The sequence below is a fragment of the Larimichthys crocea genome, chromosome VIII (genome assembly GCF_000972845.2).
Source record: "Larimichthys crocea isolate SSNF chromosome VIII, L_crocea_2.0, whole genome shotgun sequence".
NCBI classification, from domain to species: Eukaryota; Metazoa; Chordata; class Actinopteri; family Sciaenidae; genus Larimichthys; species Larimichthys crocea.
Window position 1 is genome coordinate 22,649,490 of NC_040018.1, and position 69,377 is coordinate 22,718,866.

At 39.8% G+C, this 69,377-nt stretch overlaps 2 protein-coding genes across 8 annotated transcripts; both read right to left on the reverse strand.

The window, feature by feature from the left end:
- Nucleotides 1–29,166: 29,166 nt before the first annotated feature.
- On the reverse strand, nucleotides 29,167–51,004 carry cyld (cylindromatosis (turban tumor syndrome)). 3 transcript variants are annotated; one of them, XM_010729163.3, is made up of 17 exons: nucleotides 50,657–51,004; nucleotides 48,592–49,134; nucleotides 46,350–46,661; nucleotides 43,993–44,098; nucleotides 43,063–43,164; nucleotides 42,422–42,538; nucleotides 38,780–39,168; nucleotides 37,409–37,574; nucleotides 37,168–37,309; nucleotides 36,559–36,681; nucleotides 36,105–36,196; nucleotides 35,751–35,817; nucleotides 34,529–34,661; nucleotides 33,199–33,307; nucleotides 32,839–32,957; nucleotides 32,234–32,450; nucleotides 29,167–31,445 (listed from the first exon to the last, which is right to left on the reverse strand). In XM_010729163.3, exons 2-17 carry the CDS (start codon nucleotides 49,081–49,083, stop codon nucleotides 31,261–31,263), a joined length of 2,871 nt encoding a protein of 956 aa, XP_010727465.1. In that variant the 5' UTR covers nucleotides 49,084–49,134; nucleotides 50,657–51,004; the 3' UTR covers nucleotides 29,167–31,260. The 3 variants fall into 3 exon arrangements, with proteins under 3 accessions (XP_010727465.1, XP_010727480.1, XP_010727487.1); XM_010729178.3 differs by lacking the exon at nucleotides 42,422–42,538 and having other exon boundaries at nucleotides 50,657–51,003; XM_010729185.3 differs by lacking the exons at nucleotides 42,422–42,538; nucleotides 43,063–43,164.
- Nucleotides 51,005–51,609: 605 nt separating this feature from the next.
- On the reverse strand, nucleotides 51,610–57,000 carry nod2 (nucleotide-binding oligomerization domain containing 2). Of its 5 annotated transcripts, XM_010729125.3 has the most exons (11): nucleotides 56,828–56,998; nucleotides 56,066–56,677; nucleotides 55,371–55,497; nucleotides 53,405–55,184; nucleotides 53,193–53,276; nucleotides 53,015–53,098; nucleotides 52,818–52,901; nucleotides 52,645–52,728; nucleotides 52,428–52,511; nucleotides 52,250–52,333; nucleotides 51,610–51,969 (listed from the first exon to the last, which is right to left on the reverse strand). In XM_010729125.3, exons 2-11 carry the CDS (start codon nucleotides 56,549–56,551, stop codon nucleotides 51,897–51,899), a joined length of 2,970 nt encoding a protein of 989 aa, XP_010727427.3. In that variant the 5' UTR covers nucleotides 56,552–56,677; nucleotides 56,828–56,998; the 3' UTR covers nucleotides 51,610–51,896. The 5 variants fall into 5 exon arrangements, with proteins under 5 accessions (XP_010727427.3, XP_010727445.3, XP_010727419.3 ...); XM_010729143.3 differs by having other exon boundaries at nucleotides 51,610–52,333; nucleotides 56,405–56,677; nucleotides 56,828–57,000; XM_010729117.3 differs by having other exon boundaries at nucleotides 51,610–52,333; nucleotides 56,066–56,621; nucleotides 56,828–56,999.
- Between the last annotated feature and the right edge of the window lie 12,377 nt (nucleotides 57,001–69,377).

The window sequence follows — 69,377 nt, forward strand, 5'->3', positions numbered from 1 at the left end:
AGCGTCTGTAGATATGGAAGGCTCAATCTAAGGTAACAAAAATATAGTACTTCTTATTTTCAGGGTGATTTTGATTACACAGTAATAAAAATATAGTTATGCGTATTATATTCAATTTCTGTCATATTCTGTCAAATCTTCCACCCTGAACCTTAAATTGAATTTTAGCATTTGTGTTGGTAAGCATATTACATTTCCAATCCATTTTTTTTTATGCTATCATAAGCTAATCACCTCTTGACTCTAACTCTGTAGCCTACTTAACATAGAGATATGAAAGCATTGTCAATATTGATATCTAACTCTATAGTCTAAAATGTTGTACAACAAACAAGGTTGGCTGTAGGCCTGCAGTGGAGCTCTTTGGAGAGAAAACTAGAAGATTATGTTTCTACACTGCAGCTACAAGCTGTGAATACACACATGTATTAATATGAAGCGAGTGTGACTGGAACACAGCCTATATGCTCAGTATTTCACTGGATTAAAAATGGTTAAAAACATACACAGAGAAAATGCAAGGCTGGCTTTGCAGTGTCAACACATTTTTACAGAGCTCCACCATCTATCAGTTTCAATCAACAGTGATTCCCCTTGCTACATTGAATCAGAGGTATCTGCAAATGAAATCTTAAATCTTTAAAAACTAATTTACTTAATGTCTTAGCATTGCCGATTAAAAGCTCTGTCTGCAATTATATTAGGACAGTGATTACCAAGTTCCATGATTTACTCTGCAACTGTGAAGTGAGTGTGTGCAACTGCTCAGAGCTTATGTGTTTTTCATAATGTGCCTATTCATGCAAGTTATGCGTTAAAGTGGCTAATCATTGCGCGAGAATTTAGTTGCAAGTGTGTGTGTCTGTGTGTGTGTGTGTGTGTTCAGTGGGGTGTTAGAGAAAAACAAGATGGTGAGAGATGATTTTATTGGCCTGTGTTCAGAATGCCTTCCTTGCATCTCTGTCATTTGTTGGAAGACAATCTTGCCATCGATTCGTAAAAATGCTTGAAAATGAAATGAGAGTCTCTCATCCCACTTAATCAAGAGAGCATATTGATCAGGTTTCTAATGAAGGATCATTTAGATAGGGTGGAGAAGAATAAGCCGGCGTATCATATCATGTCAAGCAGTAATAGGATGTCTTTATCAGAAGATTCCCGGATATCAGTAAAAGCAAGCTTTCTATATCTTCATAATGGAAAACCTGCTCTGCTGTCTCATTGTCTAATGTTCTCTGCTTAAAGGGATATTCCAAATATAATACACTGTGAAAATAACAGAAGAACCCCAGTTTTTCCTGTGCTGAGGTTTTCTTTGATCTCAAATTTGATCTCATTTACCCTTCTATTTTATTTTTTTTTTCCAATATATGTTGCCCTTTCTATTTTTCCACTTTATTATTACTATTATTTCCAAATGCTAAACAACATTACTGCAATCCACCAGGTATGCCAGACTTGACATACTGATTTAATAACAAAAAAGTCAAGGAAAAAATGTCACAATAAGCCACTTTTAGGCTCATGCTCCAATGAGCAGGCTTGGACTGACGACCCACCACCAGTTCTTTCAATGGCTATAACGCGAGTCTTCATGCAAAAGCCCAGACACTTGTTACTGGCTTATTTAGCACTATTATACTAGAGTTGTCTGGGACTTACTGACAAAGTTACATTGGGGATGTTCTTACAGATTTTTTTTTTCTGTTGTGAGATTGCTGCTACATTTGGAACAAAAGTAGAAAATTAGCCAGTCCAGTGTGACAATTATTGGGGATGAAAGTCAGCAACTTGGCTACTTTTCAAAAACCCTGAGCACAGACGGTCAGCATCAGTTTCAGAAAATGTGAGCATTTATAAGACTGTCCCCACAAGAAAACTGGAAAGGATAGCATCTGTCATTTGAGAGAGTGCCCCAAAACGACATAGGTTTTTCGCTCAAGTAACAAAACCAGTATGACAGGATCAAAGGGAGGAAATCAGTTGATGCTGTTATATAGTGACAAAGTCCACATCAGGAGGAGGTCAGGGTGGAGGAATGGATCAGTTAAACTTTAGACTTTAATACAGGAGACCGCTGTTTGTTTCCCATTTAAAACTGACAGACTACGTTGGTTTGTTTAAAACGTGTTTCCTAACCTTAACCACCATAATTAATTAATACTGATCTTTCCCTAAACCTAAACAAGTCACTTTTCTAATCAAATTTTTATGATTTGAGTGTTGTCAGATCATGAAACAGATTTATTTTTCAGCAGTGATTTGTAATGGTTTTGGATGGTGCAGGAATTATGTCATCATGGGAAAAAATGCTCCTGTTTTGTTTGATCTGGAGGATGAATGCTTCTGTGTATTATTTATTTTCATGTGAGATTTATTTTTTATTTACTCTATTTCTAATTGCAGACATTTATTTCAACAAATGTCCTGCTCTAAATATGGATGCAAGTCAAAATATTATTTAACTTAATAGATAAACTAAAGATCAAGATTAAGACTTGATAAAGTTGATACAAATTAATTTTATTTACCAAAGCATGTTCCAGTAAAATCTAAATATTAAATATTACAGTCTTACAATACCAACATTAGCAACTGCCAGCAGATATTCAAATAAAACTTATAATTCTTAAATATAAAAAGACTTCCAGCATCAGGATCCATGGATTGAGGGCAAGATTGGATACAATACAGTGAGTGTGTGGACGGGAGGAAGTAGACCCAGTGCATGTTCTACTCATTGCGCTACACTGTTCCACTACTCACAAACCATAACAGCCTAATGCTGTACTGTGAGCATGACATGGAGTATAAAGTTCTTGGCAGTAGAGTGACCATTACACTGAGTAAACTGAGTGACCCTCCTCTAACAAAAGCGGGTTATGGACTCACCTTTTTTTTTCTGTTTGTTTCTAAGGGCCTCTCACATGTCCTTGTATCCCCACTGTTAGCACTGTCACGCAAAGTTTAAATCCGTAATGCACTTCCCATAAAGGCCCAAAAGAGTCATTCACACCTAATGGTGGTGTGTTAAAACACAGTGAGCACAGCCTCCAGGGGTCCATATACTAACCAGAGTGCATTGACCACTGAGTCCAGAAGGGCACCGTGTTGTGATCAAAAGATGGTAGTGGGGCTTGTGGGGATGGGATACCAGAATCAGCTCTCATTATGGCTGTGAGACATCCATTTGAGCATTTTTAATATGTGTATCCTATTAGGCAGTTTAAGTGCTTTTTGATAATTGTGCTTTGTACTTTTACAGCACTTCAGTCTATTCCCAGTTCAATTTCCTCTTTTATCGGACGTTTGAAATATTGATCTCTGACAGATAAAAGCAAACACCATAATCTCACTCGGGTGAGCTGGTGAGTGAGTGAGCGCGCAGTGCGAGGGGAATACACCGGAGACCGGTCGCCCCTCCAACCCCTCTCTGTTTTATTACCTTTATTCGTCAACAGAATTTGCTTACTGCTCTGGGATGTTTATGTAGATCACCTGCACACTGATGGGTGGTTGATATGACCATCTCTCCCAGTGCCCCCCCACCCCCACCATTGCTCTGCCAAGCCCACCCGTCTCCTCCCCTTCCATCAACCCCCCATGACATTTTGCAAAATGCAGCGCAGGGGCTCCCGAGGTGCTTCTGATGATTGCCGCTGCTTAAACTGCTGTCACCGCTGTCAGGATAACAGTGATTTATCTCCATAGCACTTTATGGAAGTTAGTGTTTTCTGTTAACCTGAGCACTGAATACTGCTTGGTGCTGGCTTGCAGTCACATTAACCTGAATCAATCATGTCTCGATTTTTCCATAAAAGAAAAACCCTCTGTAAATAACACTCGAGCAATTGGCGCATTGAATACACTAAGTCCAATAGCAGCCGTACTGAGCTTTGGCTGATATCATTGTTACGTGTTTCCAGCATCCTCATGTCAACGCAGGGATTTGATGCTTTGACTTGTGTGTATAATTTCTTCAAATAAGGCAACACTTAATACCAGTACTGTCAAGAGACTCACACTGAATCCATGGTGTAAAGCCATGAACCATGAAAAAAGTTTGAATCTTAATCATGCAGAAGTGAAACAATAATGCACATTGATGGTATAAGAAGAAGTGTATATACTTTGGTTTGAGCTGAATCTGTTCAGTTTTAGATGGTGGGTTCCTCTTGAGATAATAGAAAGGCCTGTTTTGATGTTTAAAGCATTGCTAATCTCCCAAAGCCTTAGCTACTCATCCCACCGCATATTTGCAGGCCTGTCAGTTTGAATGGGGATGCAAGAGGATGGTCCTCTGAGCAAATGAATTTTTTTTTTTTTTTTTTTGGGCCTGTTTTTCCTTTTTAGCTTTGCAGACACTATTTGAGATTTACTGCAAACATTTGACCACCGGCCTGGTGTATTGACTGCGTTTGACAAGCGTAATCCTTTTCTTCTTTCCAGTCACTTCCATTCTGCGATCAATCAGAGCATCAATGCCCTGTAGGCTGCTATGAAGTGCAGACGCAGTGTTCGATCATGAGCCAGGCACCTTGTGGACTTTCACTATAATATAGTGATTGATTCATCTTCAAAGATATCTTAAGTGGTTGGCTGGGCACGGTATATAATGCCTTTTGTTGACTGCAGTCTTTTCCTTTACCTAGCTTGCAATCCTTTAAAATAGCAACACAAGCACACACATCAAAACTTAACCTAAGACAAATACACTGCTTTTTCATGTGATTCATTCCCGCTCACCTCTTGAATTTCTCTTGTGGGACAGAACTTTGATTTGAAAAATGATAAAGTGTCAAGTATTGTATAAACAAAAGCTGTACTTTGAATCCCTTTGGATTTTACCATTACTTTCCTGTCTGAAAATTGCAAATTTGAACCTGAATCGCAATTGAAAACTGTTTCGTATTAATCTGGCAGTAACCCTGTACTTTAAGGGAATCTGTCAGTAGACCTATATTTTGAACAAACACAAAATAAGACCAAATAATAGGCTTTAAAGATTCAGTGGAGACCAGGTCTGCAATAGCTTTCATGTCCATTTGAGTTAGTGTGTGATCAGGTTTAGTTTACCCATTTCAACTGCGATACTCTTGATCAACACTGTGACCTGAAGTTTAATGCCACAGTCATGTTACCATAAACCAAAGAGCAGTTATTATTATGTATCTTATTGCCCTATTGACAGTCCGCGGAGTGAGAAATGAGGGTAGGGAATATGTTTCCAAGCATGATCCAGAGGTTTTGGTGACAGGGTCACAAACCTGCTCTTTGTCATCTAACATCAACACGATCAGCACATTAAAACGCTCAATCGTGAGAAAATGAAGACAGCATTGGGCTCGCACAATACAGCTGGAACAGCGAACACTTGTTCTCTTTCTGATATGTTCATGTTCGTCTGGAAGAGGTGTGTGTTGGGGGGTGGGAGAACAGTTGCATTGAAGAAGTATTAAAGGAAGTGTAGTAATTACAGCAGAGGCAGTGTCAGTGACCTCTAGATTGCACTATCTTGTCTCCTTTGTGCCTGCCTTTGCAGGCCGCCTCATTGAGTGAAATTGTATCTTTTCACTTTGGCTCTCTTAAAAATGTGCATGGTATTGGGAGCCAGTGAGGCGTGATGGTTTTTTTTTTTTTTCATGCCTTTTCTCCACCTCCTCCTCCTCTCCACCCCTCCCTCCAGCCTCCCCCAGCTGCCCCTCTCCTCCATCCCCACTGTCTTACTGGGAGGTATTTCATGAACAGCTGGGTCCCGGGAGAGGAGAGGTTAGTGAAAGAGGCGCACTGTGTATAATTCAATGATTATCAGGTGTGTGGATGTGTGTGTGTGTGTGTGTGTGTGTTTATATATGTGTGAGTGTGTGTGTGTGTGGCCCTCCCCCTCTATTGGCAGGTGTCAGGTGACGGGCAGGCCATGTCACTGACTGTCAGCTGGCTTTCTATTGGAGCAGTCACACCGTTCACAACATTACCATAAGCTGATGAGGAACACTCGAGCCCGTATCAGCACACACTCTGATCTGCAGCTCTGATGTCACATGACAGACTCTGACCATGTCAGCTCCAAAGCACATGAATCCGAAAAACCATCTTCTGTTTTTTTACTCTATTTTGAGCTTTCGAACATTTTCCAACACAGGGAATACAATTCACCCAGAGCTGATGGATTTTGAACTTTGGCATGTTGTCATATGACAAATTTGAGTTTTGTAAACCTTCTTATGGAGTACTTTGTGCAGTAATCTACTTCCTATTGAGTACTGACACTGTGATAACTTGTTTTGTGTATAGTTAATAACGCAATATAGGTGTTGTTATTGCAATAGCTGTGAGTCAGACAACTGCATAAGACAAAATACGATGATTCATACATCCAGTTAGTTTTGTTTATCAGTAAGCATTAATTATCTTGATCAAATATCGATTTTATACTTCTATGGTTGATTGAGGACGCACACACAGAAGCCTTAGTGTATAAAAATATCAATATGTATTGTACTTGTGGCACTAACAAAACACAAAAGAAGAATTCACAGAGAGAATTGAAGGCAACAGAACCTGCTGAGAAACCTGCTGTGACTAACACGTAGTCAGTTATTTGATTGACAGAAAATTAGTCAGCAGCTGTCGGTGATCAATAAATCATTGTAATAAGCAAAAGCCACCAACCATTTTTTGATTTCATCTTCTATGTGAGTAGATGATAATTTCGACAGTTTTATGTCATCTCAAACTGATTATCTTTGGATTTTGGACAGATAGACATTTAAACTTGAGTGAGGGAAATTATGCAAGGCATATGTGCATTCACATGACCGCTCACATGCATGCACATTTCACATTAACAACTAACTGTGTGTATCAAACTAGTCTGGAAATAATATTACATCATTATAAACAATATGATCCATAAAATCGAGGATATTTAAATCAGCAGCTGTCAGTCCTTTCTGCAAGAGCACAAAACAATACTGTATGTGTAGTTTTTGTTTTTATCTCCTCACCTACAAGTTGACACTTACTAGGACACTGAGATTCTGACACACCACCAACCTTTACTGACACTTATATATTTGAAGAGGTCACATTGGACTCCTGATTCAGTAAAATAACCAACAGAATAAACTAGAATGAAAATAGGGAGCTGAGATCAGGAACCCACAGCATCAGCAAGTTAAACTATTAAACTAAACAAGAAGATGAACTGTTTTTACATATAATATTTCAGTGTGGACACTAAAGCTTTAATAAACAATCCGCTTTTAACACAATTTTAAACTCAGAAAATGTTCCACTGTATGTCCTGTATGTCATGAATGGAAAGTTAAAGATCAAACTGTTTGCAATTCTGTATTTTATTCACTGCATATTGTCTATTGTTGTATTTAATACGGTCTACATTTAGTAAGTAAATGTCCTTAATGTGGCCACATGTGATGGCCCATTTGACATCCCTGCTAACTGACTTGTTCACCCTGAGTTTAACACAAGTTAGCCTCCAATCTCTGTTCACTAAACTCCACATGCTCAATTATCCTGTATAAACACTGAGCCAATCTACCCATTACCAAAGCTAGTAGTGGGCAGATTGGTTCAGAGGGGGTTCAAAGATGGTCTCGCATTAGTGCTACCTTTAGCATGCTAATTGCTATTCTTCTCCTCAGTGGGGATCCTGTTTGAGATGGAGGGGACATCTGAACTGCGCTCAATCCCGTGCTGCTGTTCACGGCTATGCTGTCAACATGCTCGGCCACAGGAAGGAGAGGAGAGCTGACACCAGCACTAGCCAAGGATCTTTAAACCTAACTGCTTTCCTTTCATTTCTCCTTTTTTCTTAGAGAGAGGGCAGCCACTACACTGGTTTCTCATTGGTGTGTGCTGAAATAACCAAAAACAACAAGGTACTATCACAAACATGCAAAAAATCTACTATTTATTGATTTTATCTTTTACAGTAAGCTTGAACTTTTACAGCAAAAGTCAAAATCTGTATATCGTGATCAATATTTTGAACAACAAATAAGTGAATGGCATATCTTTGCTAAGAAAATCTTATAATTTAAATCTTCACACAGTTTCTAAATACACAAAGCAGATGTACCCCATCAAAGCACTCTTTAAACTTCCTTCATGGTCTTCCTTTGTAAGAGGAGTGCAATCTCTCTCCAAGGATGATTAATGCGTCTAAAAGGACATCAGACACTTTTGAGGCTAAATGGATGCACAAAAAAGAATTTGTGTAAGTTTTAAAGGGGGCATGGCTAGTGGCAGCACTGATCGATAGCATTAGCTGTGACAAAATATATAAAAAAAGGAATCAATGCTAATAAAGTGAGCTCAGCCTCGCAAGAAAGCCTCCGCCTCCTCCATTCACCTCCAAATCCGTTGTCCTCCTTGTCCAGCCATATGTGAGACATGGTTGACTATCAGTGACACAAGGTCCAGGTCAGGGATCACATCTATTAACAATTATTAATGGCCAGGCTCAAGAAAAACAGCAGCAATTGAAAAGAAGAAAGAGGCAAATATAAATATGATACCACTGCACTAAAAAAAACAATGAGAGGCTTTTCAATTTAGGAAAGTGTGTTGTGCAATAAACAATTCTCCACCAACCTGATTGTTCTATACAACTCTTTACTTAAAAAGAAAAAAAGTAACAATATAATGGCACAGTGGTTAAAGAAAAGCATACTGTTAAATATCATGCAAAGTGATGAGTATGTTACATCTGCTTGTCATGATGTTTTTCCAGGGCTAACAAAAAGGGCTCCACTCTGCATACCTGTGCTAACCTCCACTCTGTGAGCATGTCTCCCTCTCTTAAGTCTCAATCACGTGTTAAACTGGGAGAACACTTGACTGCATCACTGAGCTGTTAAAAAAAATCGAGAAATATCTGGTTCACCTGGGAATACACACTGTATTTGTGTGCATGAAAATAGATTTATGGTTAGTATGAAACTGAAAAGCCAGAAATTGTAATGTTGCTAATGAGAACCAAGAAATGAAAGCTTGCTGTCAAACTCATTTAAAGTCAGTGTGGTTACACTTAAAATAACTGTCAAGCTATGAAGGTTATATAAAAATATAAAATGGAACATACAGTATTTCACAATTTCCAAGGAAATTCAATTCCAGCTAATATAGTTTTTATATTTGTTTGTCATTTTGGTATTCCCTGAAATATTACGCCTTATCTAACCTCATGTTGTTTTGTATGTGCATAGTACAGTCCTACTATGATTGCACATAGAGTACAACTTGCGCAACGTCTGCTTGATTTAATCTACATTCATGGAATAAATGTTCATGGAAATTGAATGAACTCTAACTCTTTTTCGTCATACTCAAACTTGTGACTTTGTTTAAGCAGAAATCAAATTCATGTTATAGGGTACAAACATGTATAGCCATGTGGACCTTAAAGCTCAGTTACTTACACTTACACATACGGTAGTACAGTAATTTTTTTTATTGTTGTTTTTTTACTTAATATTTATATGCCAATATTTAATCATATCCGAAAAATATTGTAAAGTGTAAAGTTAAACTGAATTACTGAAAAACTCTTTGATCTACAGTATACCAAAAAATTCTGGCCTTATTCGTCCTACTCATAACAACCTGTTATGTTTGACGTGTGGTCTGATATATTATTAAGGCAAAAAAAGAGAGAGAGAGAGAAAGAACACCAATAGTATGTGGAGTATACTTTCTGATAACAATAGGAAGTACCACATCCAAAGAAAATAAGAAACTTGAACTTGACCCTAGTTATATGAGCATGTATGTATGAGTGTGTGTGTCATTGCCAAACAAAAACATGTACATACAAGTTGTGTTTGTGTATTCATGTGAGCTCTGTCTGATTACAGTTTGTGATCTGGAGCACAGCGCCCCACAGTGGCCCAGCCCGGGACAGTGATCCTCTCTCCCAGCACCTCCATTCTCCTCACTGCCTCTGTTCCAAAGTGGACAGCACATTTACATAAAAGTGCAACCCCTTTGCGCCTGTGATCATCAACACTGTTTAGCGTTTGATCAGCTATGATTGATGCTCTGTTAATACAAATTTAACTTAGCGTATTTTCCCTGCCAAGGGACCCATGAAGAGGTTCAATTACAGAGCAATCTCATTAATTCGAGAGCTTGTTACGGAGAGAGGACAGCAGGCTTTTTTTAAATTCTGGAATGCAGATGTGTAAGGGACATAATTAGTAGATAAGAGTCCTAATTGGATCCTGCTGTGTGGCTGCAGAGGGTGTAGCCCTCGCTATGTTTTACAAGTTCCACGGTGTGGAAGTACACTTTTTTATAACCTGCTCACACACACGCACCATCCGTCACACACCAAGTGGGAGGGGAGTTGTGGTATTGTTAGTGAACCAACGGTCACTGCAGATGTATGATACTTGGCAAACTTTGCCTTTGGTTGTGTGGCAGTTTAAGTGTATGTATATGAATATTATTCTCATTTAATAAAAGCATAATTTGCTTATAACAGACCACTAATTTTACAGGTTGGGAAACTTAGATGAGCAAAGTGACCCAGCATAGTGTCAAGAGACATGTTTTTTTGGTTGACAAAGAATGCAGGGTGAAAACATCAAACAGTCTTGTGCGTCTGCTTCACAGCACTGTTGTAACATTTTTATGACACAGGTCCTTTTTCCCGGGCCTTCTCTCCTAGGCCATGTAAAATGTCAGAGAGGTGGAGGGCTGAGCGAGCCCACAGGGCTGCTCCACAGAGGCATATCAAAAGGCCGACCACCCCCTGGTCCTGCACAAATAGCTGGCTTCATTGCCCTCGTTAGATGGCCGTGTTATTTAAGCATGTCTGTCTTTTGGCCACTGTGGGGGGACCTGCTACGTGGAAATGAGTAAGGCAATGCAACCGCCCTTTGCTGAGGGCAGATATGAGTCTGACGGTACTCATCACGGTGGTCCACCCACGTCTAGAAATCACACGCCCACCTCCCCTTCTGTTAGGAGCGAGTGCTGTGCAGCAGACTGAAGGCTCGGGCCCAGCAGTGGCACAGCAAGACTGGAAAGCAGGAGCAGGGGGGGAGGAGGCGGCAGCTGGGTGTGGAGAGGGGGGTGTAACCCCAGCTCTGGGTGGCGGATCTCCCCCAGCTGTGCCCATCTGAGGGGAAAAGCGGCCCAGAGGAAGCTCCATTAGTTCCAGGGGCGGCCCGGGCTCTGAGTAGCCGATGGCAGCAGTAGAGCAGAAACACACTCTCCCTCTCTTCCAGCATCAGCGACCCTCCACACTCAATTACTTCTCTGGGAAAGAGGACTGTGGACAATGAACACAGTCCTCTGGAGCACTGATTTATACTTTACACAAGTTTCTTCATGTTCTCAGTGAAATAAGCCTTTGGAAACGCGTGCATTGGAATTGTACCTGAGTCTTGCTTCTAGTGTGGTCAAGGCCCTGAGAGCTATTTACAGCATGTTTCTCTTTGATGCAAGCCATTGACTGTGAACAGTGTCAAAGCTTGTACTTTGTGCACTGTTGTATCAATGAAAAAGCAATCAGTCAAGGAAGTCTTGTCTACAAAACACAGACAAGTCACAGAGTGGAAGCTGAGCTACAAGTATCTAGTGATGACTTTGCCCTGTCTTCTACAGTGCAACATCTGTATAATGAATCTGATCCAGTATCAGTAAAGATGTATTACCTGTGCAGTAGCTCTATAATACTTTTTTGTCTGAGCATTTGGAACTGCTGGAGAACACAAGTTGTGTGTGGCGCTTTTATAGAGATGGATCGTGTTAACATCAAAGTCAGACATGGTCTCAGGAGCTCCTCCCCATCACGACTGCTTCACCAGAGATGGATTGATTCCCATCAGGGTGTTTCTTTAGCCAAACTAAAACAGAAAATGTCCATCTTTTGGAAGATGAGACTCACTTCTCAGGGAGGATAAAGAAAAACACTAGAGCCAAAGGATGCCTCAGCTGCCTACTGACCCATATCTCTGTTAATTACAAATGTGGTTTATCTCTCACACCCCCGGTTCTTACTGTGCGGCCACTTCCCCCATAAAAATGGACAAGGACACAGATTTGTGTCATCTCTGTGTGCCTCTCTGTGACACAAACAGCTCCTATCTCACGTCTATCTTTTTGCCCTGGAGATGTTGTTGCAGTGTTTTTCATGTGACACTGATATTTGAGAACATGTTTTCTCCATGCTAAATATCATATTTTAACCTGATGTTTATGCCTGTTTTTCTTTAAAGGAGAAACACTTTAGAAGTCTGTGTGTGTGCAGCGGAAATTGATTAATTGTTTCAGTACTTTACATGCAACTAACATTATGTCCTTATGATAAACATCTTGGTTTTCAAGGGTCAGGTTTTTTAACCTCCCTCTTTGTGTTGTTCCTTTGAAGGCAGAACACTTTAGCCATCTCCCCCATCTTCATGGTTTTATTTGTCTGTTGCTCTCTTTTTTTGTAGTTAATACCACCTACTTCGGCTTTGTGTCTCCATGTTAACTTGGTTTGTGTGTGTTTGTTTATGTGCCTCGTAAGTCTTGGCCAAGCAATCTTGGCCTGGTTGCCTGCTGTGCTGTCTGTCATTCTTGCTTCCATTGACATTCAGACCGAGCAGCTGTGCCTCTTCATGTTTTTCAATTAGACATCACTTCAAATCACCCTGTTTGGAATTTAAAGGGCTCACTCCTTGTTTACACACCCTGGGAACACAGGGAATAAAAATCTGTCCATAGGATCTTTTTTCCTGGAAAAAATGTAGATAAATATGCAGACGTATTTCTTGTGACCTTGTACTTTGTTCAGTACCTGTGATGTTTGCCTGTCTGTGTGATGCTGTGATCACTCAAAAGAAAGAGATGACTGAAGGTGTTCGTCGCACAGAACATGGGGTTTTATTTTGAAGGGAATAAAACGCTTTCTTGGGAATATGTTGGTGAACAAAGTAGCAGCTGATAATCAGAACAGATCCGACTCATCTCAACAGGTGTTCCCCCTTGGCGCTGGGAAAACAGCCAAGCACCCAGAAGTGGGACTAAATAACCCAAAAGGCTTGCATTTTTCCAATCACAACAGAGGTGTCATTTACGTCCCCGTCACCAGGCGTGACCTGGACCCAGACTGAGCCCTGAGGAGACACGCTATTGATCTGCACAGCCAAGAAAGCCAGCTGCCATTAAAGCCATGACAGTGGAACTGTACGGTATCGATTGGCAGCGCCGTGGCCCCACCATATTATTTATAGAAGAGAGCTCCATCCACTACTCTCTTATGTCTGATAATTGATGGCAAGTGGGGCCTTGCTTCCTACTCTGACCCCGACAAACTGAAAGTCAGATGGATTACATCTAACACAATTATGATTGATATTATCAGATTACGCCATGCACGACAAGGCATACTGGGCGAGCCAAGCTGAGGTATTCACTCTTTCGGGTTGTCTCACTTAATTCCTCCAGTGGGAAAAATGGTGTGTCTGTGGTAAACGTACATGTGGTTGTGTACAATATGTGTGTGTGTGTGTGCGTGTGTGTGTGTGCGTGCATGTGTGTGGATAAGTAATGATTTGGCACATGTGTAGAAAGAAGGTTGCAATTAGCAAAATAAAGCTCCAAAATCTAAAACTTTATCAGCTTTTAAACTTAAGGATCCATGAAGCTAATACAAAATATCATGGTACCGCTGTTTTACACGTAGTTTCCACCTGCACTGAAAGCTGAATGGCAACATTCCCAACTGCAGAAGGTGTGAAAATATCCTAACTTTCCTAACATTGACTTTGCTCGACTCGAGTAAATTAATAGCTTTGCTGAAATTGAAGTTGGTGCATTCCCTCATTGATTTATTTCCACCACATTTATAGCTTCCCAAGTGTAATGATTGGATTGGGCACTTCACATTTTCTTCCGCCTCAATACATTAACATTGTTTTATGGTTTTGTGGTTTAGAAACACTTCCTCTGTCTTTCTTTGTCACGAGAGATGTATTTAAACAATGAGGTCTTTCACCTGTTATATCATTTTGTAACACTACTTCCTCGACTTCACGAGAATAAATATATTAAGGATTTTGCTATGATAATATTAGTTTAAACTGGAGTCAGAGCCTGTGAAGGAACAGAGTCTTTCACAACCTGAAGCTGACACTTAATTTTGTATGTTTTTACTTACAGTTAAAGTGCAGCTTATGTTTGCATGCATGTGTGAGCGAGTTTGTCCATGCTCATTCGCCTGACTGTGAAACCTCTATTGTAGACAAGGCAGGCTCAAAGTAGCACATTCAGAGAGTTACAGCAGCAGCCAGCACAGACCCTTGCTGTCCCGTCAATGACCAGCATACTGTTCTCAATCCATTTCTTTATATGTTATTATTATGTGGTTCACTTGCATTTTTTCTCTAATCCAATTACACTGGATGACTATAATGCAATTTAGACATTGTTTATTATTCAATTACAGGACATATCTCTCTTCCTCTCAAACATGCAATGCTTGTCCTTAAAGATCCTCTTTATGGTTTAGAAGTTTCTACGTTCCAAGGAGATCATCATGATCGGGAATTGAATTAACGTGACAGAAGAGTAGCTCCTTATGAGACTTAAATTGTAACGACAAGCCTGTTAAAATTCATTTTCCACTCTGATTAGATTTAATGTTATCATCACGGCTTCACAGATATGTCTGTCTCTCATTCATATTTGAGAGAAAAGTAAAAAAGAAAAACATAAATCTCACAAATTGGTTCCTGTCTCCTCTTGTTAAAATGATGGAGATTTATGGCTCAGGCATAGTACAAGATCTCAACTGCTTGTCTGTCCTGAACACCAGCTTCATGAATATAATAACAAAATGTTTCATCCTCCAATAGTCGTAGCAAATGTACCAAATTAAATTAAATGTGCATCTGTCTCCAATTAGATTTTTATGTCCAATTAATTAGAAAAACTAACATTCTTTTTCGATGCGGAAAGTGTGTGTGTGTATTGCACGATGGAGCACTTCACTAAATGTCTCCTGAGTGTTTAAGAAGGAAAGAAGGTTTAATATTGTAATAAGCAATTTCAATACGTGTTAGCCTCTCACTTACTATATGGACTTACAGTTACACATGTAGTAGAGATGGTTATATGGTTTTAGGACTTAATACACTAAATTATTGTCCTCATCTGATGATAGGCATATATGTAAATATGGAAAATAAAATGTCTGTTGATTTGTGTAAGAATGTATATGTTTGATTGTGTGTCTCTGAGTCAACAGATCTGGCCTCAAACAGTGTTAAGAAGAGGAGGTGAAGAGGAGCAGTCTGGTTGGCTGACTCTCCTGCTGGTCTGGCTGGCTAGCTGAGCCAAGTGCGTTTTAACACCTGGAGTTCTGGCTAGGCCTTTTCCAAGCACCACACTATAATGACTTGTTAAGGAGCTCAATAGAGGCAATTCACCTGATGAAAAAGAGAGGTGGGGGTGAAACCAACTTGAGATATTGAGTGTCAGCCAAACACAAAAATGTCCCATTCAAAGAATGGTGTGTGTTACGCTACGGTTAGTCTCTATCATCTTAATTTAATGGCCTCTTCTTGTTTGTGATATTTGATTTCATTTTTCACTTCAGCACAGAGAGCAGGTCCTATATGTATGGTCAACATATGGCACATATTAGATTACTCATATATTGTGTTTTGTTTTGGCAGTATCATCTTTCTCATCCAATTGGCTTCATGCAACATATGTTCTCTGCCATTCCTCATATCACACAAGCTATTGAAGTCTTATCAGGTATCTGATATCAACTATTATAGTACTTTATATCTGCATAAGTAACACTAAGCTCTGAGTAACTAACTCATTTTTGTATTCCTACTACAAGTGAAAAGTTGACTGTGAAGTTGTTATGAATATGAGGACTAGCTGCAAATGAAACCAAACCTACAACTTTTGGAGCCACGAGCACATTAACTGGAACCACCAAGGCTCAGTGCTTTGCTTAATGGCACTTCAGTCGGGATTGTTGAGGGAGAAAATCCTCCTAACTGCTATTCATACCATTTACAAAAGTCTACACCCAGGCTAGGAGGTTTGCGGGGCTTAAGGTTTGGCTAATCAACTTGGGGCACTTGTACAAGCAAGTAAGAGAGAAAAGAGAAGTTTAGGATATACTGTACAAAAAATATACATGGGGAATTCAGTTGCATGACGCCAAATGTTCATGTATCATGTTGCCCATCTTTTAGTGTGTTAGCACGCTAGCATTCACTAATTAACACAAAGTACAGCTGAGGCTGATGGGAGTGTTATTAGTTAGCCTGGAGTTTAGACTAGATTTAGATTTGGATTTTTTGCCCAAGTGGGAGATTTGTTTTCACAGCCAGTACACATCACATATTTGGTCATGAACCAAAGTATTTAGCAAATTTGGTAGTTATACCTAACTATAATTAGTTATAGTAAGTTATAACAATTCATCATGAGAGGGAATGACAGTCTAACCACCCACTATACACAATACCGATATATACACACAATAAAACAAAATAACAGTAGCCTTAATACATTTTGTCTGTGAGACATGACTTTAATGTGATTTAACTGATATGGTCTAAATGCCACTTCGGGTAAATGAGCCAGCAGGATTTTTTATTTATTTTAGTGTTACAGAGAAATAGATGTCCATTACATAGATAGATCGTATTGTATTATTACTATTGCTCTTAATACTATTTGTTGTGTTTGTTGTAGTCATAGCAGTAGGCCACTTATTAAACCTGTTAATTTTTGATTCACGTGAGTTTGAGTTATGACTAACTTTGTCTGATTCTTAACTAACCCACATGACATTCAATAACATTTTTTGGCTGCAGCCTGCAACCCTTTTTCTCACAAAGTGCAATCAGGGAACATCAGTGAGAACAGAGCACTAGAAACACTGGCATAATGCTTTGCTGAAGAGAGAAAAGTGACATCATCCTGAACACTACTGGACAAGCTTCCTGTTTTTCCCCCCTCACAAAACATAATGACAGTCTGTCTCTCTAGTGGTGTCCAGGCTTTGTATCTCTCCTCAGGAACAGGAAATCCATGCTGAAGGCGAAATGTGGTACTCCAGAAAAAGTGATGACTGCAGAGAAACCCTCTTTTAACATAAATACTGTCATACATAGCTGGTCAGGTTGAACTGCTGTAATGATTTTGCATCAGTACACTGCTAAGAAATAAATTAAATCACTTTCATTACTGTATGATTTGTAAATATTGTGTGAAATCCCATTCATACTTGTTTTTATAGACATCTTTACTAAGAAATAACATAATGCTGCTGAAATTAGATTTATTTTCCTTGTTCGCTGTGGCATCGTAAATGAATCATCAATTGTCTTATGTCTCTGTCTTTATCTAAATTGTATTATAAAGTCAAAACGCAGTACAATACATCTTCAGCACAGCTATCCTGGCAAGTAATTGAACATATCAGTTCACAGAAGCTAATAAGGCCTAGTTTTGTAATGTAGGAATTGTACATTGACAAACGGATTGCATTTACTTCTTCCTGCCCTGCTTATTATCAGTAACTTGTAATATAAGTATGCAAATCTGCTGCTTGAACTTTACAATCCTCCGTTGAGGCCATTCATCTCCTTTAAAGTGTTCATTTACATGTGGAGAGCCCCCATGCATCAAACCGTGTCATTTTGAAAGCAAATATTAATCAATTTTGCATTGTGGATTGCCCTGGAGGAGTGTGTAATACATGGGGTGTCTTTGCCAGGATGGATGTACGCAGACGCTTCTCCACTCAAACTTCTGATGATAACTGTGGAGAGGCGACATCGTTAAGAAGACTCTGTATCACTAACTAAGGTTTATCATATTAGGTGCACATATGTCCGGCCACGTCCCACTCCCCCAGCCTTTTTTTATATATCTTATTTTAATGAGAAAACAGTTTTTTGTCCAGCAATTCAGCCTGGTATCCTTTTGGTGACAGTCTGGCTTCTCCTTGCTAACATTAGTGAACTTGTTTTACTTGTTTGTTTTGGAAATTCATTAGGAAATACCCACTCGTTTCAAAGTTGTAGATATGATCTTTCTAATGGATGATTACAAAGAATCTGCAGAGCCAGCTGGCACATTGGCTTACTGGCAGTGGCACATGTGTTAACTGACACTGAATCATCCCCATCGTCCAACTAACACACTGCCTACAGTATTTAGTTCATAATGCCCACTGAGCGACTCATGATAATCTTTCATAAACAGGCTGTAGTTTGCCTGAGTCATGAAAACTGGTGTGTTTCAGCTGACATGGTCCGTTAACGTTAATACCAGTCAGAACTCATTAACTTCAACCCACTGGGCTGCATCACGACTATTCAGTTTCACAGGAAGCTACATCAGTTTCACTTGAGTGTAATGCATTGGAAAAAAAATACTGTGATTTCTTGCTCAGGCTCATAGCCCATGTCATTTGCTTCTCTGCATCATAATGTTGCACTAATGAGCTCCCAATGTTGTGGCATGTTTTCATATGGTGGGCACAGCTAATATCATCTGCTGGTGATGGGGAGAGACTATCTTTGGCCTTGTTACAGAGCTTCAGAAGCTGTGATGGATTCAAGGCTGTTTGTCCATCTGCTAGTACCGTATGCACTAAGCCTCTCTCTTGCAGAGAAATGTCACAGTCAGTCTTTCTGTTGAGACTGCAAATACTTACAAATATGGTAGGTTAATAATATTCTTTTCTGTAAAAAAGAAACAGATATAGAATATTAATGCAGTATCTGTAGGCAAGCAACCAAGATTTTGCCACTGGGAGAAGAAGTATAGACCAGTTATGTTTGAGCTGGCTTTGGTTGCAAATGGATTGAAAAGCATTCTCGGAAATGCAATCTTGGAATCCATCAGCCATCATCCGGCATTTTTAAAAAAGGTTATCTGCATTCATAGGCAGATATCAGTTTATAGAGATGAGTAAACATGTGTCTTTCTTATCATTCTTGTGTGTCAAGCTGCTAATCAGACTGCAGAGTAGCCTGTTATCTGTTTTCCAGATATCTGTTGGCTACACCAAAAGCCTAGAAGAATTGGCTGTTGCCCCCAGAGGCTAAATCATCTTCAGATACATCAGATGGGGTTCAGTCTAAAATATTTCAAACTGTACAAAATGGATTGGCACCAGATTTTGTACAGACATTCACGGTTCCTAGACAATTTTTCCTTTTCCTATAGTGCACTTTTAAAAACATCTACTTTCCAAATGTTGTCCTTCACAGAAGTTGCTTAATTACACAGAATGTACACAGTCATGCACGTCAAGTAAATAGACACCTTCCTTCAAATTCAAATTAAAGGTGTCTATTTACTTCTTGCATGTCTGTGTAAACTAAAGGAAAAAAGGAAAGCTTGAAAAGTAAATTAGTTAATTTGACAGTATGTGTGCAACATAGCAAACCAATATACATCATACACACAGTTGCACTGCATCGTTGACAAATAAGAGCTGTATAATCATATGTTCTGATTGTGTATAAATATAGCCAGGTTTTACGGAGCAGCTTTCTTATAGCGCCACTGAGGCCTTGACGAGCTGTCATACTGAGTAAAACCACATGAGGCCAGCCTGCTGGATTTTAGGAGCTGTGTAACAAACCTTACCAAGCGATTTGACAGGCTGGAACAACAATCTTGATAAAGCCAAGCTAGCAACTAAGTAAAAACGGAGCATACAGCAAATACAGCAGGCAGCCCCCATTTCCCTAAGGGCTCCCTCCTACTCAATAGCATCAGACACAGCAGACAAACGATGATAAAGTGATCCTCTCATGACTTTGACAGGCACGGCAGACAGCAGCAAGGCTGGCCCACGCAATAACGCCAGTCAACCAGGCTCTCGCTCAAAGCACAGCACTGAGACATGCGTTTCATCTGCAACAATGCAGTCAAAGTAAACGCCTACACTCACAGTCATGCTCCTAATTTTTGCCAAAGGAGTGTTAATAAATAAAAGCATATTGCTGCTGTCAGATCAGTAGCACTTGCCTCAATACAGCAGGTTTTTTTTAGGTTTTCAGATGAATAAATATACACTTCTAAAAAGTATGATGAAACACACAATTGAAAATCTCAATTCATTATTATTGTTGCTGTTGTTGTTGTTGTTGTTGTTGTTGTTGTTGTTGTTGTTGTTGTTATGTCTTTCTTATGCTTTTGAGGAATAACATAAGGTCTTAAATGTACATATAATTAATCTTGGACATTCAAACTAAGGAAAGTGAAAAGCTGCAGTGTTGCTGCTAAAATCAGGAACACCAATTCAGTCTGTTTAAGTTTATGAAACATATAACAAACCGTGTATAAAGTATTTTATTATTCATACAAGAATATACGGGTTCCTCCATTTGTGCTGCCAGAAAGTCATCAATCACATCGCAACCAAAGACTTTCTGGCTGTAGAAATATTTTTAGGTATGGCTCAAAGTGAATACAAAGTAAAAAAAAAACATGTGTTTTAGTCTGTTCCTATATGGGTCCAATCACTGCCTTGCTTGGTCTGACCTGAAACCACCTTATTTCATTTGAAGAAGGTAAGGAAATGCAACAAGGCCACATGGAGAGTGGTAGAGCCAAAAGGTCAAGCACGTAATATAGTGCACTTGTCTGTAGTGCACAATAGCCTCCAGGAGCAAACAGCCTCTAGCCATTTCAACATAAGCCATCCATTTCTCTGTTAATTATAGTCATATTGCTGTATTGAAGTCCAGCGTTCCTTAACATATTCTTTGTTTTGAGCCCTTTTTGTCTCAGGTAATGGAATGTCAGTTCAGTTGTGATTCCTGTGTGTTGCAGAGTGTTGATCAAAGTGACCTCTGTACCCTTCTGCTCTTGCAAATCAATACACACAGTCAACAGGAGCTGACAGAGGCAGGCACAACATATAATAGATGACAATTCACCATCACAATGGCAAGAGCATATCTGACAACTACTGCTCATGGCAGTAATTTTCATGTGATGCCAAGCTGTTATGCTGAAAGTGGGATTCATTTGCCAGGACTGTCTCACACAGATGCTGATATTACAAGGCTGACTTGTAAGCACCTCATCCCCCAGTCATACGTTCCTACTGAAGCTGTCCCAGCCAAGTGCTGACAGAGGCAACGGCATTACAGTTGAATCTTTTTATTGTTGTTGTCTTTCAAAGGGAGCTTATATTGAAAGCAATTTTCCTCTTAAGGGAGCAAATTGCTCAGAGAAAATTGTAACTGCCATCGCTTGGAGATGATTGGCTGCATCTTTTGGTGTTGGCAGCCAAGAATGGAAGGATTTCATATGCGGGAGGGGAGGAAGAAAAAAAAGGGAGCAGCGCATATTAAAAGATGTGTTGTGAAAAATGAGTGTGAAATTTCACACGCTCCAAATGATGACAATGGCTGCTGTTTTGTCAGGTGGAGGGGAAATAGAAATCTGATGTGTATTTATTGATGTGTAAAGAGGTAGAGGCAGTGTGTTGTGGGGTTGGGTGATGCAGGTTTTATTATAAACTACACTGTGGGCCCATCAGGCAGGGAAAAAAACTGAGACTGGCCATTTCCCTTCATGTTTTGCAGCTTTGTAAGGATCAAGAGGATTTGTTTCTACTGGCAGCTTGCCCGTCACCTGAAACAGAAAAGCCAATTAAAGGAAAGGGACTTCTGGGTTGTGTTGTGGCCAAGTTCACCACAACCGATGCCAAATGTCAAATGTCTGCTCCTTGAATTGGGTCAAAAACAATTATATAAATGTCACATGCCTGGCATTGACACTTGTTTCATAGATTTAGCTTATTTTTCTGTAATCTTGTTCTTTCATCCAACTGTTAGTGAATGTTTCTGCCTATCATAAAATTATGTAGATTCCCTGATAGCTTATGTAGACGCCATTTGTGCATACATACATCATTCTGTTGACATCTGCATCGGGCTTCTTTATGAATACTTGCCTTGTATTATGATACACAGAGAATGGACCGTCCTCTGTGTTAAAGTTCAGTCCAGTCTCACTGTAGTTGTTTCTGCTCCATCACTGTCTATTCTCCAGTAAGCCCCCCGCCACCACCACCAATCAACAGGTCCCTGCAGCTGCTGCTAATTGCCCAGATCCTGACATTTCTCTTACTATAGACATAATGAATTATGAAAGTGTCAGACTAAGCCCTCTGCACACACAAATAAACACACAGGCGTGTGCACACCACACCTCCCAATAAACCTATTTGCTTTGGGCTGGCTTGCCCCATCCATTAGTTGTTATTGTTTTCTCTAAACATGACATTGATTCAATTTACCAGCAATCAATTTCAAATGGTTCTGACATTCAGATATGACCTTAAAGCCAGGCAGACCAAGAACTATGATTAGGATTAAACTTTTGTTAATGAGGTGATTTCTCTTCACACGGGGGCGTGTGACATGATCCAACAGGAGTGGTCAGTAAAAATTAGATCAATTATTGTGAACGAAACCGCTTTAACTTGATTACCCTATGCACCCGCTAGTTTGTGTAATTAATAACCCCCTCTCAGCTGCAGAGAGCAGTTTATTAATAACAGTCTATATCTGTGCTCCTTAATGAAATGGCAGGGGCCAGGCCATCCGTTTTACAGGTAATGTCATAATCAATGGTGCCCAACACACATGTTAATTACCATAGTTATTAATTGTTACAGTTAGACTTGAATGCTACATGCTGTCATCTCCTTTGTCCCACTATGTATAGCAATCAGTGGATTGAAAATGGCAAATCTAATTAGCCATTCAGCAAGCAGGCTGGGAATCCAAATGAGACGGTATCAGCCCTGACAGCTGGCAGCCGAGGCGCCATTCACACTGGGTTGTGAACAAAACCAGCATTATCCACTGCCCCGGGAACAACAGGAAAAGGCATGTATCGCAAACTAATAAATACATTCACAGCAGCGGCCTGCCATATCACACAATGGTCTAATGAAATGCCTGCTTGATGCCTTTGTTTGGGTACAAGGAGTGTTTATGCATTTATCTGTACAGGGAGCACCTCACCCATCCAGCAGGCAGTAGAGAGTCATTTTGGGGTAAAAGAGAGATTCTGTGCCAAGTGTTCTGGTAAAAAATATTATTATAGTATATTATAGTAGTAGTAAATAGGTATTTTTGCAATTTAGTGCCCGTCGTTTGGAGTGTCATAAATATGGACAGTTGTATAATCAATGCATTATGATTATATTACTTTAACCAATATTTCTTACTAGTTCAATCACAGAAGCCCAGCTCGGCATCTGTCTTTCAGCGTTATATTTCACGAATCTCTCGCCAACGGATAAAAGTCAAGCCCAGATTTACTCTTGTCCAGTGCCTTACTGCATGACCACTTTCTCCTTCCTCCGTCAATATTCTCTTGGGTCTCTTCCCCCTCTGCCATGATGTCCATCGAAGCTACTGACCCAGGTTACATTGCCCACTTGCCCAGCTCCAGTTCTGGCACATTGGCTCCACTCCCTATCAGCATTCGCCCACACTCTGGGCCTGAAAATCTCCTCTTCCCAGCGGTACAAATACTACCCCACTGCTCTGAACTGACAGTCCAGGCAAGTGTTGTATCAAAATGATTTAAAACCTATTATTTTATGTTAGAAAAGCTTCAGGATACCTCTTAAAGTAACAGAGTAGCAGAAAAAAAAGAAAAGCCTTGTATTTTGATAACATTCCCCACTAATCATTTAATTGGCCTTTGATCAACATTTGATTATTTGTTTGAGATAACTCCATGTCCTTTTGACCATATCTGTCCAATCTGGCCATTGTTGCTTAGTTTGTGAGAGGAAATTGTGAGGGAGATTATAAAATGTCAATGATGAGGAGAGCAGGGCATACTTCGTTTAGCCTAATCTATCCCTCACAGTCATTTTGTACATTACAGTGGAGGATAGTATGTAGTCTTTTTAAGGCCAGCCTCTATATGTGTTTCCCTCATAATTGCACACATAGCATCTTGTAATGATTTTATCTAGAGTTGGTATTTCCATGCATTATTTTACTTTAACTGTAGTCGAAATTATGAACAGTGAGTACTGGTTATGTTACTTCTTGGGTTACTGATGATCCCATTGGTAGATGATCACAGATCCACTTCTCACTACTCCCTGTTCTGTGTACAGCCTGCAGCTGCAGGGAGTTTAGGAAAACAACAGAGTGGATAAAAACATAAAAACAGGTCTATTTTCTTCTATTTTTATGTGATAATATAGATAATCCAATGAGTTTTCAAATAGTTTCTGTAGCATAGGTATGAGAAATGATCATAAAAGGAAGGTACACTTCACAATTATTTTAAGACAAATGGTAAAGCTAATAGCTAACTGTGTCTGTCTGCTGTTTGGTGTTGAACAGGTATACTATATACTGTGCTCTAGAACTTTTTCACTGTAAACAGCTGCCTGCTGTGGCTGGAATCAGTACTATCAGAAACCAAAACAAGTTGTGGGTGGGAGCTAAACAGTGCTTTATAAAACTCTATAAAGCTGAGAGGAGCTGCAGATTGTGATGATAAATCTTTGTAGGTTTATCACTGTAAACATGAGTAGTACGTACGACAACTAAACCTTAACTTGGTGTGGTCTGGTAGCGTGCCAACTACAGGCTGCATGATATAAGAATCTGTTTTTTTCTGTTGAAATAATATAATGCAGACTAAGCACTTTCAAGTTTATCCAGCTTAGAGTAAGTTCTTGTTAATGGAAAATGTCTCAATGTGGATGGAAGATCTGCATTAACACACACACACACACACACACACACACATCCATATTTAAAGCAGACAGCAGCTTGTGTCTCCATCTAGAGAGCACCTGTAAATAATGCAGTGTTAAAGGTGGCAGCCAGGAGAGAATTAGAGGGCGAACAGGTGGATGGGACCCCTCCCCGCTGCCCCCCATGTACCAACGCCATCAAGACACACTGCCATGCCAAGTCTCACTCTCAGCCTCACCATCCATAGTCTTAACACCACAGGTGCTGAGCTCCAGCAGGGCAGGCCCAGGGGGGCCGCCGGCCTTTCCTCTTGCCATATTCAAAGCAGTGATGGGCAATAAAAACACTTCACACCTTAAGTGAAAGATACGACTTTAAATATTTTACACACATTCTGCATATGCAATTTATCCACACCTGGCTCTTAGGAGCAACAACATCTGGTAGCTGTTGCTTTAGAGGCAATTAATTCTTCATCCAAGCGGCCACAGTCCTTTCTGAAAATATGGGAGAAGGACTTAGTTAGATGAGTACAAATGTTAAGATTACAATGCAGTTTAGAGACATGAAATAATACGCACTGGAGGAACAGAAATTGGCGTTATATATTCACTAGCATCAAAGGGCAAGAATTTAATTGTTATTAAAACTGTCTTAGTCTGTATGAATATTATGCAAAAACTGAAAAAATAATAATTAAACATTCTTATTAGTTAATGAAATATAACTGTATAAAAATACAGTGGTATTGCCCTGATGCTGGTGCAGAACTCACTAAAAGCAGGAGACAATGACAGGAGATAGAAATGTTAATTTTGTGTCCTGCCAACATTCGAGCCAGAGGCACTTGTGTCCCCCTGCCGATGAATTGAATAGATAGGCTAAAGGTGTAATTTTGGATAGGCATGTGTCCTCAGAAAGAAAACCGATCTGGTTAATGATGAAATATAACTGTCTGGTGAGGCCTGAAGGAAAACTAAAACAAAGATTTTAAGATAGCTTACAGTGACTGAGTAACTGCTGAGTTAATACTTTTGGCTATCGCAAACATTTAGGTTGATTACACTACTTTGACTTCATCAGAAACTGACCTTTGAAGATACTAAATAAAACTGGTTATCATGATGGAGTTAAAACAACACCTAAGTGGTATATTGAGTTAGGACTGATTGGCTTAAGAACCATTCATGCTCCGCTCTTTTTCATCTTTAGTGCCGGAAATCACTTCTTTCCTGTTGTCTTAATGGCTTAAACATTTACCTTCTTTCGGCACTGATAGGATTCCTTTGTTTAATGCTGTCTTTTCCCATGGGAATGAAAGTACATCTGGCATTCAGTGCTAAGTGAGAACTGTCCTGCATTCCCATGTGTTATACAACAACAGGGTGACACCATGTTGCCTTATGAGATGGTGTTTACTATGACCATACTGCCACCAATGACTGTGTCCATGGCATGGATGTGAGAACCATAGCAATGAAATCTTGACAAGGTTATAAAAGAACAAAACAGTCCTCTGTCAGTGAGAAAGAACAAGGAAGTCAGATATGTCTAAATCAGAGAGTTTCTGTTTTGAGAGAATTTTACAGTTTAAGGTCACTCGTCACAGAACAGGTTGAGTCATAATGTACTTCCTGTCTTCTATTTGTTTGGGTTTGCCTGCTGTTTGGGTGAATGGAGAGTTGAAACTCAGTGCAGGTGAGGTTAAACTACTGTAATCCTGTTTGCTGTTAGTTTGTTTGGAGGGTGGGGTTAAGGTGTTAGATGGACACTGGCTGTACTGGCTGTTTATCATAAACACTGCCTAGCCCAGAGAGGTCCATCTGCTTTGATTTTATTTAGTGATTCCCCCCAGGGGCCCTGAGCTGGAGCGAGAATAACAATACTTGAGCCCATCTGTTCCTGTAGAACCAGCCCCGGCTAAATTACCACACGCTACGAGCGGCTGGCATATGCTGTGGCATAAAGCTACAAGAGGGCATTGTGTGCCAGCTGTTCTGTTGACAAATACTTATCTGGCACTTCTGAAGTCAGCTTGCTAAGCTGGTTTCAAGTTTGACTAAAAACTAAACGGGGTAAGGTGTGGAATAGGGTTCCTGTGGGGGAGATGCATGTATAATACATGCTGATTTATCCTGGAGTATCGTTTTATCAGAGATTGTCTGGGGAATTGGGTCACTGGATGTTGACTTAAGCTGAACATATAGGCCAGATAGAAGACTAAAGCGAACCAAGTGGTCAAAACAGACTTACTTACTGTAATTGTTCTCATTCTCCTGTAAGCATAACAAGCTGTGATCATAATCAGTAAAGAATCAGATCTTTGTAGGAGTGCATAATACACATCCTAAACACAGAAAAATACACCAAAAAGCCTGGTTTGACAAGGATTTACTGCAACAGCCTGCCAAAACTCACAGGAAGAACTATATAATAGGAAAATTTATAATAATAATCCAAACAAAATTACATGTTCTTGAAAAGATACAGCCACTTTGTTTTTTTTTTAATCAATAAAATTACAACACACTGTTTTTATTTTCCTTAATAATGTAATAATATGAATGATTTTCACTTCAAGGCCAACAAAGACACTAAAATGTTCACAGGAAATCGTGAGAATTTACAGGTTTGTGCTACACCAACCATAAAATTAAACTGTGGATAAACTTATGGCCATATATATTAGATATTACATCACAGACATACTCAGTAGCAGTACAGTTGTTTCTAACAGATTTTAGGTACCCTGTTTTCACACAATACTCCCAGCTTTAGCAGCATCAATAACAGACAGAACAGTCTATAGTGAAACTTGCTGCAGGATATTGCATATAAACTTGTTGAAGGGCAGTTATCTCAGGAGAAATAACACTACTGTGGGAGGTCTTCATTTTTTTTGTTGAATCTCTTTCAGAAGCCACCATTGTCAACAGTCCAGCTGCAGTAAAGTTGCTTCACTCAGTGCTTTTAGACTCACACAGTGACAGCCAGTATGTACCTGAAAATAAGATTGAAAATTCTCCCGTTTATTAAAAAGCCTAAGCAGGCGTAATATGTGAGAACATCTATTTATGTTGTCTAACAGTTTATAGTCATTCATGTTTTAAAGAGTAACTTAATAAAAGGCTGGCAAGCAGTGTTTCACTGCAACCTCAGTTGAACGTTTCAAGTTGCACCTCTGACCACAGTGATGTCATGATGCACTGACCAGTAAAGGAAGAGTTATTCAGATTATTTATTAAAGTAAAAGTACCAATACCACAATGTAAAAAAATACTTCAAGTTTAAGTTAAGTTAAAGTACAGAAGTATTATCAGCAAAATGTACTTAAAAGTATCAGAAGTAAAAGTACATGTTAAAGAAAAAAATGTCCCGTCGTTGATATATTATATCATATATCACGTATGATACTATTATTAATATTGATTCATCAATGTGTACATAGCTAGCTGGTTTTAACCCCTACAGATACCATGTCATAAAAGGATTAATCTCTAATCTTTGTGTTTTGTGAAATATTTAATTTGATCGTTTTGGGGCTCAAACTGCCGAATGAAACCATGTGAGAGGTTTACAAAGGAAATGTCTCTGAACACTGAAACACATCAAGAGTCCCCAACTAATTTTTGTTTTGTGAGGGGTCACAAGTCAAAAATGTTGGGAGATTTAATAAATTATCTACTGCTATCAAATAGAGGTGAAAGGGTAAAAAGTACAATATTTCCCTGGAGTCTGTCTTCACACAGAAGTAGCCAATTTATATAAGAAATTTAAAGAAGCACTTTTTATTTTGTCATCACTCCAAAATGGCGGTCTGTGATTCACTTGGATCTTCAAATATCAGTTGCTTACTAGTTTGACACCACTCAGAATATGCAATATCACATGATATTCACTACCTACTCTGCATAGTGGCTTTTTAACCTCTGTTAGGGATGCAGCATTTTTGATTATAGTCTGAGTTTCACAATTATAATGCATTAATTTAATGCTATGCATATATAAAACACATGAGCAGGTTTTGTTTGGTTGTTTGGTGCTATGCCCTTGAGCGAATTACAAGCCATTTTGGTGAGTGTTAAATGTACAATGCTTCTTTTCCTGCTATGTTGCCATTGGATTACATCACACTGAAAGCCCACCTCTTAAATAACTAACTACTTCAGTGATTGTAAGTGACAGAACCACTTCATGTAGCTGATCCTTTATGGTTACAAAACTGTGACGTTAATAGTCAAATTGGTTAATCGCTGCATCCCTTTTCTGTGCAGTGTAAGCGAAATAGTTGATGAAAAAGTGGTGTCTATTTCTCTTCTTATGTACTTATTTGTGCTCACAAACCTCCACCCACTCCTAACTAAAGTCTGCCCTCAAGACCTGTCATCACAGCACTCACACCTTGTACCCTTCAAAATGGGCTTTATTTTGTTAACATTTACAGGAACATCACTGACATTAATTTTCCACCCGTTACATATGTCTATACTGTACAGATGCAACAGAAAAGAAAAAAAAAATCAAAATCCCATCCTCCGTTCTGAGACTCTCTCTCACAGAGAACAAGGCTCCAGTCAGTGACAAGCTTCAGCAGTGCAGAAAAAAAGTTCACACAGGAACTCTCCTGTCAGGATCCCTGGGACAGTGGACACGACCACAGAGCAAAATGGAAGTTGTCAGCTGGAACCTAATTTATAAAACATCCTCACACACTTATTTTATACTCACAACTAAATCCATGATTAAGTTGTGACTTCAGTTTGCTGATTTTATCCAATTGTGTGTGATATATAAAAACCGACATATACTTAATATCTTGACCCACAGTATGATTGGTTTGCTTTAGGTAATCTTTAAAATTGGAACACAATGGAATCAAGGGTCTTTTAATTTCTTTTTTCTTCTTCTTTAAATACATATATATGGTGCCCCAAGGTTACCAGCCTTGTGCCTCATTCATTACCCGTCCTTTAACTCTACACTGTTCATCGCGTCACTATTAACATTCAGTAGTTGCTATGAGACAGCGTAAACTACAATAACTCACTTCAATATACAGTGAAGGAGGACAAGGAGTAACCAAACCAGTAACATCAACCCTGTTTCATTCTCTTAAAAAAAAGGGACGACTTATGAGTTTGTAATAATATGATTAGAATATAATAAATAATAATATTTGATCACAATTTTGTTATCTGGTGCATGGCTGGAAACATTGCATGTCACATCTTCATGGAAGGCAGCGAGAGTCAATAGTTGCCATGATGGGCAGAGAAAAGGCTTCGTAAACGCAAAATATAATTTAGATTAGACTTTTTTTTTTTTTTTAAAACACTGCATGTGAAATTCTTCACATCCTACTCTTACTTTAAAAGAAAACAGCCAGACTTTTCCAGTATTTCACCTCATTGACCCTATGAATGCATGGAGTGCTCCACCAACCAGCTTTACAACAGGAGCCATTGTACAAGTCTCCCTTCATGCATTTATCTGGCATCTACTCTGCATTAGCAATTCAGAGCGGTCTTTACTGCTACAGAGAAGTAAATTTGTATTCTGTAACAGAAAACTCTGATGTCTCCCAACCAACAAATTAGCACTCACTGTGACTTCCAATGGGAAGGGGGGGGGGGGGCAAAACCTAAATGTTTCCTGATAGGTCCACTTGGGGATAAAGCGTTGTGCAGCATTGGTTGAGCAAGTATGCAGTAAAACATGAGACTTTTACAATGGCTACATCTGTTGCTGCAAAACATGTACTGTAAAAGACATTTACACTGCGTGATGGGGAAATATGCAAACCGGTTCACAGAGAGCAGAATACTCTGGTCTTAATGCAACTGCACAGTAGGTTGACATCTATACTGTCGATGTTACTACCTTGAGAAATCTATGCTACTAAGAGATTTTACAGAAGTTTTTAGAACAGTATACAGAGGCTGGTTGAGGATTTGCACACTGCATTGCTTCCTTAATGTGGCGTTATGGAAAGCTCCCGTCTTCAACAGTGATTAAGAATAGCAGAACTCCTCTTTTCTTAAGGTAAATGAGGTGGCCAAGGTCCTCCCACTAGCTCATCTTGTTTTTGTTACACGTTTAATGCCCACCCACCCCCGCAACCCTCCTCCTTTTCTCCCTGAACAGGGAGTGAACCTTCATAAGGCCTACCTTCGCTTCATCACCCACCACCAACGCTCAGCTGTGAGACACAGGGAAGCTACATAGGACTACATGAAGAACACAACACTTCAACTAATGCACAGTGCAAATAGGCTTCTCCCGCTCTCCTCCATCTCTCAAACCTCTGGAGATGGGTAGGCTTTGAGGAGAGGTGGGGTGGAGAGGGTTAACTCCGGACAGCACCCCTGCTGGCAGGTACCCTTTCTTCTTTTAGTTTATTTTTCATTTTTGGTCTTTCTTGGAATCTCCTGCCCTGGGAGAGGGGGAGGTGGTGTGGCTGGGGGGGGGGGTGGAGGGGCTGGGGATCGGGGAGAGAATTCTACTTGTACAGGCTCATGGTCGGGCTCTGGTACATGCACATGTAGGCGTCGCACAGCAGGCGTCGGGCCTGGCCCTGGATGCCCTTTGGATCCAAGGCGTGCAGCTCCTCTGGGGTCATTTTCAGGTAGGCCTCCACCTCTGGACAGGGGGATACCTGTGGGATGTTGAAACCATTCTGCCCTCCTGCAAAGACACACGCACGATCATCAGAAACAATATGACCATTTGTTACAGCAGAGCCATAGTCCCGTCGTATTCACAACTTATTCTTGGTAATTGGAACACTACATGACTCAAAGGTGGAGTCAGCGATTCTGGGGAAAGATTGTCGATATTTGGGTTCAGCACATAAGTATGTGCCAGATTTCCTGTCCCTCTTGTTCCTACTGCCCCCTTTCCCCCATTATACTGTTTTATATGACTTAAAGAGTTACACACATAAATTATGGCCAAAATAAAACAATAAACACATATTAGAGGTAAAACGAATTAATCAGACTAACTATTTTGATCATCGACTAAATAAAGAAAAAGCACAAATGCAAAACACGTTTTTCAAACATTCCACGAATCAAATAATTAATGGATTAATTGTATAAATAATCTGCAAATTATTATCTAATATAAATAATGTAAAGTTGCAGACCTAACAGTAATTTTAATTGAGGTCAGACTGAGCTAAATTTACAGCAGTAGTTGTTACATATGCAGTGGCAGTCACGTTTGATATCTTCAGAAGAATAAATAGTCACACTCACATTGTGACAAAACATAACTATGGTTCAAAATGCATGTTTTCCATGCAATGAATAATCAGTACAGTGTATTCTTCACTGGGATTCTGAGGTCCTATAATACCATCCAGGTCAGTCCTGTGAAATCCTTTCACCAGTGTTACAAAAACAGTTTCCTAGACATGACAACTTCATTTCAAGGACCTGTGTGATGCGTCCAAAGGCCGTGACACCTACCATCACGGTCAGCCATGCTGTCGAAGAAGAGCCAGGCGGAATCTGCGCTGCCGTACTTGACAAAGGCCACGTAGTGACTGGTTTCGATGCACAGCACGGCGAACAGCTCCATCCTCTGGCGGGGAAAACTGCCCTGCCTCCCTGAACCCTCTTGCAGCTCCTTGGGGACAGACAGTTTGCCATGCCGATGGGTTTTTCTCCTCGGGTGGAGGTGAACCTAAATCAGTACAAGCAGGTAAACACTGTTTATTAGTGGGGCCTATTAAGGTTAAGCTAAATATGTTCAACATGTTTCATGTAACATATAGATTAAAGATCACAGAAAATAAACGCTTTGCAGTACACATGAGGATTTATTCTGCCAGTTTGGCGATTTAGATATAAATCCAACAATATTTCAGGAAATGTGGAGAGTATTGGCAAGTGAAACGAACGGCCTATGTGTAACAATCTACTTTAGAAGCCACTTTTGTGCAACATAACTTCTGCACTGACACAGTGATTCCTTTGGATCTGGCGCCACCAAATGGACGATTCTGACCCACACTTCACAACATTTGTTTTTTTGTTGAACTGGTGTGGCAATAATGCCCTCTGTTGTTTACCTGTGTATTGCACTTTTCACAGAACTGTTTAATCTTGCCAGCGGTGATGTCCCCGTCCTCATAACAGTCTCGACACTCATAGAGAGCCAGGCCTCCGCAGATTCGACATTCCCTTGGAGCTGGACAATAAAAAATGCATGGCTTTATTGTGGCTGACACACTGCACAGAAGTGTGGTTCTTTAAAAAGTTAAGAGCCGGTTTGAAAGCAAGAAAAACAAAAGGGTTCCTTCATCTCAGCTGAGCAGTAGTGGCAACTCAGTGGGATTTCATTACCGAATGCCACATAGCTCAGAATCATTATTGATCAGCAAGAACACATTACACTTACAAACTGGAAAAAATTATTAGCTACAACTCACTGTCTTCAAGAAGGTCTGTGATGTCTAATTCTAGTGAGGGGAAAATCTTGTTGAACATTTTGAAGTCCTTGCCAAAGCGGGGCATCTGGATGATAAGGCAGGAGGGAGCCTGGCGACGGGGCAGGGGTGTCAGAAAAAACAGAGAAAGAGAAAACTTATGAAGTCATCAACAAAGCAGCTTGGACACATCAGCACACACGGAAACTGAAACCTGAGGCCAAATGGCTTCCAGAAGAATCTGCTACACAATGTACTTTATATCCAACACATTACATAACTTAACCCTTTTTCTTTTAAAGATATTTTTGGGCCTTTTAGAGCTTTATTTGACAAAGACAGCTTGAAGAGTGACAGGAATGTGGAGAGAGAGAGAGATGGGGAATGACATGCGGGAAAAAGCTACAGGTCGGATTCGAACCCTGGGCCGCCACGCCAAGGACTAGGCCTTAGAACATCAGGCGGATGCTCTACCAACTGAGCTAAACAACACCAACTTAACCATTTTTTAAGAAAAAAAAAAAAGAGAGATACAGACAACCTTGGTTCCTTGATCATTGTTTTTTTTGTTTTTTTGTCTAGTCTTCTAATTCAGAATATAATATAACTGTACTCTATGGGTGTCCTATTCAACATGAAAACAATCCGAAGACAGGTCTCATTTAATTAAGTAACAATTACTAATAACCTTACAGTATGCACCCTAAAAAATATATATAGTTTTTCAATTACCAACAATGAACGCAAGAAGGAGCCATTCCCATCTCTAATACTGCAGATGACAACAGTACCCCAGGAGTATTTTCCGATAAATGAAGAGCATATAATTTATTTATGTTTTGTTTGAAAAGACTTAGACCCCAAACACATCCAGATGTGAAGTACATTAGTACACTGCACACAATGGTGAGGCTTTCTGAATTTAAATCTCCTGAGGTCTACTGTCTGCTTTAGTTGGACAAGAAAGTTTAAGTGAACTTGGTAATTAAAACCCAAAGCTATAAAGCAACCTGTGACTATCACCTAATATGAGACTACAGCAGCATGGCGTATGAAATGTTGGTATTATATTTCCCATTCAAATGATTATGCCCTATGACATCTTATTGCATGCACTGCATCTCATCAGAATTAACAAAATGCTATCATTACTCAGGTGAAACTGAAACCATTCGGTATTAAACGGTCATCACCAAACTTGGGTGGTGTCTTTTGGGTAAATTGCTCGCTTAGATTTGTCTAAACTCAGGCAAATCAAGCCACATTACCACCAGTCTTTGTACTCAACTCAGGCTATTCAGCTTTTGAAAAGCTGACACAAAATAAAATTCACCTCTGCAAACTTGAGGTCGCTGTTAATGAAGGACCACTCCAAGAGCTGCTGAATGGTGGGAACTCCAACTTTGTCTTTCTTGTCCATGAAGATCTGGTAAAAGTAACAATCCTGGACTTTCTGTCCTGCTGACCTGTAAAGCAAAAAACATCTTTTTTAAGTTTTATTCACGTGCTCCTTGAACAGGGGGAAAGGGTAACAGGACAACTGTAATCTGTGCAGATGTTCAAAGCACTTCCTGTAGTACCCTTCTTAACTAAAAGCAGATTCTTTATGCATCTAAAAACTCTTCTGGCCAATTTGTATGTAATTCTAAAGTGTCATGCTAACTTACCATATGTACTAATGCACTAGTTCATCAATTAATTCTGTTAGCAAAGGATATTTTCAAATATCTATCTATTAAAATGTTTCCATTAAATGTGTAAAAAAAAAAGATCTAAAATACATAACTTCAAAAAGAAAAGTGAATATTTATTTTTCCTTTCAAAGTAATTTCAGTTCAAAGAAATCCGTTTAACTTGACAATAAATAGTTTCACATATGACAAACATGTTTTTCTGTAACATCTGTATCCTGTTCCTGATAAGCTGTACAGACACGGATGAATCTTCATTTCTAAGACAGCTACACGTTTCAGATTAGTCACGCTAAATTACATGGCTTTACAACTGTGTAAGTCTGTCAATGCTTTGGTATAAAAGAGTGAACACTTACTATAGAACTATTATGGAAATCCTACAGCAGAACTTTTAGTTACTGCTCATGTGAAATGCAAGTATCCTTAAATATGACTTCAGAGGGAGTTTTCATAATGTAACCAAAAAACTCCTACAGTTAAACCACTTTGCCCACACTTGATCCCCAGCGTGAGCACCGCTGCAAAAGTGAAACTTCATGTGAATGCGTAATTCTACATATTGCAGATTCAGACAAGCTTTGTGGTTTAGCAGTGGTGCGTCTGGAACTATATTTGCAGAGTCTGGTGAGCAGCTGCAAACAAAGATGTTCGTTACGCCACGTCAAACACATGGTTTGTGCATAATTCACAAACAACTCTATCATTAAACTATTTCAGCAATTTCAAAATAATGGAACAAACTCTTTCAATAATAACAATAATTGACAATAATTTGCTTATGCCTCTTTTGTGCCTGTGGGCACCTGATGTAGCCAAACAGATTTTGCTTTTTTTTTTTTTCAAAATACAACTGGCCTTTACCTTAGCTTGAGCAACGGGTCCACCCTCAGTATGTGATGAAAAAGTATATTGAGGAACTCTTCAGGATCTGCGGTACAAGAAGTGCTTAAATGAGACATTCCTATGAAAATGTTGCCAACTAGTGCAGACACTGCAAAAACTGTCAGGTCAATAGTATGAATGTGTTTCTAAAGAGTATTTAAATTAATTAGTATAGCAGGTAATTTAACAATAATCACATCAAAATGCAGATTCAAAAGGAAGCTCTGGACTAGAAAGTAACAACTGTACAAAGCTGAAACCTTCATGATACAGTCAAACTTGTGATAATGATGAAAAGGACTAAGTAACAAATTATTGATTTCACTCCCCAACCTTTTTCTTCAGAGGTAAACCCAGAGGCAGCTTCTACTTTCTCCAGGATTCTCCTTAGCTTCATCACTTTGGTGGCACAAACATACCCATGTCTGCAGGATAAAGGATGAGCAAGTTACAAGCTAGATAATTAGGCACATCTGGCTTAGTGACGTGAAATCTGCATCAGATGTTGTAAATTTCAGGGTGTACTCAAGTAAATAATGCAACCAATACTATTCCAGATTCAAACCCACATGGGTCTGTTTTGTTTTATTTATTTGTATTCAATTTTTAATTTAAAAGTCCTGGAGACATTTTGCAGTCTAGAACAGCTTTCAGCTTCCTGTGAAAGGGAAAAACAACAACAAATGCCTTAAACAAGTCATGAGAACAATGAGTTAGAAACCTACGATGTGAGTCAATGCCACAAACATGCATTAGAGTATGTGCGCAATAAACCACTCAGACTTACATGCGCAGGGGGTTGACTATCTCTGTGCGTAACAGCTCTTGGGTCTCTCTGTAATACTCCACATCAGTCTTTGAGCGTGGTCTCAGCAAAACTGTGTCCAGTACTGAGCTGAAGGAGAACAGACTGCGAACCAAAATACACAACCAAGTGATGACAATTAATATCCGAGTATCTTTTATTTCAGCCTTTAACATGAATCTTAGAATCTAAATCACCTGGAAGAGTTTTCTTATTTTTATTATTTCTGGATTTGGTCAGATTTAAATGTAAAATTCAAAACTCCAAACTGGTGAAAGCATTCTCAAAGAATGAGATCTCCTGCTGAAGTAGTTTGGGTTGACTGCTTTGTTCAATGGCCCTTTGGCAGTGTTGGCAGAAACAACAGATCCACTATCCACCAGCCTGCTCACAGCAGGAATACACCCTCCTGTTACAGCCAGTGGGCAAAGTCGAAACAGTTTACTAATAAGCTTCTGCCTCTAGGCAAACACAGCACTGTCAGCTCAGGAAGAACCATGTAGTCAATCAATATGACTGAAGTCCAGAGACATTAATATAAAACTTGAAACACTGTAGCTGAGTATTTACCGAGACTAAAAGTGTACTGACCAGAAGAGGGTAGAATCCAGGTAACAGGAGTTGTAGTGGCCCTGGATGCCTTTCTTTTTTCCCACCATGACATCCAGACCATCATTCTCTGTGCGTGGCGGAGTGTTCTCGTGTACTACCTCACTTAGGTAACCTCCAAATGCTGCATAAACACACATAGTACAAGTGTAAACGCAAAGTTTTTTGGGAAAGATGGTTAATTTGGTGCCTTAAATAATCCCAGTTCATCCTCCGGACTCACCAATGGAGTTGCACCGCTCTATGGGGTTGGAGGAGTGATGCAGGGATGGGAAGCGGGAGTCGGGCCGGCAGCATTTGAGCTTCACAAAGAGAGCTTTTTTGGGTGGGCAGGTGAAGTACCGCGTACCTTTGAAGGTGCCGTCAGTGCAACCAGGGCACTCTTCCTCCTGGAAGATAAGGTCAAGATCACACCATCCAATTACTGTCAGGTACTCCATGAACTTTCATGTATTCTGCCCTTTCCAAATGCCTTAGGTTCTACTTTACAACTGTTATATCGGATTTTTTATAACTGTAACTATTTTTTTCTACCAATTTTACATTGAACATTGTTTGTCTGTTTTGAGACAAATGTGTTGCATTTTACTCAGAAACTCTGTCAACACGTGTATACAAACTAATATGGTGTTGTGTTCATAGAAATAGTTTGACGTTTGCAGGGAACAGCAACTTGTCGTTTTGTTGACGCCCTGAGGTTGCCAGGCAACCAGCAGAGATTCCAGGAAATAGGACTATTTCTCAGGCAGGCAGAGTGACTTGTTGTCATTTTTACACTTTGGTTTTTGAACAGAATTAAACATCTGAAATATAATGTGTTCTTTAACAAGGGTTAGGGGTTCCAATTGGTGGACCCCCCCAGTTTCCATTTTTTGTGCTACAGTAAGCTAAGATAATCAGCAAGTGGTGTATAGATATTTTCATCCAACTCTCATCAAGAAACCAAAAAAGCATATTTCCCAAAAAGTCAAACTATTCCTTTACAAAAATGTCTGATGGAATCAATATCTGTGTTGCTGTTTTTACCAGTAGAGTTATGACATGTTGTTTGGAGCAATATAATCAACACGGTAATATAACTGTCCTATCCAGCTCATCAAGAGAGATGTAACAAATGTGTGGATAATCAAAACAAGTTGATGTTGTTATAACTGAATGGAGGCTGGGGTGATGGGTGCCCGCTTTCATTGCATTGCAGTCACTGGCCAGTGACTAGCAACCAGCAACAACAGTGGTTACTCACAGAAATAGCTCCAGCTGAACAACATATAAATTAAAGCTGGGGTCGTAAGTGTTGTGAATAAGACAGATATGGTGATAATTAGCTGATCAGTCTGGCAGTATTCACTTCATGTTCTAGCTTGAACCCACACTAAGAGCATGTGTGCATGTTAGCCGTCTATATGTACAGTATTTAATGATAATTAATCACTAGAAAAAACAGAAAAAGAGTCAGATGAAATCAACAGACTCAGACTCCTGGTATATGATTATATTATTTGTCCGAGCAATATTATCTGTTATCTGTGATTTGTTTCCCCACTTCCTGATGCTAAAATCTAATTTCCAGATTTATATTGCTGTGTTGTCTCACCAGCTCAAGCCCAGCCAAAGGCTCCAGCAGGCCAGGAGGCAGACCCACCCAGCGGATGACACCACACAGAGGGGGGTTCTCCTTCACCTCCACCAAAGAGCCCACCTCAAGACCTGGCTGTACTCTGGGAGGCGTCGGAGGCCGCGGAGAGGGAGGGGCAGCAGGCAACGAGGGCTCAGGCTGCTCTCCCATCACCGATTGGACAGAAAGGGAGAGAGGCCCATGGCTCATACTGTCAATGGGCCCAGTTTTCCGGTTCAGGCTGAAGGGCAGAGAGTGGAACTTGTTGTCACTGGACAACGAGGCAGAGGGCGGGGCTCTGGAGGGTGGGGAGGTCTGGTTGAAGTCAGGGGGTGTGTCAGTAAGTGACTTGGCAGGGTCCTCCCCAACTGCAGAAGAGAAACCATAAACCAAAACTTAACTGTCCATTTTACAGAAAAAACACAGTATATTGGCTGTCTTTAAAGAGTTATGCAACACCAGCTGAGAATCCCCGTTTCACTGATCTCTCTTGTTTAAAAGTCGCAATGTGAGAACCACTGGAGATTTTCAGATGGTGGCATTTCATTTTCACACAGGCCAACAAGACGTCTGTTTTTTTTTTCCTTTTCTCTTAATATAAAGGCATATTCCTCTTGCCAAGGCATTTTTTCCCCCCAAGTATGCTGCTCATCTGGCACATCCTGGCAACTATTTCACAACAGGACATCTTCCTCTGAGGAAGCCATCACAGGTGAAGAAAATATATTATTGCAGTTTCTGCATTTTAAAACGTTAAGAGGATGGTCTGCAGTTGAGATTAATATTTAAGTAAGAAAATACAACAGAAGTACCTGTGATACGTTGCACTGTTGAGCGTGCAGGGATGTAAAACCATGGCACCATCTGATGGTGACAATTTATATGTGGTATCAAATACACATTTCCAGAGATGTCATACTTGGAGTCAGCCTTCTTGGATAAATTACAGAATTTTTGGATGTCATTGAGATTCAATATCTGGCGCTGCTCTAAAAATAACAACTTTTTTTGGTTTTTGAATTTAATTTATTTTAAATTTTTGAAGTTTAAACCAGGTGACGAGAACTTTTACACATTAAGCTTTGCAAAAGTGACAGGTAACATTAGCCATTATAATGTAACCAGATTCCAGTCAGAGCTGTGCGTTTCTGCTTCTTCTCTACAGCTGAAATTCATGTGTAAAATTACGTATGTAAAATGAAATCTGTTAGTTACAGTTCAGTGTCCAATGTCCGACTTTATTATCACTAGGACAGATGCTAGACAGAAACCTCATCATCATTATGTGATAGGTATAGAACTTTAGCATTATTTATTGTCTTCTGAGCAGCGCCTGATTTTGTAAACCACTGGCATCTTTATAATTTAACACGTTTTCTCTCTGAATTTTAACTTTCAGAAAAAGTGATGCAAATTCATAAATCCTGACTGAACTACACAGACAACACAAATCCTTAAATGTAGTGACATTCGCCTTTGAGCTTGGATATTCACATTTGAACTATTCCCTCGCTAAGAGAACCACAGGAGTTTGGAATGTAGTCAGATGATTTCTTTTGTGACAGGAAAGCACCATAACCACAAAGAAAAATAACCGAAAAAAATTTGGAAAGTGTCCCCCTGAGGAAGATGAAAAATGATTACACATTCACAGGATGAGTAAGCAGTTGTGAAAACAGCACATCAGCCATTCATGACTGACCTTTTCTAATTTCTGCATTTAGTGTTGAAATACCACAGCAGGCACTCAAGCTTTCTGTTTTGCTTTGGCAGATGGCAACACTACAATCTTTCACAGGCCTAATTTGAATGTTGAGTAGTAATTTGACAGCTTGCACATGACAGTGTTTGCCACAATACTGAGGTCTATTACCTCACGTGTGTCTTGCTTTTTTGTGTTTTGGTTGTGATGTTTCAAGGTTTTGTTGAAAATTCATAGTTATGCATTTGATCAGAACCAGATTGTGATCATAAACAGAATAATGACATAAACATAACATTTCATTTAAGTTTCATACATAAAAAAAATAATCTTCACAACTTCTTCACAACTGACATGTATAGGTGATGACATGAGCAATGTGAACTCCCTCTGGTAAAGAAGAGAAAAAAAAAACTTCCATCCCAAAAATAGAAATAAAAAACCAAAATGACACAATGTGTTAACTGACCCAGTCACCCCTGACATGAGGAATAAAGACTTTTACTAATGCTTTGGCCTGCAAATAGCATTACACAGACATTTCTACATCTACATTCAAAAGTCAGTAAGGGGGTTATTTGCAGCACTGAGCATTATTGAAAGCCTTCAGGAAACACCAAGTACTCCATGCAGGTGGACTATCACAGTAAAATGGTGATGAAGGACGAGACGAGTGGAAAGGTCTTTATAGCAAGCTACTGCAACAAACTACTGATTGTTGTTCTTCTGAAAACCATGTTTGGGGCACACATTTAGTTATTATAGCTTCTTATTACAGCTGATGAAGTTGTACTCCATGAATCAAAGGGGTCTTCACAGAACATAACCTACACATAGGTTACAGTTAATATTATTTCGTAGGGAACTCAATTCCTCCCACTTGTTAAAATAAACGAAAGATCGATCACATTACTTTTTATTCCTTCCTGATCCGTCATGACTTAAGGTTTCTTACAGTTTACCACTGTACCACAAATGCATCACTTCACACTGGAGATGCATATCATTATGCAACCCCTCAGTTTTTTTTATTCTCCAAGTCTATTTATTTTGTATTACACAACTTGAGAAGCAGAAAGCTGACACACATAAATCTACCTTAAGCATAACTTCAACTACATCTACAGTTGATATTTAAGATGTCCAGTGAAGTATACAAAAGTCTTTAATGAGAGCAAATCAACAACCCTCACTTTGATCCTGCATACATCGAAAATGTACTTCTTTTGTAACCTACTGGAAGACTATTTATGTTCACGAATCAGATAGTGTTGGCGGTACTTCTTATATTAGTGACTGTGGTGAAGACAACCGACTGCCATTGTTTCAACATCACAGCATTGGTTAGTTGCTGCTGAAATAATATTACGACTGAGTCAACTCTGGACAAACAACAGACAGTGGATATCTATAATTATAAGACAGTATGTCAAAATTAGGAGATGTGAGAGAACATGTCCCTCATAATTGTACCTATACTTTAAAAACAGATTAGAGACACAATAAACTATTAATGTTTATTAACTAGAAAGAATAGGTTTCTTAGTTATGAGATACTATGATCATTTATTTATCATTTCATTTCATCGTTTATATTTTACAATTATGAGAAATCTTAAGTAATTTTAGTAAACGGTAATTCAAAAGACTTGCTCGATCCTGATTAAATCATTATGTGCTAAATTCTTTTAGCAGCTGGGAGAAATAGGTTCCCATACGTTACTTTAACAGTTGCTAAAACTATCTAGACTCGTCTGCCAGAGAAACCCAAAATACCAGAGTACAGGGCAATGTTAGTAAATTCGAACAACATGGCAGCTATAAAAGTGTTCCTCAGTGTAACAGATTAGTGTGTAGCTTGTTGTAAACAGGAGCTTGCCAGCAAGATGGTTGACATCCCATGAGTACCCATGTTTTACCTTCATCAATGTACCATGTGCTTTTGGATTTGGACTGGGCTGGGGGATCAACAGAGCTGCCATTTAAAGTATAGTAAAATTCAGACTTGCTTCTACTGCCACACTGGTGACTTAATCCTGTAAATAACAAGTATATGAAAAAATACACACAGAGATAAGCAAAAAAAGGTGAACGTGTGTGTGTGTCTGTGTGTGTGTCTGTGTGAGACAGAGAGAGAGAGAGTGAGAGAGATAGAGAGAAATAAAAGGGTGCAAAATCATCAGCTATAGTCAGTTTTCTCTATAAAAGAAACACAAAAAAGAAAACAAAATAAATCAGCAGAGTCACACAGTCTTTTCACATCAAACCAATGCAGCCATGACGGGAAGTTTTCAAATAAGTGGAGTTAAGCATGCGCTCTGTTATGATTAGCTTTTTAAATGGGACTTTCCACCAAAAGTGTTTTATCCGTTATTTAAACAAAACAAAGACATCTTCTATCAGGAAATGACCCGAGAGGGATCATTTGAATGTTCTGAAACCAACATCAGGACAAAAAAAAGTTTGCTTTTTATATTCATAGAATCACAACCAGACAATTTTGATGAAATGCCCCTCTCAGTATTATTATCACACCAAGTTCGTAACAACCGTGCAGTACCTTTGCTCTTTGGTTTGCTTTGGCCAGAGGACGACTTGTCACTGTTGGTGCCTCTGGGGGCAAAACTGTGCTTTTGCAGCCTTTGGTCCTGCATGGAATATTCTGCACAGGCCAGAAATACATCCACATTAGAGGAACAACACCAGTCAACATAAAACTATTATAGCCCTGTAATGTATGAAAATATACAGTGATCCTCTACCACTTTCCTTTGTGTTTTTCAATTTATTATTACAGTTTGATATATACGTAGAACTATCCTATTTTAGTTAACCTAGCTATAGAAAACATAACTTTAATGTATGACACTTTAGCAAAGTAGTCTGCCATGTGGAATGGTGTGTTAAGCTACAGCCAGGGAAGTAATAACCTATTTTATATTTCGCTAATGACAACAGATTGTGTGTTTCTTAAGGAAGCTATTGTATTTAACAGCACATTAACCATAACTTTAACCATTGGTGTTCTTGCCTCTCACTTTGCACAGTCACAAAGTATGATATAAACTACTTAGTATCACAAGTATGACAAATTAGGACATAACGAGTAATGTGATTTTAGGAGGGTAGTTTCTAAACTAGCTCTGATGAGTGACACCATGTACTTAATTTACCCTGTTTAGAGAGTTTCTAAGAGAAATTACACATTTGCAAATTTTAAAATTGCAATCTTAGAGATTTCATAAATGTGAGTTGAATAGTCAGAGAGGCGGCAGCAGCATACATAAACAAATCAATATGCCAGTGTGGAGAACAAAGAGCCTGAGTATCTCACTTGACTTTCAAAAACAAGTGAGCCATGTATACAAAAGGCTCTCTGTTCACGCTGCTAGCAAAACACAAACTCAGAACGCTCAGAAGGAGTTCGGAACTGGTCCAAGAGAGGAACAGCTGAATGTTTTCAGAAAACACAAATAACTACGTGACTCACCTGGCATTACGTCACAGATAGGGACGAGTCGAGTGTGTTCCAAACTGGCAAAATTACACAGCAACTTCCCATCAAACACGCCATCCCAGTCCCCAATAGGATTGTCCTGAAAGAGTTGGAGACATGAGAACCATATAACCCTCCCAGGCAGTCTTCATCTCTGCAAAACTGATCAAGCGGGTGCCACACGTGCTTCTTCTCCTAGTATCTTCTTGGTGATTAATGAGGTCTATTGTCTTATCGCTAAAAAATGATGCTTAAGCTTGATCCTCTGTAATGTGTGTCCTCTGTATCCTTATCTTCTCCACCTAAACAACAGATCTTCCACCTCAAATCCGTCCACCTGAGAGCTCTACTTTCTCTGCAAACAGAACCACTTCATTCTTCTTTAGTTTGAAATCCGGGATTCTGCTCCAGTGGGATAATCTAACATAAGCGTGAGGCCAGTGTAACTAGCTAGAGAAGGCAGGGCGAGGCTGGATGCAGAGTGAGGCAGAGCAGTGGGCTCTCCTCAGCTGCCTGCTGGCCCCTTGCCACGCTGTTGGGTCATACAGCACTAAGTCTTTACCTCACTCCCCGCGTGACTGCCTTGCCTTTGTGTGGGTGGCTCAGATGTACTGAGTGGGCTGCTGCTGCTGCTAACGATCAGCAGTCAAATGCCTCAGTTATGTGTTTCAGTCTCTCTATGACTACAATACAACTCCCGCCTGACAACAGTAGTCATAGATACCAGCTACTCTGATCCAAGGCAACAAGGCATGTTCCCTCAACATACAAGGGAGCCGTGAGAAATAAAGAAGAAAAACACAGGCAAGTCAGCACAGAGAATCCGAGACATTGACTCTGACAGTATGACTCTCTCTTGCAGCTGAAATGTGCAACTTTCTGCATGTTGCCGCCCTCTGCTGAGGCAAGGATCCTTTCAGTGACCATGACAGAGCATCCTTAGTCATGAACCTCAATATAAAAGCGCTATCTAGCTGAATGGAAATGTCACACTGACTGGGTAACTGACTATCTGATGAAATTTAACACTAATAAAGCATGAGAAGATGTCGATTTGACATCCTCTCTCTTTCTGTGTGAAAGCTTTGGTCTGAACACACTTTATTTGCATTGTCAGCCAGTCAAATGTTACCCAAAGCAATGAAAGCCTGACTTCCATAAACAATACAACAATATGTTAACTATCATTTCCAAGCTGCCGTGCTGCCCTGATGAAATCATCATAAAACATAAATCTATATTAATGACAACAGCCATGCTGTGTCCTGGGCTATATTGGTATTTAAAATGAAAGATTACCAGTAACCAGTTGTCTTGATGGCTACAAAGCCCCTGTGGTTGGTGTTTTAAGATTTATACACAGGAAGTTGTTTGGAAAATCTCTCTCAAAATATGGAGAGAGGGCTGAAACATTGATGCACTGACAATCGATCACCGATCTGGATTTGATTGATGATCGATGAAGATTTGTTAATAGAAGTGGCTTAAATGCCAGGGCTAGTAATGAATGTATTTAAATGAAAAGGTCAGATATTTTGGAAAGTCAAATTTTTTTTAATAAAGTCCTTAGTTTTTCCTATAAATCCTCACTGATTAACACATCATATTTTGATTAAACAGTACAAAAACATCAAATCAACTTTTTTATGAGGGTTCATGAGCTGGACTGTTTCTTAGTTGGGACCAGTAGCAGCAAAGACTGATCCCTACAAAGAAGTAGTCCAACTTATAACAGCATGAAACAGCATTATGTCATTCGTAAGCTCTTTTCACAAACAATGGGTTCATTGGTGAGTTTTTAGAGGAGCTGATAGGTGGATTTTGTTACCCTTGGAGAGAGGCAGGCTAGTCATAATAGATATAACAGATATCGGGGCCAAAAACATCCTCTTCCTTGTGCAAGTCAATGTCTACAGTCTGATTAGCAACTTGAGACATGACTAAGGAGCTGGAGTAGGTTCACATGACATTTCAGCTAATCTCAATCAACAGATGTCAATGTATTTTCTGCTAAGTGACTCACATCAGCGTGTGTCCCAAATCGTATTCTGTATATATTAGGACAATGTGAAAAATATATCAGACTTATCACTTATCATTTATATATCATATTTGTCAGAGCCAAAGGTGATTATCTTGATAGACTTCTCAACTTCTCTCAACTAAATAATTAACTAATTGACTAATCATTTCATTCATCATTTCAGGACTATTTTGGGCATTATGATTTACTATTTGTTCCTGTACTTGCTCAAATATTAAATATCAGCAGTCGGTGGGTGTTGGGATTAAGGTGGTCTGTTTAACACATCCCCAAATCTTACCACCTATTCAGACAGAGTCTTACTTACCATGTCAACTCCCACATAGTAGCCCAGACTCTCATTTCCCGGCAGCAGGTCACAAAAAATGATGGTGCCTCTCTCTGGTCCGTCCCTGGTCTGCACCAGGACCCTGGAGTTGATCTCCAGCATATGGTAGTCCTGGTCTTCTTCCACTAGACTGACGTGGTCCACCTCCAGCTCTCCCAAGGCCTCGTCATCATCGTCCTCCCAAAGTTCAAGCTTGTCCAGGGCCACAAACACACCACACTCATCCTCACAGCGGAAAAGTTGGCGGCCCTGATAGGAGCCTTCCGTGAAGCCCTGGCCCCGACCCTCCTCCTGGGAGACGGAAGTAGAGGAGAGATGATGAGATGGGTGAAGACTTATAGCGACATAACAAGTGGGGCAGGTAGCGAGGCTGCTTGCTCAGCATTTGTCAGAAAGGGGAAGTCAACATCATAGAGCTGTAAGAGCATATGATCGATTGCTGCAGCAGGAATATGACTTGACTTGCTGCCATGATAAAGACATTCAAAAATGTCTGGCACAGACATTAGATGTTCTCACAAACCAGGCACAAACACATCAGACTACTTTTGTCACATACAGACATTAGATATAAACAAGTTATTATTATTTCTGGCACATATTAGCAAAAGAAACAGTATTTGGTAAGGGGCATAACATCTGAATTTTATCTGAAGCATATGTGCAAACTTTGAGGCATTTATATTGAGCTACAGTCTGAATGCTTGAGCTCCATCAGCCCACTCAAGAAGACTACAGCTGGTCTCAGTAGAATAAAAACAACATTGTGCTCCAATAAGAAATCCTTTGTACTTGAACACACAGTACAGAATGAATGGCATGACATCAAATAACCAGATTTAGTGTTGAGATTAAAGAAATAGCTACGCAAAAGTTGTCATCATCTGCTCGCCCTCATGTCAGTCATGTCAACTGCAGCTTTGTTTACAGCCTTCTCTAAAAAGAAAGAGTCAGTCTTTATCTTTAAAGTTTAAGGAAACGCTGAAATTGACCAGAAACTTTACATTTGTAGAATGATCCAAATATTTTGAAGCCAAATAACAAATCCTAAAAGTCCAATGTGTTCTTCATTAAATCCCACATTAATCCCAACTTAGAATGTACAGTAAATGTGATGCACAAGATTTGACATTCTCATAGCAAATGTCACACAAATGTCAATTTCATTTTGGCCTGGCAGCACTGCTTTGTGCTCTGAACTTTAAACAGCAAAACTGATGTTATACAATAGTCAGCAAAAACTTTTTGTTACTGCGTCCATTCTGTTATTTCCAAACATGTTGAGTTGCATTTATAACCGTACAAGTACAAACTGACAAGATACACATGAAACCGACAAGACGCTTAGATCTGTGAGCAGATAAATCCAGTGCATGCTCCTCCTTCCCCTAAAGACCTCTGAGTTTAAAACAGCCAGCTCAAACTCCAGCACAGGAACCAAAAGTAAAGTAAATAAATTAAAAGTAGTTGCAAGGCACCCGGGCATCATTTTTAGTCACCTTATATTTGGAATAATGTAATTACATCTTTAAAGTTAAACTTAGTCAGACACCTGTTTACATCAACGCACCAATGCACACTCAGCGTTGTCTAGTTCCTGTTCTGACTGTGAAAGCAATATTTAGACATTACTAATGTGATAAACAAAAAAGGTTTTACATTTATTTGGGGCTATGTGTTATTGCTGTCCCTATTATTTATGTTAATAAAGCCAAGAATCGCTTGCCAATGACAACCATTACTGCCGAACCCTGTGAATGGTGTTGCTCACAAAATCACACACTTCTTTCTGTCTTATTTATTAACAACAAGAGCAGAAACTGATTTAAAGGTGAATAGTCCAGTCAAAACGTTATTTAATAACAGCTGGTTTTCAATGATCTGACTTTTGCCATTTAAAAGTTGTTTCCTATAAAAATGAATAGTGTAGATAAATGTAGATAAACAGAGTCACAGTGGTGTCTTGTAATTTTACTTTTGTTTTTGTACCTGTATTGTTTTAGAGCTGCGTAGGTTTTTCTGTTTGTCACATTATTCTAAGAGAAACTTAAAATCAACAGTGAAAATGGAAATTTGTCTTAACTTGAACAATGTCTCCAAGACTGAAATTCATATTTCTACTTTAGTGGCCTTCTGATGCACAATGGTAACAGAGGAAAAACCTAAAATAACTACCTCACCCTCTCCAGAAAAATCAAACAAAAGATGCAAGAGTTCTCACCAGCAGCTCCACTCCAAACCAGATTCCAGAGAGGGCCCTGTCAGGTAGCAGCGAGCCTTTGAAGCGGACCACACCAGGCAAAGGTTCATCCCCTGAGCGCAGCTGGACACGCACCTTCGAACCACAGTCAATATCACGGACGCGTTCTAGCCGTAATTTGTTACAGAGCAGGGCATATCGCTCCTCACAGTTGGTAATGGGGAACAGCAGCTCAGCCAGCTTCTCATCCAGTTCCAAGACATCCCGCTCGTCCAGACTCAGCACCACGTTGGTCTGGTCAAGGATGCGGAGACTTTTCTTGCCCTTGCATGGGGGCAGTGTTCGCCCCAGGCTGTTGCGCTCCTGGCAGGCCTGACCGAGACTGCCACGGGGGATCCTTAGGGTCTTCTGGGGAGGTTTCTCCACCGTACACTCCTTTATGACCATGTAGAAGCGCCAGTCCTCTCTGAAGCCCCCACTGGGCTTCTCCTGGCTCCACAGAGCAGAGCTCATGGCTGCATGCTAGGCAGGAGGTCCAACATCAAGACAAGCTTGACCTCTGGTCTGCAAGAACAAGTGACAAACAAGCACCTTTAAAATACTGAAGGAAAATGAAATGCATCCAACTGAAATTATACTTATTATCCTAATTTTTTCTTATTTTATTTGATAAATTAAAAACACAATATTCCGCAATGAAGGGCAGCCTCTGCATGTAGAGCTTGCATGTTCTCCCTGTGTCTGTGTGGGTTCTCTTCCTCCCACAATCCAAAGACATGCACTTACCAGGTTAATTGGTGACTCTAAATTACCCGTGTGAATGTGAGTATGAACGGTTGTTTGTCTCTATGTGCCCTATGATAAGCCGGCGACTTGTCCAAGGTGTACCTCGCCTCTTGCTCAAATTCAGCTGGGATAGGCTCCAGCCCCACCGTGACCCTGATGAGGATAAAATATTTATATCTCCTCATTTGTAACAGTCTGTGTGTTGTTTTTTTTTAAGAGAGCTGAATCATTCTGTGTTTCCATACTACAACGGAATAAACAATGCAGCAGGCATATTATAAAACATATTTATATAGAAAAAGGATTACAGCAGCTGTGAATATAATACAGTACACAATCTGTATCATTCCCAAGCACAGATTGAAACCAAGTAACTATGGCAATATGTCTTTCTCTTGCCTAACAACAGACTTTGTCGTTACCAAGTGGAGATGGTTGGATGAATCGTTTGTATAAAACCATATGATGGAAGACTTGGCTAAACTGTCTTCACTACATTAAGATAATATATTTTCTAAATGATAATGAAACCTCCTGGTAAAAAAAAAATATACAGAAACAGATTCAAACCTGTAAGGTAACTGTGTCTGTCTTGTCTTCATGTGTCATTACTGATCTTTACTTGACAGACCTCCGACGCAGAGAAATCTAACAGCTCATGGTCTCTCTTATGCCCAGTCATCCTGTGCAGTACCCCTGTTTTGTTTTTTTAAACAGGACCTCGTGTGACATTACTCACATCGACTGATTTGAATAGTCTAAAAATAGCCAATGAGCAGACAGTCGACTTATTCTGACACCCAGGACAAGACTCACACAGCAGACAAGTGGATTTCCCCTGATGACACCTCAGATGTGATCAACCAGCCGAGCACATTCACACTACATCCGTCATTTGTTTCAAGCGTGATTCATACAATATTAATCCGATTATATTGCTGTTTTTCAATAAAAACATTAACAGGACTAAGAATGACATGCTGTCACAGCTAACGCCGTGCAGCGCTGAGAAACAACACATGTATGTGAAAGTGAGACTGACATGGGCTAACGCTGCCCTGACATTAATTTAGCGCTTTTCTTCGAGGTGACAACCACAAAGTTGATGCCAGTTTTGTTCACTGTATTGTCGTCATCGCTGACAGGCAATATCATGACTCCTTTTATCATCGTTTCCCCCCCCTGACAACCAGAGCATCAGTGTGTCATCACCGGGAAAGCTGTCAGTCAAAGGCCCTTTAAGAGAGGGAAGTAACGCCAGCTAACCCCTTTGGCTAAAATGCACCATACCATACCATACCTTGGATAAGCGTCAGGTCAGTCAGAGGCTACAGGTGACTGTCATCTCAGGTGTCCATCTCAATCAGATGCAGGCCTTTTGAAAACAAACCGTAATAACCTCTGATTAGCTCAACGGCTAGCCAATGCTAGCGCCCTAACAAGCTACAAGTATCACGCTAAAGTTACGCCTAGCGAGCTGCTGGACAGCGAGCAGGCTGGCAGAGGACTGCCACCCCTCACAGTGTGCTATCAGCATCTAGATAAATCTATCCTCCATGGGAAAACGTGAAATAAAACAGTGCATCGCTACAGCTCTCAGATATATTATTTACAGGCGACGACCTCGCGAAACTGCGTGACGTCAGCGCACTCCCCGACGGCCATTGGACGCTCGCTCAGTTCTCAAGCGCTGATTGGCTGTTCGTGGTGTTTGTAACCAGGTCCCACACTGTGGGGTTTTCCCATGAATGGCAGAACATAATAGTTAGGTTGAAGTGTAGCTTTCAGGGCAGACAGTGACATGAATTTATAATCAAAAGAAAACCTGCTTAATTAGCAGAATTGGCCCCTTTCAGAGTGCTATATATAATAGATATAATGTATTTTATATTATTAGGGTGCTCCTCAGGGGGGCTGCCCATCACTCCACCATCTCTCTCCAAATTGCATGTCTATGAGGTTCTGGGTTAAAAATGCATGTAAATAAAACAGAGTAAAAAAAGAATTTCCCTGTTGAGGGATTAATAAAGTATCTCTTCTTCTTCTTCATTCTCATTAATGATACATTCTTATGTATGAGGTGGAGATGTTCACCTCTGACTATACTGTTGGGAAGTAATATTTGTTGATCATAGTTTTGGACATGCATCTCAATGTAAAACGAATCACTATAACATCAAATAAATAATAAAACATGCAATATGTCCCTCTAATATGGAGAGGAATGATGTATAAAGTATCATAAAACTGAAATAAGTTAATGCCTCAAAACAGTTTAATAACAGTAGCAGTAGTGGTGGTACAGTAAAGTATAGCCTGGTGTTTTAAGATCATATCAACAGTTACACCTACAGAAGAAAGCCAAAATAAAAGTAGATATATTTTGTGTATTTGAATACACACAGAGAAATAGCACTTTAATCCTCTATGCACTTTAGTAAACACAGTTTACATTACACATTTTAATATTAAACATTGTCTATAATAAATAGAAACAGTTCTTAAAGTAACAGTCCTTTGCCAACTTAAAAGCTACAAGATCAGAAGACCAGTCTTGATTCACGTTGTGTCATTTCCTCTACTTCCTCCAAACTTAGGTCATTGTTTCTCAACCTGCAGCATAATAACAGAAAACAAAACCAATCACTGATGATGCATAGCCAGTTTGGAAATAGAAACAAAGTTTAAAGCCATAATAACATTCTTGTTAGGCCAGGATAGGATGCAGTGTCAACAACCACAGTTTTTCTTAGCACTAAAACTAGCAGTATGGCCATGCATTGCACCAAATCTAGAATGCAGACAACCACCAATCACATATACAAACCACATAAGCAACAAGCAGGGGGAACTTTTGTATTTGCGACTGTATAGTTCAGTGTTCATCATGTACCATATTGATTTCACATGAATGTTGTGTTTAAGGGCTTCAATCAGACGTTCCACCCCTGTTCTGGTTATGCAGTTCTCTGTCAACCTTTTACAGGAAACAAGAGGGTGAAGTAATTTAAGAAATGTTGTACAGTGACTGTTGAAATATATGTCATGTATGTCATGCGTCTAACACTTACCAAAGCTCTTCCAGTGTTGGACTGTTCTTGATAATGTTGGCCAGGGCACTCGCTCCTGCATTCCCTACACCATTGCCTACCAAGCTGTGATTACATAAAACACACTGTACAATTCATATATACATACAATTGTTGTCATTATGCAACCTCACACATAAGTGACTTTTCATATTTCCCTTTGAGTATATCTAGTGTTAAAACTTAAAACAAATATTACCTAAGCCACACCAGAGTTTTGCTGCTCTCTAAGGCTTTGGCAAGGGCTTCTGCTCCTGTATCACCTATCTTGTTGCCCCAAAGCCTGAGAATACAAAGAAACAGTTGTAAATGGAAATACACCCGCAATAAGATACATGGAGTTTTGCAGAATCACTTGCAGAAAGACTCTACCCTAAATACTGCAGTGAATGATTGAATTTCAGTCCCTCTGCCAGTTGTTTTGCTCCTTCCGCTGTTATATTATTGTTGCCTAGCCTGAAAGAAAATAGAGTAAATAAGTTGGCTGTTCATTTTCCACTACATATGCTTATTGCATATTATTTTTCTATTAATGTCACATTTAAAGAGAAAATACTGTATGTGTTGACCTTAGAGAAAGGAAATCGTCCTTGGTCCTCAGAAGTTGAGAAATGTGCTGTGTACAAGCATCAGTAAGCTTGTTGTTGAAGAGCCTAGGAAAAACAAAATAATTATAAAAGGTAATTCATCAAACATCATTGATAACTTCATGATAGTGTTAATGATCATCATCTTGACAATACTTACGCAATTTTCCGAAAGTTTTCACACTGGATACCTTTAGCAATCAGTTTGCGGATCCCCTCATCTGTAATGTTATTATTCCTTAGGCTGATGAAGGGAAAATAGAATACATTTAAGCATATCATATTTTTATGCCTTGTAGTAAATGCTGCTGTGGAAGATTAGTTCATTATAATGAATAGACGGGAGGAAAGATTTAACCTTTTCATACTCACTACAGGGAATTACAAATGTGCATGCAGGGAAGAAGCTGCTCCACTCCAACATCACCTACAGAGTTGTTGTCCAGCTGGAGTCCTACAGGATTCCTTAAATGCTGGAGCACATAGGCTAGTGCAGTACACTCTACAGGACCGATGTTACAGTAGGTCAGTTTCAGATGGTCGACCTCCAGCTTACTCATGGCATCTTTAGCAATCCTGCTCTCCTGCATCTCATAGATGCATTTGATAAGCCAGACAAAGCCAGGCATTGCATGCATGCTCTTCTTCTCTCCTTCTACTGGTTGAGGGATAGACTTGAAGTGTTTCTGCATGCCTTTGGACAGGCATTTCCCTACCTGTCTGATCTTCTTCTCCATCACAGCACTGGGGCAGCACTGGAGCCACAGACTTTGATGGCGCTTGGACAGTAGTCCTGACACAAAGGTTGCTGTGATTTGCAGATTTGATGTTTCAGCTGCTGTAGCGTCCCCCTGTAAAGAGCAATCTTGTTGGTAAGTGGAAGGCAAGCACGCCCGGAAGCATGAGCTGGTCAGATCTGTCTCCCACATGTCCTTCACCTCAAAGAGCTTAGAGATAGTTGAATGATCCATGTTATTTGACAAAACAATGTACAGGGCAGCAAAGAAACACTGCATAGTCACATGAAGGAATTCATAGTGTTTACCGTGGTTGGAGGACAAATCTTTGCTTTGTATGAGAAAGCCCATGTAGATATCATTTTCAGTTACACCACATGTCTCCAGGTCTGTACCTGAGAAGATGTAACAGGTGTTTTTCATTCCCTCAAAGGCAAGTTGCCCCAGATGCAAGACTGTTTTTAGGTGATCCTGAAACCAACCTAACCCAACAGTACTCTTCAGGGAGCTTTGGTGCTGGAAAAAGTGCTGTAAGATCATTAGGTACACGTCTGTGATTGTCTGTGGGCTGCCCTCTCCACAACCTAGCAGCTCCTTATGGCACTGTGAGACAATCCAGCAGAGGACTGGACTATGACACAGTCCAAGTAAAGCAGTGTTTGTCTGTAGGGACTCCAAAACCTTAGTAGCTACAGTGTTGTCACTGTGATGTTTTCTTACAAAACAGTCAATCCCACTTGGGGAAAAGCCTTTCAGGAGGACCTCTTTGCAAAGGTGTGTCTTTAACATAGGGCCAACTGCCTCTGGGCGACTAGTTACCACCTTTCGAACTCCCTTCATTAAAGAACCCTGAATGAAGTTGAACAATAGTATGTGAACAGGTGCAGGCTGTGTTGGGCAGCAGAGCCTCTTTTCATCTGAAAAGCTCTGCTTGAGCTCATCCAGGCCATCAAAAGTGAACAGAACGAGATGTGGATGGTCCAGAATGAACTGGAAAATCTCTTCCTGATCCCTATCTGGCCAGCAGCAGTGCTGAAACAGCAATTCTTTGACAGACAATTCCCTGTGCTCTGAGTTCAACCTGCGACAGCTGAATGGAAACAGAAGTAGAAATTGCTGCAGGGCTACTCCCCGAGCCCAAAGCAAGTGTAACCTTTGGAGTAAGGTAGTCTTCCCACTGCCTGCCTCCCCAGACACTAGCACCGTGTCGGCCTCCTCGTTCACTGTACCCACTGTACCGACTATGTCCTCTAGACCCAAAGGTCCATGGACATCAGCACAGTATTGAGCTAGTTCCAGTTGGCCTTCGGTGTAGATGTCATCCAGAGACATGTGACTGGTTCCTCCATAAGTACTGAGAAAGCAGGACTGGGCAGACACAGAACTGCTGAGTTTCTTCTGATACTTTAAGAACTCTGTGAAAAAAAACATACATATAAAACAAACTACAATAAACACACAGCACTGTAAAATTATACATACTGTATTTGCTAACAACCGGTCCTTTTACATTCTTGAGTGAGTCATTTTTTTTCAAGCAGGTTCTATTTTTGCAGTGCCACCAAGGAAAAGCATACATTTTGTACAATGACATACTTCACCTTTGGGAGGGGTCAGTTTCTCCGGGTTCAGAGCGGATCCAGTTTCCTGTTTTTGCTGAATGTATTGCAGCACAACCTTTGCTGCTAATTCTCCCTTTGGTCTGACATGGTCAAGTAAACGCCTTGCCTGATTGAATGACATCAGAGTCATTTGTTCAGCATATTGGGAAATACGATTATCCCCTTATTGCCAAGAGTTAAGATGAGACTGATACAGCTTTCATTTCTGTGAAATGGTGAATGTAACACCATCAGACAGTTTGCTTAGCTTAGCACATATACTGAAACAGGGGTTCTCATACTCGTTATAGTGACCTTTAGAAGTTGTAGTTGGTGAATTTTGTTACTTTTGCACAGAGCTAGACCAGCTATTTCCCACTATTTACAGACTGTGTATTAGGCTAAACTAACAGACTACAAGTGCTGGCTTCATAGTAACTGTAACAGACATGAGGGTGGTAATAATTTTCTTATTTAAGTCTTGGAATTAAACTGAATACGTGCATTTGATTCATTTAAAATCAGCACTGGTACAAAGGCATTTTATGATAGTATCAAAATTATTTTTAAAGTATTCAAATCCAGACTGCGAGTATAGTGAAATGCAAAAAACAAGCATTAGTTTAATTCCAAGCCAACTGAATAGGTAAAAAACAATAAAAGGAACAGTAATAATTTGCTCTTTTTTTCAGTACCTGCTGAGAGGGGGTGTATACAGGTAGGCGCACTTCATCGCAGTCTGCTGAGGTAAAGTGTCCTGATATGACGAGAGCTTCTAAAGCACCATGAATGCGGCCTAGTAGCTTGCTGACCAGGCTTGGTCTTTGAGTCAGAAGAGTATGAGTTGATGTGCTTTGGTATTCTTCTTTTTCTTCTAGATTTGAATTACATCCAGCAAATGAGAGGCCAACTATCTGTGATTCAGGCAAGACCTGTTTGAGAGCAGCAAGAAAGAGCTCACAAGTGTCCACACCCTTTGTATAAACCAGGTCGAGCAACTGTCGGGCTTTGGTGTACAGTGCCCTATCTGGTACCTGTATGTTCTGGTAATCCTCCCATATGAGCTCCCCTTGGGCCAGCAGTATGTCCAAAACTCGTTCCAGATGTTCAGTTGACCCACTGCTGCACAGCGCATGCAGGATCTCTGTCCTCTGTTTCAGCACAAACTCCTGGGCAAACATGCTGTCCACATGTTAGCATCCATATTCAGGAACATCCAGCGTGTTCTTCTGCTGTTTCCAGTATCACATCCTGGCACAGCAAACACCCACGTCATCATGTTAGCAACTACAAGTGTCATTGTTGTTCTGCAAAATTTTAGTCAGATACCAGGTGATCAGTGTTCATAGCTGTTTGTTGTTTATTCATACACAGTGGCCGTTTTCATTTAAAACAAACACACAGGATTAACCATGGGAACTTAATAACAGTAATAGCATTGTAAAATTGTCACTCACGTTAGAGTCTCCACAACAGGCTTTCCAGCTTTCTTCCTTCCATCTGTCATTTCAGCAGAGGCACTACGCTACTTTAGACTACCGCTTCCTCATTCCACAGCAGAAAGCGAAACAAGTTCTCCAAACCAAGCCTACCTTCCCTTGCCAACAAAACTGAAGCACCAACAGAACCGACATACAATACGTTTAAAAAAAAACGTTTCAAAATAAAAGACCGCTCGACTTAGACTGGGACTATAATAGAGGGGGACTTACTACTCTATCTACAGTTGGTAGGAGAAGAAGAAAATATTAAGTATTAAGTAATATTTTCTTCTTCTACTACTTTGAAACGTTTTTTTATTTCGAAATGACCGTATTAAATAAAACAGAAATAACTAATTAATTCTTGTGCGGCCCGGTACTGATTGATCCACGGACCGGTACCGGTCCGCGGCCCGGGGGTTGGGGACCACTGCTGTAGAACACTTGTGTGCACGCCTTGCAAATAAATAACTAATACACCTGTTTTGTTTTGGCTTTTTTTGGGAGGGGCAGGGGTTATCAAAATAGAACAAAAGCAACATTTCACAATGGACTGCTTGATATTCACAGGAGTTTATAGTTTTTCCACATGCTAATGACTATTGTATTTCCACATCCTCTTGCCAGTGGTTTTCAGAGTGAGGGTGCTACAGTTTATCATAAAGAGGAATTATAGTTTTTAAAAAGCAGAAGTCTGGCACTACTAAATATTAATGACTTACTTTACATATTTCCAAGAAAAGACACCAAAAATATACTGAAGAAAAAAGTTGCAGATCCAAGGTTGTTTACTGGTTGCAATTTGGTTATGCAACCACTGGATGGAACTGTTGCATAAATAAACCTGGTGTGTTTAAGAGGGAATGGGATTTTCTTACCTTTGACATATTTCTTGATTCCTCTTTTTGTCACATTTCTTTGTTCTCTTTAGTCTAATTTCCTGATTCTTTGATTCCTTTTTTTCTGTCTCAGAGGCTGACTTCATGTCATCATCCTACCTGCAGCACAACTTTTTCTATGTGCACAATGTACAGTTCAGTCAGACATCTTATATTTGGAATGTTTAATGCAGCAGCAGAATATGGTTAGACTTTAGCATCTAGACTCCGACCCCATCACTCCTGCAGATATTTATACGTAGGGATATTGAGAAGCGACAAGCTTCTTAAATATCTTAAATATCTTAAACCCCCCAAACAGCACACATTTGGAGCTGATGTGAGGATCTTCTATAATGTAGGCCAAAGCACCAGCCACCATGTGGCCATTCTCCATGAGCACCCCTACCAGAAGGGAAATAAACTATCTGCTATGAATCTGCTATGAGTGTGCCTAGCAGCAGCCACTATTTCCCATGGACACCTTAGATCACCTGCAAATACACTGACAGATATTCCAAAATGACTGAATACTGTATACCCAGCAACCTGCTGATATGCAACAATAAAATTAAGATCAAGATATCCCAGGAGATGAGCAGCGGCCCAGGGAGTTTAGTGTTTAGGTAAGCTGATAGAAAGCTGCAGTTGTAGCTGCGCCAGTTCTTAGGGAGTGAGGGAAATAGTGTTCATGGGGTAGGCCGCACCTCAGGCAGAGATCATGCAACTTTGAGGAAAATCAGGATCTTGTCATGGGTCTGTAGCCATCAGTGATGAATAATTATACAAGAATTTGATAACGGAAGAGAAAGGACAAAAAGTAGTGCTAGTTTTGGCAATGGGAATTAAGTGCCTTGGCGAGATTTTGAGTGCTTCAGGAATATTGAGTACATGCTCTTCCAAGGTTAAATCAGAGAAGGTGAGATCATTCTGAGGATTAAAAAAGCAAGATCTGGTTGTTTATTCACCATACCTGAGAAACCCATAGAAGGCCAACATTACATCAATGTATGGTGAAAAACAGCCTTGCCTCAACCTTGACACCAATTTATGCACTAGTGAAATCGTGAGAGGCAGTCTTTTATCATTGCCTGGACGTGCATTTTTAAAGCTGCTGAGGAACAGCTGAGTGAAAGAATTCCTGAGAAGGCTCTGGGATGCAGGATCTTAGCACCAAAAGTGAAACTGAATCCCTGCTATCATGGCTTTGATACTTTGTATTTGGTGATGGCAGGATTCAAACAAAAATAGAATAAATGCACTGTCTTCAGAGATATCCACTGGTTAAGGACTAAGTAGAAGCTTGGCATAGAAGGAAAAGTAGAATCATCAAGTTGAATCGTAAGCTTTAATTGTGCTTTTAGGTAAACCAAGTCTCATTTAATTGGAAGCAGTGTATAAAAGATCATGTATGGACTTGCTTAATTGACAGTCATCTTAATGAATGGAGAACATGACATGCTCGAGGCCTTAGGACACATGGTTATTAAAAAGAGACACTGAATGCTGATTTCACTTTTAAGAGAGATGACAGGATGGTTGCTCAGCAGAGGGGTGGGGTTCTGATTGCTTGGATCTTTTTGAGGGTACAAGACTGGGAGAAGCGACACACCTCTTTGCTGGAGCTTTACCTTTACCTTTGGGAGAAGCACTATGAAATGCCGGTACTCAGATAAAATTCTGAGGTATTGGCAGAGCTTTCTTGAATGTGAAGGTAATTGAAGAGCTCCTTATGATTAAGGCCAGACAGGGCAGAAATGTTCATATAGTTCTTTCAGGATGTGGTATACAGGCCATCAAGTCATTTGCAGGTGATGCAGGAGCTATGGCGCAGAGGTGGGGCGTCTGATTCATTCTCGAAGCGAACTTTGGTGGAATGAGGCTGGGTTTTTAGAGATAAAGCAATTTCTTCCCCTGAGGAGCAAGACTCCTCTCTCCAAATGGGAGATGGTGAGCGACATAGCGACCGTAGTGACCAGACAGAGCAGAGGGAGAGATGGTTAATTTTTGCAGCTTAAATAGACGTGTTTGAAAAATTATTGTGGAGTGTGAAGTATATCATGTTTATATATGCAGCACACCATGAGTTGTCTGCTTAAACTAGCTCACAGGTGTGGCTCCATTTAATTTTCTGCGGAAATCCTTTGAGTGGTTCTTAAAGGATTTGTTCAAAATAAACATACACTGTGATAATCTTACTATGGTAATAATTCTACTGTGTTACAATATTAATAATATTGTAGCCAGTAGGAACCCGCAGCCTAGACAGCGTGCTGTGTATCTGATGTGAAACTTCATAAAGCGCATATAAAACACAACCCTGGAAACGGCTCATATTGTGATTGCTTCATACTACCCTTGCATTCTTTGATGTCAAGATTTTTTTGCAAGAATTACTTTTTGGACAGATCATTCATCATTATTGTCATAGTTCCCTCCCGAGTACCATGATTAGTTTACTGTGTTTCTTCACTGTGCCCTGTAGGGGAAAAACCTCAAACACACAAAGGTATGAGTAATCAAAGACAGACTGGAATAAAACTTTCTAAAGTGAGTTTCTTCTTGTCTTAGAAACAGGCAACTCTACCAAGGGGAGTGAAATGCAGAGCACTCTCTGTCAGGCATCCTACATGAAACTCTAACGTAGAGTTCTGTCATCCAAATCACAGTAGGGGGTCCAGACAAGTTTGGATGGATAAGAAAGAAGGTAACATTGTCAATAGAAGATACAAAAAAAAAATACAGATATAATCCCAGAAGACATCTCTGAGCATTTCTGTCCTCTGTTGCAACAGAATTCTTAAAACCTTGTGTCAAAGTAAGGAAAATATGTGGCTCCAGCTTCATCCATTTGGACTATATAATCTCCTTCATTATTAATGAAGAGATCTTTGGACCTGTTAAGCATAGACTAGCCAAGAGACACAAGCTGTTTCTGCATATGTGGCCAAAGGCTGTAACTTATTAACTTTGGATCACTAACAAATAAGCAATGGATAAAATCTTAAATTATTTTCCACTGCTAATGAATGTCTGGATAGTCTGTCATCCTGCTATAAATCTCGCTATCTAGGAATTAAGAAAATTAGATTGGATTTTAAGGCAGGTTGGGAGCGGTCTGATCATACATCATATGGTTCTGCATTGTAAAAGCAAAGGGTCTGCAGAGCTTAATCATTCTGTGCTCAGCCTTGATTGGAAACTGGCTTGTTAATCTGAATCAGGAGGCAACTAGTTGTCTGTGGGCTGTTCTCAAGACAGATTTCTATTCTATTGTAATAAGAAATTATTAATTTTTCCACCACAGATAGGTTGACTTGAACTTGATCGATCTACTCCTCAGTTTGCAGTTTATTGGGTATGAAAGTTAAGTCTTGCTCCATATGGAGTCGGTTCTGCAGTGTGTACTCCAGTAAAACTGCTGCCCAGCACTAAATAACCTTGTCCACCCAAGTCAAGTTCTAAACTGTATGTCAATGAATAACAGTGTAGTTTAGCGCTGGATCCACCCGTCTCTCATAGCAGAGATGAAATACTTTGGCTCCACTTATTTCATAGCTGTGCATTCTTTCTGTGCAGATATCAAAAGCACATGTGGTGAGCTCAGTGTTAGGCCAGTTGCACTGATGTACTGTGTATGCTGATTGGTTTGCCAGAGACACAGAAGTCCCAGAAGTAAATCAGCACGACTCATCCTCTATACATTCAGAACTAAATCTACATGCAAGTTGGCATAGATAAGCAATCATCCTCATGTTCAGGAATAAAAAAATTTTTTTTTTATATTGTGAACCACACAACAAGCAGTACTATATTAACATCAATATAGTACAAAAATAACGTCCAGATGCTCTTTCATTTCAATGTCAGAGACTGGGGACAAAATATAGCTTTTATTGTGTGTAAAGTAAATATAACATTTGAGTCTTTTTAGTATGGATTTCTCTATTCAGATTATAAAATAAAGTGGAAATTTCATACTATAACGATTTTGGAACATTCCCACTTGATCTGTCTGGCTTGGATAGCTAAAGCCAGTATTAACTTTAGATGCATTTTGGAATCTGTTTGCTCACATCAGAGGTACAATTACAGCAACCAAAAATGTAAATGTATCCTTTCAAAACATTTTTGTGATATTTAGTAAAAAATCTCTTTATATGCCAACAGCAACCAATAAAACAAATGCTTTGAAATTTGTGTATAATTAGAAAAAGCCTCCCCAAGCCAGAAAGAGAGGTATTAGAAGAGAGGAAGTGGATGGCATCTCTTTCAAAGGACCATGTGTGCATGGGTGTGTGTGTCGATCAGGATTTAATTGACAGGAAGATTAAAGCTCACATCTGAGAGCCCTACTTTTTCAGGAGCAGCCAAGTTGAAGGAGTCTGGTTGCAGCGTCTGCCCGAAGTTTGGGGTGCTGCGCTCAAGGTTAGAGCGGGCACCCCGCTGAGCGTGTGCTGTCTGAGATGGGTCCTACTTGTTGGACATTCATTATCAAACTCTGTTTGCTCCTTTCATCTGCAGCTCTCTGCAGCACTCAACGTAAACTACAGAGGCACCTTGCAGCTTGACATCTCTCCATTCACTCTGTACCTTAAACAGCATGCTGCCACATCAAAGAGCTGCGGCTGCCTTTGATGTTGCAAAAAGAAAGAGCTCCAATGATCTACTAAAAACCAATGCAACTTTCTGGAGCCTTGTTTTATTCATTTGCTATCTCTAGAAGTCTGGAGTCAGTCTCTAGAAGTCCAGACAGCACATTTGTAATTTGGAAAAGTTAAGTGAACAGCATTTGAAAGAGTACTACCTTTTATATTCCCGTGGTGGTTTGGGTTTCCCTCTGCTTCTTGGTATAAAAATTAGCTACTTCCTAATACAATAATATCCACACATCAAGAATCAAGAATATTATATTAAACAATCCTCACTCTGCAAGTTTTGAGTTACAGTTAACTATACTGGTTTAAAGCTATATATATCATATGTCAACATCCTTGACAATGAGTGAGTGTTCGGATTAAATTTTGATCATATACTTTAGTATAAGTATGTAGTATAGCATAGCATAGTATAGTATACATGTTATCGATGCAGATTGAATCTTCTCATTCAGCCATCTGGGTAAAGATGGTGTTCTCTCAATACTATCATACTTCCCATACCCTGTGGTTCTCGGTTCCCCAAGCACATTTATCCCTACCAAAGATGTAAGTGTTTGGACTATAACTACAATGTCCACGAGGACAATACAAGAAGCATGTGGCAAGATCTAAGAACTGACGTAATGATTACAAGCCCGACCTCACCTCCTTGTCAAGTGCTGATGTAGCAGGTGAGCTTAACAACTTTAATACTCGCTTTGAGGCCAATAGCAGCCAACAAACAAAACCAGCTGACGCAGAGGTTACTGGATGGGAGAATCTTTCGTCAGAGCCTTCAAGCATGTGAATGCCAAGAAGGCAGCAGGACCAGATGGTGTCTGGTGGTTCTCAAACCACAGTCACACTGCTGTACTCCAAATTTGCTTAAGACACAACTGTGGTGGGCCTGATCACTAAAAACAATGAAAAGGCCTGAAGGAGGTGGAGAAGCTGACCCGCTGGTGTCAGGACAGCAATCTCCTTCTGAACATCAGCAAGACCAATGAAATGACGGTGGACTTTGGGAAGAAGCAGGAGAGAACTATGCCCCCCTCATTATTGATGGAGAGAGTGGACAGCTTCAAGTAGCTTGATGGGCCTGACCTGGGCGATGCATACTCGGTGGTGAGAAAGGCAAGGCAGAAACTGTTCACCCCAGATGCTTGAGGAAATTCCAGGTATTCACTCAAATACTAAGGAATTTCTCCTCCTATTGGAGAATGACCCGATGAGGAACGCTACTGCCAACAAGACTGCTCTGTAAAGAATGGTGGTACTCTATACCAGACATTGCAAAAATAAGGCCCTAGAATATTTAAGCCCCTTAAACCCTACACACTTGGCCTTAAAATGGGTCTTAATCTAGTAGTCAAGTTTTAGAGGTAGATTATAGCTCACAGACATACTGTTGTACTATATGCAGATGTAAATACATAAAAGCTGTTCTATTTGCTGTGTTTGATTTTCTGCAGATGCCAAGTGTGCTTTTACTTTGCTTTTCCCAGCCATCTGATATAAATGGCTTGTGAAAACACATCACAGATCTCTCCTGGGCACAAATGGCCCTTTTGTGGCTCAGTAGTCAGTCATTAATTTGAGGGATCATAAAAAATAGGCAAAAACTACAGTATCTATGGAGGAGGTTCTTTCCTATTGCTCCATTGGGTTGCTTTGTTTATAGAGGTATGGATTTCTTTTTAATCGAAGATGTTTTAGGTATATTTGGAGGTACCAGCACTGTGCATGAATAGCTAAACACTGGACTAATAGATGAATAACTTCTACCTCCAGGCCCCAACCAACACAGCAGCAGAGTTAAACAATGTAGCCTCTCTCTGCAGTGCCAGCTTGGTGATTATTGGGTGGAATTAATTCTGCTAATTATAATTTCATCAGCTACAACACAGGAAATGGCGACAGTGAAATGTGACATTCACTCATGTATAATGGGTCAGACACACTGAACTTTAGCACTTCGTCAGCTTGTTTCCTAATTGAATGAACTTGACAATAAATTAAGTGTTTTATTTTTGCCCCATACATAAAAGAGTGCCACGGCAATTAGCTTTAATTCTCCCTTTCCCTTCTTTCTTTCATGCTCTTGAGTAGGCAGGAACCGGCATATTCCAATCATTTCCATTATCCAAAGCGGATCTGCTTTGAAGTTCTGAGATACATAAAAAAAAGGATCCACTTATCCCACATGAAAAAATGTTCAAAGCTCATAAATTCACTGGAACAGATGTACATTATCATTGGATTTGCCTTTTTTTCTCTTTGCTCCTGTACTGGTAATAGACTACCTCATGTCCTTCTCATCCTTAGCGTTTAGCATCTTGCCTTTACAGATGCTAGCACCCTGCTGTGCCAATCCACACTTCAAAGCTCTCTGCCTATCTGCTGGAAACAAAGCACACAGAACATTATGCCAGCCTCTCATTTCCCCATATTTAAGTCAATATCATTGCTTTTTTTTGCCAGTGGCAACACAGAGATAGGCTTTATTTCTACCCAGAAAGCCATACCTATTCCCTGTAACCCCGTGTCTCCTATCAACATGGTACACATGCTCAGAAATGGTTTATCCCATTTTAGTCCCAACTAACGTAGAATTTTTCTATGACGATAGAAATGCCAGAGGCTTGGCTATTATGCTAAAAAAAAATGAAATGAAACAAAATAAAATAAAAATAAACAATTAATGTTTAAATTATGATACTACTTTGATTTACTGTTGAGCAAAATCCCACTCCAATGAGCTCCTCATACCTTAATTAACTTGTTAAACACCTGTAATTACACTAAACAGTTTGTGCATACCATAGTACAAATTAATATTCTTCTGGGCACAGGCAGAGTTATTAGACTAAGTGAATAACTTTTCAGACTGTAGTCGTAAATACCCATAAATACTCATTGCTGCTCTTTACCTTCTTCAGTGTACACAAGTGTACAGGTCTTTATAAGATGAGGTAGCACTCATTTATAAATGATTATGCACCCTTTGCTTTTTTTTATCATAAAATAACATAATTATAAAATAATAAAATTATAAATAATAATAACTATTTCACTTATTTTGTGAAACTGAATCATATTTTATGGAGAACTGGTTTTTCCTATGATGTCTGCTCCACCTCAACATTTAGTGATTTATAGATAGTTTTGTTTATAGAGTTTTTGATGGACAATAAACTAAACTGCTGCTGTTAGCTAACGTTACCTCAGTTGGTTAGTCGGGCTGCGAGGAAGTTTTCAGGCCTGTGGTGTGGGGGAAGGCTGATGGAAAGCAAAGCTAGTGTCATGCTAAAACTGGAGCTGGACAATCGATGTAACCAAGTTCACGTCAAAAAAAGGAAAGGATGGCAAGGAATTTGTGAAATAAAAGGCTTAAAAACAAATGCAGAACTGTGCTTCTTGCTGTTGGACTAGTAAGTAATATTAGCTGATTGACTAGTTCTGGATCATAAGTACTGCAATCAGAATCAATAAAGGCAATGTGTACAATTGTCCATATTTCTGACAGTGGTACTGACACTGAATTGCAATACTAGTTTCTACGCAGTGTCACTTTAAGAAATCCATCAACACCTATAACCTTTGTCCTCTTTTATACTGCAGATCAATTTCTAAAAAAGATAACATCAGGTCAAATAAACCTTTGAGTGAACTTTTACAGCAGATTGGAAATGGCCAGAGGGGAATGGCTTTGATTATGACTGCAGCATAAATAAAATAATAGTAATAAAACATATTATAAAATATTAACTGAATGATAACATAATAATCATGTCACAATGCAATAAAAGATATATTCCACTTTCATGCAAATGTAATAAATTAGGCTGTGATATCTAGTATGTACTATCAGCTCATTTTCTGTTGCACACTTTCCAAGAGTGAATAAAAGCTCAGGTGCTAACATCTATCCACATATGCACTTATTTTGGTGTTTTTAGTGTAAATTTACCAGGAGAGCGATTGAAACACCAAGTAAACAAATTCAACAAATTTCAATAATCTAGGAAGAGTTCATGTTAGCAGCAGTGATGGGATATTTATAATAATTAATAATTGTTAATGTCAATTAGTAATGCAATATCAAGAAGTAAGCAAGATCATCTTTCTTCACAACTCCAAAAAGCAAAATTTAGTTTGAACTTCCTTACCTGACAGTTATGAAGAGTGCTGAACCAAAGAGATTGAGCAGCGGCGACGGGCTTACAGATGAGAGGAAGGACACTGTCTCCAGTGCTGTCATTTCAAAAGGCGTGAATGCATTATCCAACCGTTACTCTGCACTGGAGAAGAAAATCTCCATGAACACCAAGGCTATTACCAACATACAGTATGTGAAGAGTTGAAAGAAGTGCAGATCAAAGTCAAAGTAAAAAAAAAGAGAAAATGTAAAAAAAAAAAAAAAAAGTCTACAGAGAAGAGAGGATGCAGGCGGATACAGTAGGAAATGGCCCCTTCGGCTATACGGCATCTAAGACTTGCAATGAAGATGCAAGGAAAGAAAGTTTTTGAGCGTTTCTTTTTTCAAAGATCACTGCAGAGAACAAAGGGAATCCTGTATGGTGCACAATCTGCATTTCACGCATCAACACAATGTGTAACCAGTTCAGTTCAATATGAAGTCAGTCAGAATCCTGTGATTGAGAAAGAAAACGTCAAGTAAACAAGGTTGTAACTTAAACACAATAGAGTTGATTCTTGTTTGCTGGGCTTGTGGTTTGAGAACTTTCATCTCATTTAAGTTTCTTCACCTCGATACATCAGGTTACAGGACAGCTGTTCTGACTTATGTTTTGCTCTGCCTGTAGAATTTCAGCTTTCATGGCTTTCATTAGTTATGGCAAATATAGCGAAGCAGTTTTATGCAGAGCAAGCATGGAATTCACTAGACTTGCCAAGTGCTTATGAAACCGTACTTTTTCATTTTCTACTGAGTGATGCTGACTTTAAATCACTTCACATCTCCATCTACTTTCTACAGTGCCAACAAAAAACCAGCAGTAAAGCTGAACACTGAATGCTGTGATGATCTTCTGTAACTTGAGGAACAGCGACACTTGACATTCACTGCAACGGTGTATACGGATTGTGTTGTATTGTAAATTATGCAACAAAAAACAGAATTGGAAGATGCTAGCAATGCAAAGATGTGTTCTCAATCAGTCAATCCTGAAAACTATGTAAGGCTCAATATAATGACTAGGCTTTCTTTTCTGTGCTCAAAACCATTTTTCTATTGTCTGTGATTTGTTTGTAATAGTGCATCCCAGGACTATACTAGAGCCTTTGAAAATGGAAAATCTTCAGAATATGTATAAATAATCATGTCTCATCACAGGGGGTGACTTGCATCCATGGTATGAACTAGGGGGGAGCCAGGGGGGGTCTCAGCCCCCCTTAATGAGACATGAGCTCCACTGAAAACATAATTTGTGAAATTTTGGGGGGGGGGTCTCTAAAATGCTGTTTTTTCCTTTTTTTTTTTTTTTTTTATATTTATATTGACTCATCACTATTTCACTTGAAGATGCTGGCCTGCATGCGTGGGGGCTCTATGTCTTAAACGTCTGGACCATTTGAGCGGGAGCCGCTGGACACGCTCAATTTACTGCAGTGTTTTGCATGTCTAAAAGAAAACAGGAAAACAGCAGCAAGAGGCGAGTTCTTCAGCAGATGCTAGCTTGAGGACGACCGACACCACCGTTGCACCTGTGGGGCCTGCTGCCACCTGCCGGTGAAAGCCCACCAACAGCCGGGGCCGCGGTGACCATACAGGACGAGCCGACAGAGGCTGCAGATGGGGTTAACGACAGAAACTTGGAATGAACAATTTGCAGAGACACAAAAACTCTTCTTTCTGAAAAGGTAATTGGCACGCACTTATCAGAAGAGTGGATTAATGGAGATGTAAGCAGCCATGAAACTACAGGAGCTCAATAGTGCAAAAGTAGGTGCCATTGAAAGGCGCAAAAGTCACAGTATAGTTCGCACACTGCTTGCATCTAATGACTACAAATGGCCGGCCACATGGAGATTTTTCAAAATTGTATAATTTAAAACTTTAAAACTTTGTTGTTGACTGCAGACATCTGACTAGCATGTCACATAATAAATTTATCAGGTATTTAATTGATAGTTTTCAAGTAGAAAATATCTTTTAAATGACTTGACTTAATATCTTAACCTAATACCTTAAATAACCTGACTAATATTACCTATTATTATTGTAATTTGCACAAATGTACATGTAAGTATTTTAAACTGAATTTTAGAGTCTGTTGCTTCTAATATCTAGAATGTGTAAAGCCGTGGTAATAATAACCTGGTGTTAGGCAGTGTTAGGATAGAAACCATTTGTAATGATGGTACAAGTTCTGCGGGTTACACTGCCTTGCTTACACAAATAGCCGTGTTCGTGAGACGAAGGCATATCACATTGCCAAGAGGCAGACTCTCTGTGGTTGCCCCGACCAGAGATAAGCTGCTAAGCTGCAGATGAAAGTGTGTGTGCATGTAGAGAGTGTGGCGTGGTGAGCAGCTGTGGTCAGCCAGATTTGGGAACCCTCTGTGACACCACAGTTAAAATACAGTGGAAAGGAGCTTTAGTTCACCACGTGCACACACACATTTCTACAAACCCTTTGCTTCAATTCATCTGCCTTAGAAAAAAAAAAAAAGACAAGAAACACCACAAAAAAGTGTAAACTTTTTCCATGACAAATGAGGTCTGGTTTTATAAGTATTACAGGAAACAGCAAACATGTACCAAACAGTAAAAGCATTCTCTGACCCAAATCCAGTGTCAACTTATTTTGATTAGAGATCTTGTATGGTCATCAGCCAGTCAGTGAATAGCGCTGTCACTTTGGGACTTTTCTTTGTGGATGACTGTGTGGGTTATGTGAAATATAAATAATAGAAGTATCTGATAAAAGTTCAACTTTTCACTGAGGGAACTGACATCATGACTCCATTTGTGCACATCGCCTG

What these genes read in the sequence shown, in the direction of transcription:
- nod2 (XM_010729117.3), bottom strand. Translation starts at nt 56,551, where the DNA reads ATGTTTGCCCAGGAGTTTGTGCTGAAACAGAGGACAGAGATCCTGCAT. An exon ending in CACATTTGTAATTCCCTGTA is followed by an intron (nt 53,277 to 53,404) that starts GTGAGTATGAAA and finishes TCCCTTCATCAG; the next exon opens with CCTAAGGAATAATAACATTA. An exon ending in AAAACTCTGGTGTGGCTTAG is followed by an intron (nt 52,512 to 52,644) that starts GTAATATTTGTT and finishes ATGTAATCACAG; the next exon opens with CTTGGTAGGCAATGGTGTAG.
- cyld (XM_010729163.3), bottom strand. Translation starts at nt 49,083, where the DNA reads ATGAGCTCTGCTCTGTGGAGCCAGGAGAAGCCCAGTGGGGGCTTCAGA. An exon ending in CACATGGTACATTGATGAAG is followed by an intron (nt 39,169 to 42,421) that starts GTAAAACATGGG and finishes TCTCTTCTGCAG; the next exon opens with TTGGGGAGGACCCTGCCAAG. An exon ending in AGAGCGGTGCAACTCCATTG is followed by an intron (nt 37,310 to 37,408) that starts GTGAGTCCGGAG and finishes GTGTTTATGCAG; the next exon opens with CATTTGGAGGTTACCTAAGT.